The sequence below is a fragment of the Cetorhinus maximus genome, chromosome 34 (assembly GCF_964194155.1).
Source record: "Cetorhinus maximus chromosome 34, sCetMax3.hap1.1, whole genome shotgun sequence".
In the NCBI taxonomy this organism is placed as follows: domain Eukaryota; kingdom Metazoa; phylum Chordata; class Chondrichthyes; order Lamniformes; family Cetorhinidae; genus Cetorhinus; species Cetorhinus maximus.
Genome location: NC_135912.1, coordinates 2463859 through 2535947, shown reverse-complemented (window position 1 = coordinate 2535947; position 72089 = coordinate 2463859). Strand labels below are relative to the sequence as shown.

Below are 72089 nucleotides of genomic sequence, written 5' to 3'. Positions count from 1 at the left end.
GTAACAGTAATTGCAGTCTTCCGCAAAGTTCACTTGAGGGCAACCACTGATCAGACATCTGGTAATCTAACCCTAATAATCATTGCTCTTCCCCTCTTGCTTCCAGAGAGTTGAGCCTATTTTACCATCAGCTTATATGTCTATATAATGAGCTACTTAGCAGTATGACCTTCAATCCCATAATCTTGGTTTCAGGCTGTAGAATAAATGAGATCCAGCCCCTGATTGCTGATTTAAATTTGCATGGTTTGTCTATCAAGTGAAAAATCCTTGGAGCCCATTCCTGAGTTTCCTACAAAAGTGTACTGTTTTCATTTGTATCAAGAGACTTGTTGTATTACATTATATCTTCCATCTGCTCCATGTGGATATTATCAAACTTCAGCCTTCTTTGTAGATTGCACTCTCTCGTAATCCTGTCATGTCTTTGCAATTTATGGCCTGTGGTTTTGAATGCATGTGTACCCAAATAAAGATTTGCTAAATGACACGAGTGATCCTGTACTGCCACTGTGAAAGTATCTTCAAAATTAAATTTGGAGTAATTGTCACATCTTGCCCAAGCCTTGTAGTTCCCCTTGGTTGTTGTAGATGACACCTTTAGTGGAGCTTTCCTGGTGGCATGAACCACTATCCCTCCAAGAGCCTCCCTTCTCTCCCTAATTGCCATGCCTTAGCTAATCTCCAGGGTTGTGGGGAGGATGGTTAGAATGAAATACAAGACTTATTAATTTTAGCAATGGACCAAGGACAGTGAGAGGATGACTGGCTTAATTCATTTTCAGTATGTGCTTTTGTATTTAGGAAACTTTTTGTGAACTGCTTTCAACAAATATTTCTATAATTCTGGGCAGTACCTTCATGCTTCATGTTAATAACCTGGGTTTTGCTACTGGATGTTAAGTTTTATGTTTCTGTTGCCTTCATTTGCTATGTGTGGGCAATTCTTAGAGTGGTTGTCTAAATTCACCACTTGAAATTAAAAGCTGCTTTTATATAGGTTTAATACTGCTGGCATGTATCATTCAGTTAGTGGCCATACCACAGCTGAAATTGCTGACATTAGGGGCTGGTAAGACCCAGGTTTTGAACAGAAAATGCCCCCCAGCTACCGGTGATAGTAAATCTAGCAAGTTTACTTTAGTGATGCTGCTGCCTGTGCTGATCTTTGTGTCAGGAACCTATGGCACATGGCAAATGTAAAGCACCGTTTACTTTGACATTAATGAGGCAGAATTGCTTGTATCTTTGATTCAGGTTCCCTGACTATCTGTTTCAGGGCTGTTCCTGACCAGTATTGCACGGTTTTGCTTGCATCAATGCTGATAGTTAACCAGGTGGCCAGTCTTCGTGTGTGAAGCTAAACAGTGAGTGTCGGCAAGCTACTTTTCCCACGAGTGGGGTGACAGCTGAACCTAGTTGTGATCTCACCTAGTGGCAATGCATGCAGATTTTATATTCTGGGTCAGTGGACAGGGATCAATAGAAACCTTGCCGATTTATATTACAAAAAAAAGTCCTTCCCAGTACTCCAGCGAGACTTGGAGACAATCCTTACCTTTGTGCTTGGTGAGAAATCAAACTTGAAACTTAAGACAAAATACCGCAGATGCTGGAAACCTGAAATATGAACAGAAAATATTGGAAATACTCAGCAGCTTAGGAAACACCATTGTTGAGCCAGCTGGATTCTCAAAGCTTGGTATTGAAGAGATCATCTGTAGTTCTCTGTTATTGTGAGTGTACATAGTGTACTTGTGGACAATGTGCAATTTGAAGGATGTCTTAATTTAGGAGGAGTAATTATCCTAGTTTAAAATAATAATTTTATCTGATTTCCATTGTTTTGAGAGTATTACTCCCCTTACAAAAGTCTAGTCCTGGGAAGTAATAGAATTGGGCCAAAAGATGGATTTGCATGGAGAACTAAGTTGTCTTAGGCACATGTTGGAGACTTAGAATATTACAGCAGAGGGCGATGGCTCTGCCTAATCAAATAGTGCATATGTTTTTCCATGAGTATTCTAGTATAATTTTTTCCTTGCTTCTTATTCCCTTTGATAATACAGTAAAGATTGTGTGAAATGTAAAAGACTGAGACAGTGAAGGACAGAAATAATGACTGTGTTGATCAAATTTAGTTGAAAGAGTTTGTATTTTTATAATACTTTTCTACAACCAGTGGGTTTTTCTATCAATTGAAAAATCCATGAGCCCAATCCCTATTTTTTTTGAAGTAGCCACTGTTTATGTAAGCACATACAGTAGCCAATTTGCGCACACTAAGATTTTACAACCAGCAAATGAATGAACAGATAACCGGAATCTGCTAGTGTTAGCTGCTTAAGATAACATGAGAACTTGAACAAAAACAAAAATACCTGGAAAAACTCAGCAGGTCTGACAGCATCTGCAGAGAGGAATACAGTTAAAGTTTTGAGTCCGAATGACTCTTCATCAGAACTAAGGAAAAATAGAAAAGAAAGCATGAGAACTTGCTGTTCGAATTGGATTGTGCATTGGCCTTTTATTTCTACCTGAGCGGGTAGGTTAGATCCTTGGTTTAAAATATCCGTAATAAATTATCTCTGATAATGTAGCTATCCCTCAATAATGCATCGAAATATTAAGCAAGGCTATCTTCAAGTCTGTAAATTAGTAAGGACATTGCAACCTGAGAAAGGAATCTGATTATGAATACAGTAAGAGGACAAGTTCAAGGCATGTGGAGATATACAAGAGAAGAGGAGGAAGGAAGAACAGCCTTATAGAAGACGGTATAGAGTGTGAGAATCTGAGGTAGATGGAGAGTTAGAGGTGAGAGAAAATGAGAGATGAGATAAAAGGTGGAAGATTGGCAAAGGCAGAAAGAGAATTTGAGTAGATGACAGTTGAGTTTCAGAGAGAATGTGAGTGGGTGTGAAGTGCACACAGGAAGATGCCCTTTTTATTGTTGACTGCAAATCATAAGACGTCAATTAGCACATGATTAAGTGACCTTCAATCAGTAAGGCAGCCCAAATCTAATTTTGTTGCATTCGTCTTAAGTCATTGCGAGGCATGCTACTTATTACAGATGCTACCGGCCACTGAACTTGGTATTGGTGGACATCAAGTCTAAAGCCATATTACAGGCTTGAAATGATCACTTCCTCTTCTTGCCAGTAACAGAGCCAGGCAGGAAGAAGTGTTTTGAAGGTAACATTTTTAATTGCAGTTTAATTGAAAATTGTTTAACAACAAAGTGGAATTTCCAAAGAGAGTTTCACTCCAGACTGCTGGTCAAAACTCCATTATTGTGACAGACAGCCTCAGGAGTGGATGGGGCCATAGAACTTCAAACATTTTGGATTTGAAAACACTGGGATTGATGACTTTTAAACCCCTGAACATATTTCAAAAGCAACTGGGAAATTTGAAATGCTTAAGCCTCATTTTGAAGAAACAAAACCTTTATCATGGATTGCACTTTGTTGAGAAAAATTGACTTTTTGAAACTCTGTTTCCAGCTTTAGACTCTCAAAAACTCCATCTGGGGCAGTGCATGTTTAAAACAGTGTAGTTGTCCCTGACTCAAACAGGTTGTAGTGAATCAGTGACTTGAGAATGCCAATATTTTAGCTGCAAATTTATTGATCTGCTTGCTTTGTTCTTAAATTAGTCAAGCAAATGAGGAAAAATCTCTGTCCATGGTCAAATGCAAAGGTGACTCTGATGGGACGAGGGCAATACTACGTTTCTTTTGTTTCAAATCCTACAGACGAGAATGCTATTTAATTGTAAAGTATATTTTGTTTTTCACTGGTGCAAGCTCAATAATAGTGGGAGAGTTTGTGAAGTGCCAAGCATTTTTAATATTTTTGCATTCTAGGTGATGCAATTTTGGATATGTGATTGTGAAACTTGTTGCATTATTTTGTTACAGTTGAATATTTAGTTTCAATAAATTTGATGTTTCTGGCCTAAGTTTGATGGTGTTTACTTTTCAGCTATTTTCAGACTGAGGAGGAGGGTTCATGTCCATTTCGGTAAGCAGATTTGATCCCTTGGCAACAGTACATTATCAGTTTAAGGTCATACTTTGGTTCATAGGGAGCAAAGGTTGCTTACTTGGGAATAGCCATGGCACTCGAAGAATTATCTGATACAGATATCATAACATCATTTCATAGCTCCACTGTAATAGGGTTAGAATGGATAAGCCGCAGCATGTTTATTCTTCCTTCACTGCTACAGGCTTCTTCTTGGGATATTATAAATTCACTATTTGTTTGAGTGGAGCCTTAATCTTGAGTTTATATTAAAACTGCTAGCTCTAGACAACCTGAGCAACATATTTAACTTACCAGCAGGAATGGGATTCTGCACAAAAGGTCTGCTCTCAGCTTGTTCTTATCAGTTAAAAAGCATAAAACCATTGGAAAAAGAGGAACACCAGAAAATGTACAGAAATCTACCATTAGGTTTGTGTTCAGGCTGAACATATTCACCTATTGAGTTGTGTTTCAGAAGAATTTGTTGCTTTGGTGGTTGATAACTGAGGTGAGGGATAAACTTATCACAAGGATTTTAGTGAAGTATAATGGGAATGTGCGCTTTTATACTGTGTCCAATTGAACAATGGAAAAAATATTATCTTTGCAAATGCAGCTGATGTCTTAAATATTTTCAGTGGTATAACACTGGGGTGAATTACTAACATTGACAGATCTGCCATTGATGGGAGCAATTTGAGGGGATGAATATCGAGAGCATTAGTTAAATGTTTGAAAGATGTTGGGCTAAACACTTTTGCTGATTGATTTCAATGGTTTTCAAACTTTTGTGAGGGTTGCTCTGCCCTGCCTTCTGAAAGACATTGTTAACTATTTAAAGGGAAGGGTACTCGGTATTGGACTTTGCTCATTCATATGAAATAGCTCAGTAGTAACAATCGTTGGTAAGTCAAAAGATATACAGATAGAAGAATGTAGCATGTGATGTGTCAAACCCAAAACAAGTGGAAATGTGATTATCTTGTACGCTGTCTGGGGCCCTAGCTAAGACCCTGGTTAGAAAACCTGTGCAACAGCCCTGGTCACACATCAGTCACTTTTGTTTTGGATTCTTCTCCAGTTACATGCAGCATTATGGCTTTGTGGTGGCAGGGATTAATCTCTATCATTAAAAAGGAGGAATTGAATAAAGTTTGTGGGAGCCTTACCTTCATTGAAGAAAAATCAATAATTGAGTGACTGAGCTGTGCTAGTCAATGTCTTCACAGAGACTTGAGTGTGGATTGTTTGTCTTGCAATGAGGGAATTGTGCAAGTCGGGTGGGGAAGGAGGATGGTATCCAAGCAGCCCTTTGAGCCTGTCCCGCCATTCAGTGAGATCGTAGTTGATCTGTAATGGAATAAACTAGTGGTTAAACGTGGTTTTTAAAATTAACAGGAGTATATTCATTTAAGTTGTTAGTTTATTTGAGCATATTATAGTTTGCTACTATTCAGGCTTTCACAAGACCTGTGAAAATGAATTTGCATCAAGTAGAATATAATTTATACATTTAACATTTCCAAATACCCTTGAGCTGTTTGTAAAAATGAAAGTTTTCTCTGATTAGCCTCTTGATTCAGAATCTTGGCAGCAATTAGCAGAAAGTGAGATTGGAATTCTTGAAGCTTGTGATTTTAGCTGTGTGAGTTGAAAGCTAATGGGTTTGATGGCACAGGGCAGGCTTTCTAGTTCCATTAGATCCACTGATGTGACTTTTTTTAAATTTGAATTTATTTGACTTCAGTTTTTATTTAACATGACAGAAACATTGCCCAACATTTTCTTATGCCAGGCATGTTTTATCTTATGTAATAGAAAATTTAAGTGTTATAGATGAGCCGTTGAAAATTGATTGAGATTTGGACTGGACAGGAAAAATCCTGTTAAATGCCTAAAGAAGTTTAAAGTAAAGAAATACGGAAACAGGAAAAAAATGATCAAACAGGCAAAAAAGGATCAAACAGGAAAAAAGAGGAAGCATCACATTGAAGGAACATTTCTACAATGATGCCTGGATCATTTCTCTCTCTTACATAAACCAATAGCTCATTACGTATACAGACCTTTAAACACTGAAAATATTGACCTGCTCTAGAGTAATCCACTAATTGGAGCTGCTTAATAATGTGTGAAATATGCTGAAATCTACATGCATTGCCATATGCATTTGTTATTGTGTAACTAAACTTGTTTCTGGTTTGATGGTCGAGGTGCTTATGTTGCAAATAACTCAGGAAAAAGATTTGGTCGACAGAAACTAAGTTTTTAGGAACAGGAAAAAGATATTAAACTGAAAAATTAGAGTGCACTAAATTGACAAATTGCATTCTTTTTCTTCTGCATGAGTAAGGAAAGTCCAACTTCAGTGCCCTGTCCATTTTTACCCATGGGCATAAATTTTGCCTATTCGATTGTGAGTAGTTCCCTTTAGCAGCTGTGTAGATTAGATTTCTTGCTACTTCTGACTCCCAGCCCAGAAAAATGGCACAGAGTTAGTTTTACAAAAATATCTTAAATTCCCAATTGGGACAATCAGTACAGTTATTGGCATTTAGCTAGTCACATACTGGATTACGTATAGCTCTTTAGGTTGTGGAAGTTTGCTATCTGGTGCCTGGACAGAAAAAGTTAATTCCAGCTCTTATCATGCTCTTTTTATTCTGCTAACCATAGTTTGCACTTAGTAGCATAAAGTAAACCTGTTTGAAACTGTCCTGCTCATTCCCCATAGTCCTGCAAATTATAATAACAGGAATAGGCCATTTAACCCCTTGATCCTGTTCCACCATTCACTGAGATCATAATTGATCTGTGGCTTAATTCCATATATCTGCCTTTGTCCCAAAGCCCTTTATATTTTTGGTGAACAAAAATCTATCAATCTCAAATTTAAAATGAACAGTTAACCCAGCATCAACTGATGTTTGTAGAAGAGTGTTCCAATTGTAAGAAGTATTTTCTAATTTTACTTGTTATGAAAGCCAATTTACCGTAACGTTGAGAGCAGAGGTCGGGGACTTCAACTCCCAACTGGCCTTTGAGCTTTTGCACATGCGCATAATGGGAGCGGGCTGTGCATGCGCAGTTCTGCAATTTTTACATTCTTTGAGCCCAGCGTGCCTGTGCATGAAGAAAGAAGGTGTGAAAATCTAGGTCATGTGACCAGCTGTGTGCCATAGAAGGTTAATGTTCAATGCAGTGGTAGAGAGGTCACAAAGGGAGAGGCGGCAGGGACAGGTCTCAAAAGGAAGTCCCAGGTAAGGGACAGGAAAATGTCCCAGTTAAGTTTTAAAAAACAGGGAAAGAGCTGCGGATAGCAGTGAAGATGGCTTAGGAGAAGCCCTGGTAATAAATGAGGGCTCAGGAGAAATCATGAAGATCAAAGAAGGCAGCAGAATGTTGATGACTCTGTGCTGCAGGCCACTGGGGCAAAGTTACCCTTTTGGAGTAGTAGTGTTCTGTCTGGCGCGGCCAAAGAGCTGAAGTTTTGCTTGTGAGTTGGTGCTTGAATGCATACTCAAGAATCCAGGGGAACGGAATCTCAAGAGACAAGTTTGAAACCCTGTGAGGTGGACTGTTGTTGATGCCATCTAAGCTGGAGCGGCTTTTGGAGAGAATTCCCAGCTAAAATTTCGAAGGTGACGATTGGAGTCCCTCGTGAGAGAGAGAGAGAGTTTGTGAGATTGGTTGACTCAGTGTTTACTGACATCTGGGTGGGTTGTTGAGAAACCCATGGACTCTCACATCTGCCATTTATTGTGTAGTGTGTTTGACCACAGTTTGCTCGTTAATTCACATAACCCTCATATTTATCCTGAATGTTATAGTCTAAGATAGATATTGTAGATTCTTTTATCTTACTAATCTTGTATAGTCAAGTTTATTTTTGTTTGAACCATGTGGCTTTATTCACTTAATAAGTGTCTTGAACCTCAAACTTTCTCTATTTTAAACAAAATGTCCCCAGACGAATCTCACCATAAACTTGGGGTCTGGTCAAGGACTATTACATACTCCTGAAAGATTTCTGAAGTTTTCCCCCTTTTTTTCCTAATTTTCTATCTTCCTTTTAAAAGTTACCATTGAATCTGCTCACCAACTTTTCAGGCAGTGCAACCCAGGCCATAACTCAATGTAAATTATTTTTACCCTCATGCCTTGTCTGAGTCTTCTGCCAGTTACCTTAAACCTGTGTCCTCTGGCTACTGACCCTTCTGCTACTTGAATTTTTTTTTGTATTTACTCTTATCAATGCCCTTTATGATTTGAACATCTCTATACAATCTCTCTTTAATCTTCTCAATTGAGAAAAAACCCCAGTTTCTCCAGTTCGTCTGTGTAACAGAAGCCTGGTAGCTGGTACCATTCTAGTAAATCTCCACGCACCTCCTCTAAGGCCTTGCCATCCTTCCTAAAGTGTGGCACCCAGAATTGGACACACTACTCCACCTGCAGCCTAACCAGTGTTTTTTTAAAAAAGTTTTAGCATAACTTTCTTGCTTTTTATTCGCTGCCTTTGTAAAACTGTGGATTCCCATATGCCTTTTTAACATCATCTTTGTCCTGCCTGCCATCTGCAAAGACTTGTATATGCACATTCCAAGGTCTGTCTGTTGCTGCACCTCCTTTAAAATTGTACCATTTGGCTCCTTGTGCCTCTCTTCATGCATCCTGCCAAAAATGAATCACTTTGCATTTTTGTGTTAAGCTTTTATCTATGTGAAGATCTGTCTTTAGTGTCATTATTTGCAGGGTCTCTCCCCGCCCCCCGCCACCCATAAAGGATATGCTATTCCTGTGGACTGTTGCAAAATTATGCATTCTGTGTTTAATCTCGTTCAATTAGGGAGGACTTTTCATCATTACAGAAATTAATGGAGCAAATTGGGAAGCCACACACCTTTCAATGTAAAACTTAAATTTGACTTTTTACAAGTACTCTTGCCTTTCCTTTGAACATTTGTGACCATTCTGTATTTGAGAACAGTATAGCAAAATTTTCTTCTGCAATTTTGAAGCAATTATGTATAATTGTTGAACGCGCGGAGATATGAAAGCAATGCGGTATAAATGGGAAAGGCTTGATAGCATTTGAACTGAGTATATTACAACAATACTTTCATTGGCGTGTTCTGAGATATAATTGGGAATAGGCTGAGAGCCCATTTCAGTCAGACTTTTTTTGTTGGAAAGACAAGATTTGAATATTTTTTCTTAGTTCTGTTTAAACTTTTCTTTGAAAATATATATTGACCTGGAGGCGTGCCACTTTCAAAATTAGAGGCTTACTATACCACAAAGTTTGGTTTTCATGGACTGAGCTGTCAGTGGGACTTGGGTTGGCAAACCACAAGCCATCAACCTGTGCCTGTTTAAGGGATGATGAACCTATTTTATTTGCAATATTAAGTATTTGCCACTTTGCAACTAAATCACTGAAGCTGCCTTCTCTGTTTTGCAGGCCATTGTAGATTGGAGGTTAAAAGACGAAAAGAGGCAAAGAGAGAGTATACATTCATTTCTTGCCATAAAACTGAAGACTAAATGTACTGTGGGGTGGGGGTGGGGAAGGCAGAGGTTAAAATGTGGCTTTTAATGCAGCAGAAATGGGCAGAATTTTGCTTATGGAAAATTTTCCCCTTTTCTGATTTTTTTTTGGGAAAAACCTTTTGAATCTATGTTTATTTTGACATTGTGACCTGGAGCGCTCTCATAATTTTTATCCATAACTGCCCATTGGCTATTTCCCTCCAACTGGTGGACAACATGGCAAGTGGGACTAAACTGTATAGAAACAATGTATTATTTTACTCTGAAGAATTCACACCTTGGTTGACCAGCTGTGGAATGGAGCTTATACAATGGTTACCTTGTGGGTCACTGTAGTATACATAGCAGCTGGAATATGTGACCTGTGTTCCTTGATAGCTTAGGAATAGTGGATAGCCAGGAAGACAGTAAAGAAAGATAATTAGAAATAGGAACCGGAGAAGGCCATTCAGCTCATTGAGCCTGCTCTGCCATTCAATAAGATCATGGCTGATCTGATTGTGGCCTTAGCTCCAATTTCCTGCCTGCCCCCCATAACCCTTGACTCCCTTGTAGATCAAAAATCTGCCTATTGCAGCCTTGAATATATTCAGTGACCCAGTCTGCACTGCTCCCGGGGGAGAGAACTCCAAAGGCTAATGACATTCTGAGAAAAGAAACTCCTCGTATCCATCTCAAATGGGAGATTCCTTTATATGAAACTGCATCTACTGGTTCTAGATTTCCCCCACAAGAACAAACATCCTCCTCTTATTTAGCCTGTCAAACCCCCTCAAGCTTCACTAGGCTGATTCCTGGGATGAAGGGGTTGTCTTATGAGGAAAGACTGCTAAGGTTGAGCCTATACTTAATGGAGTTTAGAAGAATGAGAGGTGAACTTATTGAACCATATACGGTTCTGAGGGGGCTTGACAGGGTAGATGCTGAGAGGCTGTGGGGAAATCTAGAACTCGGGGGCAAGTTTTAAAAATAAGAGATCTCTATTTAAGATGGAGATGAGGAGCAATTTCTTTTCTCAAAAAGTTGGCAAGTACCCTTTTAAAATTGGGGGTGGGATAGAAAAAAAATGAAAAAGGAGGGTATGATTTTTATCCTGCTTTGTACCTGTCTGGCCACTAGCTTATTAGCTACCAAATCAAAAGCTCAATATAAAATATGATTACTGTTATTTATAATGTTGGTAATACCAGAATGTAGGAGAAATGGTGGCGTAGTGGTAATGTCATTGGACTGGAAATCCAGAGTGTCAGGCTAATACACTGGGGGCATGAGTTCAAATCCCACCATGGCAGCAGGTGGAATTTGAAATCAATTAATCAGGAATTGAAAGCTAGTCTTAGTAATGGTGTCCATGAAACTACCATGGATTGTTGTAAAAAATCATCTGGTTCACTAATGTTTTTCAGGGAATGAAATCTGCCATGTTTACCCGGTCTGGCCTACATGTGTCCCCAGACTCTCAGCAATGCAGTTGGCTCTTAAATACCCTCTGAAATGGCCAAGCAAGCCACTCAAGGGCATTTAGGGATGAGCACCAAATGCTGGCCTTGCCAGTGATGCCAAAACCTTCAGTCACTGAATGAAATTATAGGAGAGTAAACTTGCTTTCATAATACTACTTTGCCACATCCTCAGGATATTTCCCAAGTGCTAATGGTGAATATTAGCAATCATGCCAACTAATTTGCCCACAATAAAGTCCCGCAAACTGCACTTTTTTTGTGTATAAGAATATTGATCAGAACACCACATGGCCTCTGCTCTTCGAGAATAGTGTTATGTAATCTTTTAAAGTTCTTTTGAACAAGTTGATGGGGCCTTTGATTAATGACTTAAAAGCACCTCCAACAATGCAACTGCCCATCAGTGGTTGGTGTACGTGTCAGTGCGCTTTGTATTTGTCTGGAATAGGTCTTGAACTCATGGCCTGATACAGAACAGAGTGCGTCAAATGGATGTCATACTTTTGAGTGTTTCTCATTTCAGCAGTTGTCAACAGTTTGTCAGCTTCCTTCTCTGGCATGACCAACATTTTAAAAACAAAATATTTTTCTACTTTGCTTATGTTTTAAGGTTTACAATATAATAGCCATGGTAATATTGAAAGTGGGGTCGCCAAATAATTAATGGCACAGACCCAGTGGGTGGAAAATGTCATGAGGTCAGATTTCAGTGATGTCCTGAATATGGGGCCCAACATGGAAGTAATTACCAATAATTTTGTGTTGGGTTTGTACTTTCTGTATGGAATGTGTATTCGGAGAACGTACTTTTCCTTTTAAGCTGTAGAATTGTGGTTAACAGCCTTTAAAACTAGTAGAGCATTTTACAGCTCTGTCATGTGATTGCAACTACAGAAAGTAACATAATGTAGCTTGTGATGCAACAGGCAATGAGTCTAAGTGAAGAAAAAGAGTGACAGAAAAAAAACTGAAATATTGCCCCCAAATTGGTACATGTCCCATTCTGTTAGACATTTCTGAAGGGAGTTTTAGATACAAGACAGAACAGCTGTTTTCACTCACCGGAATGGCTAGATTCACACCCAGTAGAGAGAAACTTTTGCAGCTTTAGTTTGAAGCCTATGATTTGACAGTACTGGCAGTCCTCAGGCATGTGTTGAGAATTTTGGAGACAGCTCAGTTCACTCTACAAAGCAGGGTGAGCTGGAATTTGTTGGTACAAGGGCAAGGCTATTTTTTTTCCTCCAAAATTCAAGACTTTCAGGAATGTAGGCGCACAATGTGAGTGCTTTCACTTTAGATAGAACATCAGTGGTGCTGGAAGAAGATTAGGTAACAGATGTCTTATCAGCCAGTAATGCGCAATGTTGCCGTAGAAGCTGATTTCTGGCCTGCTTATTGATTTGCAAACTAAGTTAAAATTTGAAAATCAGTGAGAAGCTTAGAATCCTCTCTGTGATCCTTTTGAAAGTCAAGTAACTCGTAGAGGTTTAACTGAAGGTCTACATCTTGGTAATTGCACCATTACCTTAGAATCTCCTAAGAATCTATCTTTGCCCCCCCCCCCACCCATTATCTGCACGTTCTTTAACATGATAAAGAAATGATGGTTGCTTTTACAGTTCTCCTCATCTCGGCCACTTGATCCACCCGCTGTCTCTAAGTGCTGTCGAGTAGCTGGTCTAACATTCAGTCCTGGATGAACTGCAACTTTCTTCAGTTAAATATTGGGAAGTCAGTGCCATTTTCTTCATCCCTCACCTGGAACTCTATTCCATCACTCCCAGTTCTGACCCCTCCCTGACTACTGTCTCAGGCTGAACTAGACTGCTCAAGACCTCTATTTGACCTTGTGCTGAGCTTTCAATCCTATATTCTCTTCACAAAGAGTGTCTACTTTGACCACTAATATTGCTCCTTTCACACAATATTAATGGCACAGAAGGAGGCCATTTGGCCCAACATGTCTGCACAGGCTCTCCAAATGAGCATTATGACCTAGTGCCATTCCCCTGCCCTTTTCCTGTACCCTTGTACATTGTTTCTATTCAAATAATCATTTAATGTCCTCTTGAATGCCTCGATTGAACCTGCCTCCACCACATTTCCAGGAGTGCATTCCAGGCCTGCACCACTCGTTGTGTGAAAAAGTTTTTTCTCATGTCACACTTCTTTTGCAAATTACTTTAGATATGTGCCTTGATCCTTTTACAAATGGGAACAGCTTTTCCCTATCTACCCTGTCCAGCCTCATTATGATTTTGAACATCTTCATTAAATCTTCTCTCCAAGGAGAACAGTCCCAACCCCTCCAATTTGTCCTCATAGCTGAAGTTTCTCATCCCTTGAACTATTCTTGTAAACCTCTTCTGCACTCTCTCTGATGTGTTCACATCCTTCCTATAATGTGGTGCCCAGAACTGTACACAATATTCCAGCTGAGGTCTGAGTGTCTTTTAGAAATTCAGCAGAACCTCCCTCCCTCTTGTGCTCTATGCCCCTATTAATAAGGCCCAGGATACTATATGCTTTATTAACTGCTCTCTCCACCTGTCTTGCCACCGTCAATGATCTATGCACATATACACCCAAGCCTTTCTGCTCCTGCACCCCCTTCAAAATTTCACGCCTTATTTTGTATTGTCCGTCCATGTTCTTCCCACCAAAATGCATCACCTCACATTTTTCCGCATTGAACTTCATCTGCCACCTATCTTCCCACTCCACCAACTTGTCTATGCCCTCTTGAAGTTTCTGTCCTTCAGTGTATCTGTTGCTGAAACCATGCTTTTGTTACCTGTCTGCTTGACTATTCCTATGTTCCTCTGGCCAGTTTTCCATTTTCCACCCTCTTCTGTCTGTAAATCTCAGCTCTTCCAAAATTTTGCCCATGTTCTAACCTATGCCACTTTTCATTTACTCATCAGCTCTCTGTTCTGCATTGATTTTTGGTCCATCTACAGCTTGATTTTAAAATGCTCATCTTCATTTTCGAATCCCTCCATGGCCTTGTCCTAATACTATCACTGTAACCCCCTCCGGCACTACAACACTCAGAAATCTGCATTCCCCCAACTCTGGTCTCTTGTTTATCTCCTGCTCCCTTAACTCCACTACTGGTGGCCATGCTGTTAACTTCTTCAGCCCTAACATTTGTAATTTCCTCCCTCAGCCTTCACTTCTCTCTCTTTTTAAGACCCTCCCAGCAGGTTTCTGCTTCTGACACAAAACTGAAGTGGCTCTTATCAAAGTAATAAATGACAGCATATGTTACTGTGACTATGGTAAACCATCCTTACTTCTACTTCTTAATATGCCTGCAGACTTTGACCTGGTTGACCACTTCATCCTCCTCCTCTGTATTTGCCTGGTTACATTCTTATGTATCCAGTCATCGCCAAAGAATCATGTGCAATTTGCTTCTCTTCCCATTCCTACACCATTACCTCTTTTGGCCTCCTCCCATTTCTTACCAGCCCCCTCGATGGCACCATCCAAAAACACGTCAGGTTCCATGTATTCTTGTTACCACCTTTTCTCAACCCCTATATGGTTTCTAAATAGACTGCTTGTCCGACATCCAGTATTATGCAAGCAGAAATTTGTTCCAACTAAGTATTGGGAAGGCTGAAGCCATTATCAGATGGAGTCAGTCGTTAGGAAAAAAGAGTTTGTGGTAAGACTGAAGCCATTGCCTTTGGTCTTACCACAAACTCTTATTCCCAACCCCTTCCTGGTAAATGCCTGAGTGTGTACCAGGCTGACAACCTTGGTGTTATATTTGACATTGAGATGAGCTTCCAACCACGTATCTGTGAGATCCCTAAGATTGTCTATTTCACCTCTGTAGTGTTGCCTTACTTTTTATCCCTGCTACAGCTCACCTGCTGAAACCCTCATCCATGCCTTTGTTATCCCCAGGCTTCACTATTCCAACGCACTCCTATCATACATAAACTTAAGCTTGTCTAAAACCATGTATTCAAACTCTCACCAAATCCCATTCCTGCAATACCACGTGCTCACTGACCTTTGCTGACTCCCAGTTGAACTGTGTTTCATTTTTAAAAATCTTGTTTTCAAATGCCTTTGCATCCTCCTATTTCTAATTGCACCCCCTTCCTCCTTCCCCCCTTGGAGAATTTTAGTACATTAAAGATGCTATATAAATGCAAGTTGTTGTTAAAACATACCTTTTTAACCAAGTTTTTAATCACCTATTTTCTTTTTGACTACTTTTAGCTGATGCCAATTGTTGTCTGATTACTCCCATGTGAAGCACGTTAGGCTAGGTTCCTACATTAAAGACTCTATATAAATGCGAGCTGTTGTAAGAAAGGAACTGTTCAGTGATGTGTCCATTAAATGGAAAAAATGTTGCATGGCAGAGAAATGGGTCCTTGGCTTCATCTACTTGCTAATTACCCAAGATTTTGATTTGTAATGGCTCCAACCTACATGAATGTTCAAAATAGTGGCCGGCATTTGTATAGTGTGCTTGAACAAATGGTTGTGGACTTGCAGACTTTAAATATAAATGAAATGACTGGAATTGGTCACTTGCGTAGGTGTTCACATCTCCAGTGATGGTTTCTCCAGGTGCCTTGTAAATAATTAGCATAATGGTAAATAAAAAGAGTTTTCTAATAACATCGCCTCCAGTCTCATCTGTAAGTCCAGGATCTTGACTACCGCATACCATACCAAAGGCAACAATAACAGAATTTCTTTAATGAGATTACCTATCTACGTCCTGACTGTTTGTACCAGGTGTGGAGAAGATTGAGGAGAAGAAGAGTTTACTTACACTATAAATAAATCAGGACCCTTTTCTCAATGTCGACTGGAAAAACACTGAAGAAAGGGAAAGTTGAAGATGGCCACTCTTAGATATTACAGTCTACTGAGCAATAGTTTTCACATTAAGATAAAAGCAAAAACCTGCGGATGCTAGAAATCCAAAACAAAAACAAAAATACCTGGAAAAACTCAGCAGGTCTGGCAGCATCTGTGGAAAGGAGCACAGTTAACGTTTTGAGTCCACATGACTCTTCAACAGAACTAAAGAAAAATAGAAAAGGGGTGAAATATAAGCTGGCTTAAAGGGGGGTGGGACAAGAAGAGCTGGATAGACGGCCAGTAATAGGTGGAGATAACCAAAAGATGTCACAGACAAAAGGACAAAGAGGTGTTGAAGGTGGTGATATTCTCTAAAGGAATGTACTAATTAAGGGTAGAAAGCAGGACGAGCAAGGTACAGATAGCCCTAGTGGGGGTGGAGTGAAGGAATCGAAAAAGGCTAAAAGGTAGAGATAAAACAATGGAAGGAAATACATTTAAAAATAATGGAAATAGGTGGGAAAAGAAAAATCTATATAAATTATTGGAAAAAACAAAAAGGAGGGGGAAAATCGGAAAGGGGGTGGGGATGGAGGAGAGAGTTCATGATCCAAAATTGTTGAACTCAATATTCAGTCCGGAAGGCTGTAAAGTGCCTAGTCGGAAGATGAGGTGCTGTTCCTCCAGTTTGCGTTGAGCTTCACTGGAACAATGCAGCAAGCCAAGGACGGACATGTGGGCATGAGAGCAGGGTGGAGTGTTGAAATGGTCTGTCCGCAAGCATTACCCAGACCTCCCTGTTGCTTGCCATTTGCTCAACACGAACTGGAGGAAAACAGCACCTCATCTTCAGACTAGGCACTTTACAGCCTTCCGGACTGAATATTGAATTCAACAACTTTAGATCTTGAACTCCCTCCCCCATCCCCACCCCCTTTCCGTTTCTTCCCCCTCCCTTTTGATTTTTCCAATAATTTATATAGATTTTTCTTTTCCCACCTATTTCCATTATTTTTAAATGTATTTCCATCCATTGTTTTATCTCTACCTTTAGCCTTTTTCGATTCCTTCACCCCACCCCACCCCGCCCCCACAAGGGCTATCTACCTTGCTCATCCTGCTTTCTACCCTTAATTAGCACGTTCCTTTAGATAATGTCACCACCTTCAACACCTTTTTGTCCTTTTTGTCTGTGACATCTTTTGGTTATCTCCACCTATCACTGGCTCTCTATCCAGCTGCTCTTGTCTCTCTCTCTCTCTCTCTCTCTCTCCCCCACCCCCCCAAACCAGCTTATATTTCACCTCTTTTCTATTTTTCCTTCTGTTGAAGAGTCATGCATACTTGAAACGTTAACTGTGCTCCTCTCCACAGATGCTGCCAGACCTGCTGAGTTTTTCCAGGTATTTTTGTTTTTGTAATAGTTTTCACATGGCTGGTATAGGCATATCCTACATTTCCACTTTTTTTAAAACAAAACCACTAATACAAAGTGAAACTGCAGAAAACTGCATCCTGTTCAAGATGTTAAAGCTTACATTTTCAACCTCAGCACATTGCAAACTGCTTCATAGTCAATGAATTACTTTGTCATGGTGGGAAATGTAGCCAATCTACACATATCAAGGTCGCACAAACAGCTATGAGATAAAGTACTAAACAGTTTGGTAACGTGAGTTGAGAAATAAATGTTCAGGGTTCATTTACTGAAATAGTGCCAAGGGGTCTTTTGCATCCACCTGAGAGGACAAATGGATCTTGGTTTATTGTTTCATATGAAATTCGGCACCTCAATACTGTAGTGTCAGATGTGTTCAAGTACTGGAGTTGGATTGAACCCATAGTATTTGATTCAAGAAGGAAGAGTGTTGCCACTAAGATAGAACTGACACCTCTGTTAATAAAATACCTGTTTGTAACTGCAATTTTCTGCCTGCAGGAGCCAAAGCAGAATTTGAAGTTTTAGTGTTTAGTTTTGGATGCCTCTGGGAATTTTCTCAGCAGTAACTATTTCAAAACCCTTTGGTATGAGACTTAAAAGTTTACGGCACACTACCATCTTTGTGAGAGCAACACATAACTAATCTCACTTCCCTGATTGCTTCCAATAAACCATTTTTTAAATTCATTCATAGGATGTGGGTGTCACTGGGTAGGCCAGCATTTATTGTCTATCCCTTATTGCCCTTGAGAAGGTGGTGGTGAGCTGCCTCCTTGAACCTGTATCTTCATTTGCTTCAGATATTTATAGATTCTTCACTTAGTTGATGCAGTGAACTCCCTAACTCTTTCCCCAAAGCTCTACAATTTTTTTTTTTCCTTTTCAGTTCTTTATCTTAAACATTCACTCCCTCCATTGGTGCAGTGTACCATCTACCAGATGCAACTCCCTATCTAACAGCACTGCGGGAGTACCTACACCATATGGATTGCAGTGGTTCAAGAAGGTGGCTCACATGACCATCTCAAGGACAATACATACCATCCTTGCCATTGACGTCCATATCCCATTAACAAAAAAGTCTCCATCTTACCCTTTTTTTGGCAGTTAATCTTAAATGTGCCCCCTCTGGTTACCGACCCTCCTGCCAGTGGAAACAGTTTCTCATTAATTACATTATTAAAATCCTTTGTAAGTTAGAAACTATGATTCCATCAGTCTGGACAGGGTTTGAATCCTGTCAACGTAAGGTTAAGATTCAATCCACTGCACATCTTAGTTTCTGTTTTTCTCCCTATCCCCAGATCAATAAGTGTATTTTGGTGCAACATAACTCACTGAAGGGACATTTTAAATAGTTAAAAAGAGCTTTTACTGACATACCCTTTTTTTAATCACTTGCAAATGATCTTTTCCCACAATTCCAGAAATACAGCATGTGGAAGTCAAAGCGGAAAACCTGAAAAATGTCTGCATTTCCCAAATGCTCACTAATGTGAGTTCTCTTTTTCCAGATTTGTAGGATTATTGCTTAGGTTTTTTTTGTACAATTTCATTATTTTAAAATAGTGCAACATGACTTTATACTGGCTTTGAAGGAGTTACTGAGGCTGACTGAGGGATCCAGATGAAGATGTCGATTAAAGGAATGAAGAAATATGGAAAACCAGTTTCATCTGTCCATGGATGTAGGTATTATTGTTGCTGCCCCAGTGTAAAACTGATTGGCATCCCTGGTGTAAAAAGGCAGGGTGGATTTGAAACGGAAACTGGTGGAATAAAAACAAAGTGCTGGAAATACTCGGCAGGTCTGGCAGCTCTTGTGGAGCGAGGAACAGAGTAATGTTTCGAGTCGGGTATGACTCTTCAGAACTGAAGGAAGGTAGCAATATCATGGATTTTATTCCATTGAAGCAGGGGAGGGGGAAATGAAGGACATAGGGGAGGATGTGGGACAGGGTAAAGGATAGGAAACTTTAAATGAAAAGATGTCAAGGAACAAAAGGCAAAGGGAGTGGTTTTGGTTGTAGTAAAGAAACAAAGCATTTGCCTAGGGTAAGTGTGAATGGCAGAATAAAGATCAGTTCTGTCTGAAAGTGAAGAACAAGATTCAGATTGGCGCGTGGCAAAAAAAGATCAAAATGGGATGGGGGTAGAGTTCATGATATGACATTGTTAACTCAAAGTGCCTAATTGGAAGATGAGGCGCTGTTCTTTGGTATCTCGGAGGGAACAGTCCCTTCGTAATGCTGGCAGGGGAGGGGAAGATATATTTGGTGGTGGCATCATGCTGGAGATGTGAAGGATGATCCTTTGAATGAAGAGGCTGGTGGGGTGGAAAGTGAGGACAAGGAGAACACTATTGCGGTTCTTGGAGGGAGGGGAAGGGATGAGAGCAGAAATATGGCGGACACGGCTGAGGGCCCCCTCGATTGCATTTGGGGTGGGTGGGGTTCGCAGGGTAGGAATCCTCAGTTGAGGAAAAGGAAGATATGTCTGAAGCACTGTTGTGGAAGATTGTATCACCAGAACAGATGTGACAGAGAAACTGGGAGTATGGAATGGAGTCCTTAGAGGAGGCAGGGTATGAGGCAGTGTAGTTAAGGTAGCTGTGGGAGTCAGCGGGGCCATAATGAACATTAGTGGAGGTCTATCTCTGAAATGGAGACAGAAAAGCCGAGGAAGGGCAGTGTTGGGGATGGACTTTGTGAAGGTGAGAATGGTGGAAATTGGAAGCAAATTTGATTGTTTTCCCGTTCCGGGTGAGAGCAGGAAACAGCACTGATATCGCAAAAAGAGTTGGAATGGGCTGGAATAAGGAATGTTCCACATATCCCACAAAAAGACAGATGTTGCTTTAACCCATGTGGTACCAATAGCAACACCTTTTATTTGTGAGAAGTGAGACAAGTTAAAGGAGAAATTATTCAATGAGAGAACAAGTTCAGCCAGGCAGAGGAGCCTGGTGGTGTAGGGGGACTGGTTGGGCCTCTATTCAAGGAAGAAGCGGAAAGCTTTCAGATTGTCCAGGTGGGGGACGGAGGTGTATGTTCATACTGAAGTGGAGACTATTAGGGCCAGGAAACTGGAGATCGTTGAAATGACGTAGGGTGTCAGAAGAGCTGTCATAGAAACGTTATGGTGCAGAAAGAGGCCATTCAGCCCATCGTATCTGTGCTGGCCAAAAAAGAAAGAAGAAACTAGCTGTTCATTTTAATCCCACTTTCTAGCACTTTTCTACACATAGCCTTGTAGGTTATAGCACTTCAGATGCAGATCCAGGTACCTTTTTAAATGAGTTGAGCTTTTCAGCCTCAATCACCAACTTAGGCAGTGATTTTCAGATGCCCACCACCCTCTAGGTGAAAAGGTTTTTCCTCATGTACCCCCTAATCCTTCTACCAATCACCTTAAATCTATGCCCCCTGGTAATTGACCCCTCAGCTAGGGGAAACAAGTCTTTCCTATCTACCCTATCTAGGCCCCTCATAATTTTGTACACCTTAATTAGTTCACCTCTTAGCCTCCTCCGTTCTAAGGAGAACAATCCTAGCCTATCCAATTTCTCCTCATAGCTGTCATTTACAAGTCCTGGCAACATTCTTGTAAATCTCTGCACCCTCTCCCAGAGCAATTATGCCCTTCCTGTAATGTGGTCAGAATTGTATACAAAATTCCAGTTGTGGCCTAACCAGCATTTTATACAGTTCCATCATTACATCTCTGATTTTGTTTTCAGTACCTCGCCCAATAAAGGAAAGCATTCCATATGCTTTCTTTACCACCTTATCCACCTGTCTTGAGACCTTCAGGGACCTGTGGACATGCATGCCAAGGTCTCTCATTTCCTCAACCCATCAATAACTTCCTGTTTATTGAATATTTCCTTGCTTTGTTTGCCCTCCCGAAATGCATTACCACACTTCTCTGGATTGAGTTCCATCTGCCACTTTTCTGCCCATTCAAGCAAACCACTGATCTCATTCTAGAGTCCACATCTATCCTCTTCACTATCAACCACACACCAATTTTTGTGCCATCTACAAATTTCCCAGTCATGCCTCCCACGTTTAGGTCTAAATTATTAAAATATACAACAAACGGCAAGGGCCCCAACACTGAGCCCTGTGGAACACCGCTGGAAACGGTTTTCCCTTCACAAAAATATCCATCGACCATTACCCTTTGTTTCCTGTCGCTGAGCCAGTTTTGGATCCAACCTGCCACCTTGCCTTGTATCCCATGAGATCTCACTTTCCTGACCAGCCTGCCAGGTGAGACCTTGTCAAACGCCTTACTGAAATCGATGTAGACAACATCGACTGCACTACCCTCATCAAACCCCCTTATTACTTTCTCAAAAAATTCTATTAAGTTAGTAAGACACATTCTTCCCCTAACAAAACCATGCTGAACATCCCTGATCAATCTGTGCCTTTCTAAGTTTACCCTGTCCCTCAGAATTGTTTCCAATAATTTGCTCACCACTGAAGTCAGACTGACTGGCCTATCATTTTTTGGCCTATCCCTTGCACCCTTTTTAAACAATGGTACAACGTTCACAGACCTCCAATCCTCTGGGACCTCGTCTGTATATAGTGAGGATTGGGAAATGACCCCCAGAGCATCCGCTATTTCCTCCTTGGCTTCCTTCAGCAGCCTGGGATACAATCCATCTGGCCCTGGTGATTTATCCACCTTCAAGGATGCCAGTCCCTCCAGCACTTCCTGTCTCACTATGCTTATTGTATCTAATATTTCACACTCCTCCTCTTTAACTAGCATGCCTGCATCATCCCGCTCCTTAGTAAAGACAGAGACAAAGTACTCATTGAGAATCCTGCCCACGTCTTCTGCATCAACCCACAAGTTACCATGTACATCTCTGATAGGCTCTACCTTTACTTTAGTAAAACATCTTAGGATTTTCTTTGATTTTATGTGCAATATTTTTTCATATCCTTTCTTTGCTTTCCTAATTTCCACTTTTACTTCACCCCATACTTTCTATACTCCTCTAGGCTTTCTACAGTATTAAGTCTTTTGTGATTGTCATAAGCTTTCTTTTTCTGCTTTATTTTGGTCTGTATGCTTCTGGATAACCAGGGTCTCTAGATTTGGCAGTAACGTCCTTTTTCTTTGTGGGGACATGTCTACACTGTGACCGTAGAATCTCGCCTTTGAATGCCTCCCACTGATTTGACACAGTTTTTCCTTCTAATAGCTATATCCAGTCCACTTTCGTCAGCTCATCTCTCCACTTTGTAAAATGTATCTTCCTCCGATTTAGAGCTTTTATTCCTGTTCTATCTTTGTCCTTTTCCACAATGATGCTAAATCTAACTATATTATGGTCACTATTTCCAAAATGCAACTTCATCCACTTGACCAGCTTCATTTCCTAAGACTAAATCGAGAATTGCGCCCTCTCTTGTCGGGCTTGTTACGTGCTGGTTAAAAAAGTTCTCTTAAATGCAGTTCAAGAATTTTGCGCCCACTGTGCCCTTCACACTGTTCGTATCCCAATTGATATCAGGGTAGTTGAAGTCCCCAACGATTACTGCCCTATTATTTTTGCACTCAGAAATCTGCCTACATATTTGCTCTTCTAACAATCTTCCACTATTTGGGGGTCTATAGTACACTCCTAACAGTGTGGCTGCCTCTTTTTTATATGGCCTCATCAGATGATTCATTTAGTATATCATCCATCCTCACAGCTGTAATTGATTCTTAAACCAATAATGCTATATCCCACCTTTTTTGTTCCCCTCCCTATCCTGCCTGAAAACTTTATATCCAGTGATGTTGAACTGTCATTTTTGCCCCTCCTTCAGCCAAGTTTCCGTTAAAGCGATGATATGCTGCCATGTGTCTATCTGTGCCCTCAGCTCATCGGCTTTATTTACTATGCTCCTTGCATTTACATATATACCTTTTAACATTGCCAAATTCCTGTGCTGTACACTTTTTAACCTGTGCAGCTTCAGTCTTTCAGTCACTCAATAATTCTTCATCTCCCCTGCTCTGAATTTGCCCTCAGTTTCCTATCCGCCTGCCAATCTAGTTTAAATCCCCCCCACCACCTCCCCCAACAGCACTAGCAAATCTAGGGATGCAGGTGGGAAGAGACTGGACAGGGAGAGAAAAAAAAGAGTCAAATTAGGAAGAACTAAGTTCATTGGGGCAGGAACAGGCTGAAATGATGTGTCTACTAAAACAGAAAATGGTGGGGTGGATTGACTGCCCATTGCAGAAACTGGCAGGGTGGATTGACTGCCCATTATAGAAACTGGTCGACTTTTCATTGCTACGGAAGTTAATTGAAATGAAACATAATAGGCCGACATTGCTGATTTTATAACTAGGTGACAAGTTGGTGAACTATTCTTTATCTCCACACAATTTTCAGCTTGATAGTTCAAACAATGTTTCAAGTACACAGAACATTGTTATCTGAACTATTTGCTGCAGTTGAACTCTCAAAAGGTATCCTGATGATGTGAATTCCAGTTCAATTTTAAGATACACAAAGTTCACTTTTGGAGAACTGGGTACTTAATATCATGGAATAGGAAATTGGAGATTTGATCTTTCCTCTATGTTCAGCTTCCATCTGATATGGGACTGTGAAGTTTTCTGAAACTGACACTGAATATCAGATAGAGATGCCTTGTCTGGATAGCAGCTTGTATCCCCTAACTGCTAGCCAGGGAGTCATTAATTGTCAGGAGTTCAGGTGGGCCTGGGGATTTAAATACACTGATGTAACTTATATTGTAATTAATTAGACTTTTTAGGAGATATTTAATAACTTAACAAAGATTTATCCCAGTGAGAAAGAAAGACTTGAGAAGGATGCATCATCCATGGCTGAATAAGGAAGTTAGGGATAGTGTCAGATTGAAAGAAACACTGTACAAATCTGCAAAGGTTAGTGGTAGGCCAGAAGATTGGTCAAATTTTAAGAACCAGCAAAGAATGACTAAAAAATAATAGAGAAAGAAGCACATGAGAGAAAGTCAGCTGGTAATATAAAAGCAGATAGTAAGAGTTTTAACAAGTATTTAAATAGGAAAAGAGTAAGTAAAGCTAGTGTTGGTCCCCTAATAGAGTAAGTCTGGGGAATCGATAATGGAAAACAGGGAATTGACAGAGGCGTTGAACAGGTATTTTAATTTCCCAAAGATACTTGAAAATCAGGAGGTGGACGAGAGAGAGGAACTTAAAGCAATCACGATCACTAGGGAAAAGGTGCTGAGAGAACTATCAAACCTAAAGGCTGGCAAGTTCCCAAGGCCAGATGACCTACATTTTAGGGTCTTAAAAGAAGTGGCTGCAGAGATTGCAGATGCATTAGTTATAATCTTCCAAAATTCCTTAGATTCTGGAAGGATTCCAGTGGATTGGAAAATAGCTAATATCACACCTTTATTCAAGAAAGGAGGGAGTAAGAAAGAAGGAAACCACAGGTCAGTTAGCCTAACATCTGTCATAGCACAATTGCTAGAATCCATTATCAAAGATACTTAGAAAATCATAATTTCATCAGTCAACATGGGTTTGTGAAAGGGAAATCATGATTAACTAATTTATTAGAGTTTTCTTGAGAAAGTAACAAACAAGATTGATGTGGTGTACTTGGATTTGATAAAGGTGCCACATCAAAGGTTACTACACAAGATAAGAGCACATGGTGCAGAGGGTAACATATTAGCATGGATAAAGGATTGGTTAGCTAACAGGAATCAGAGGTAGGGATAAACGGGCCTTTTTTGGGTTGTCAAGCTGTAGCAAGTCGAATGCCACAGGGATCAGTGCTGGGGCCTCAACTATTTACGATCTACATCAATGATTTGGATGCAGGGACTGAATGTAGGCTAGCAAAATCTGCTGATGACACCAAGATAGGTAGGAAGGTAAGTTGTCACGAGGCAGTAGAAAGTGTGCAAAAGGATATAGACAGGTTAAATGAGTGGGTGAAAATTTGGCAGATGGGGTATAATGTGGAAAAATGTCAACTTGTCCACTTTGGCAGAAAGAATATAAAAGCAGTTGTTATGGGCAGGGGGCGGTTTAATTTAAACAGTCCTGATTTCTACTCTCTCTGCCCATCTGTAAGCAGAAAGGTGTTTTTGATTTTTGATTTCCCCCTTTATAAGTGGTGGTGTATTTTCCCCAACCCCTTAGTTTGGAGTGATCCAATCCGCTGTTAATAACCTCACAGCAAACTCGAGATAGGGTAAAATCAGAGGGTTAGTGTATTTTACACACACTCAAAAATAAAGGAAGGATAAGAGAAAGAAGACCACAGACCAGATAAGAACTATTGTTTCACGTGAGTCCAGAATCAAAAGTCCAGTGGTGTATTCCTTCAGAAAGGGTTAGCAGGCTGAAGCTGTTGTGGGCTAATCAACAGACTTCCACAATGGGAGAAGCACGTAGTGATGAAGTAGTCTTGTAGAAGGCGCTGTTACAGAAGTTCAGACGCTCCGGTAGAAGGTATAGATGAGGGCCAGGCAATTTAAACCTGGACAGAGCTCTGGTTCTGCTGCTATTTCTGTTGATGCAAGATGGCAGGATTGCTTTTGTTCAACTCCGCAAGGCACTAATACAGGTTCTAGCAGCGTGTGGGGGTGGGGGGGTGGCCATGTGACATAACTCCCATTTCTTCCCCTTGGTTTGGACAAAGGATGTATATTCTTGGCCTGGATTCTTGAGATGGTGAATGTTTCATCCATTAATAAGGGGTCCCTTTGTCCTTGCAGACGTATCGTCTCTGTTGGCCAGAGCTCTGAATTAGAAATGTAAAGGGCCTTTGTATATTTCTTTGGAATTTGATTTCTGCAGTCACAGGAGACTTTAGCGCCTCTTTAGAGATAATGAGGTCCCTGCTATTTTCTGAAGGCTAGACATTCCTTTTATGTGAGTTGTATCTAGTCAAGCTTGCCAGTTCAAAGTGTTTGTCTGTTATTTAAAAAAAAAATTATGAAGTAAACAGAATGATATGAACATATATATTTTCCTTCATGTCTTCTGGGCATGACACAGTGTGCTATTTAACTGGAGATAGATTGCAGAATTTGGTACATGAATCACAAAAAGTTAGTATGCAGGTATAGCAAGCGACTAGGAAGGCAAATGAAATGTTGGCATTTATTGCAAGGGGAATGGAATATAAAAGGGAAGTTTTACTGCAGCTGTACAGGGCCTCACTGAGACTACATCTGCAGTACAGTGTGCAGTTTTGGTCTTATTTGAAAGAAGATAATTACATTAGAAGCAGTTGAGAGAAGGTTCACTGGACTCATTCCTAAGGTGAAGGGTTTATCTTATGAAGAAAGGTTGGACAGATTGGGCCTATATCCATTGGAGTTTAGAAAACTGATAGGGGACCTTATTGAAACATAAGGCAGAATTTCCCGATTGGCATGCGGGGATGGGACCCGCACACCGATGCGTAAAATGACATCGGGCGGTCCCGACGTCACCCCGCATCCATTAGATTTTCAGTTCGGCGGGCATGCAGCCGGGTTGTCAAAGGTCTATTAAGGCCTGTTAATGACCTAATTGAGGTTGTTGTCAGGGTTGCCGCCCAACCTTACGGTTGATGGGCAGACCAGGAGCTCAGGCAGGCTTCCGAAAAACATGAAACCTCATCCACGGGTGGGATGTGGTTTCATTAGGGTTTTAAAAATGTTCATTAAGTTTTAACATTCAAGTAATTGACATGCCTCAGCTCATGTGACAGTGTCACATGAGGGGACATTGTCAATAATTTTTTCTTCTCCGTTCACAGTTTTTAAAGTTGAAGCGATCTCCCTGAGGCAGCACTTTGCCTCATGCTCAAAAGAGTGCATAGACCTGCTCATGGAATCCCCTCTGCCCACACAGGGAGCGCACAGCGCTTCAGGGCGGATGTCACGCTGGGTGGGCCTTAATTGGTCTGCCCATGTAAAATGGCGGCGTGTCCCCAACAGGTAGAAAATTCTACCCATAGATCCTGAGGGGATTTGCTAGGGTGGATATCGGGAGGATGTTTCCACTTGTAGGAGAGACTAGAACCAGGAGACACAGTTTAAGTATAAGAGGCCTAATGTTTAAGACGGGGATGAAGAGAAATTTTCCTCTCAAAGGGTCGTTAGTCTGTGTAATTTTCTTCTCTAGAAAGCAGTGGAGGTTGGGTCATTGAATTTATTCAAGGCAGAGTTGGACAAACTTTTGATAGATGATGGAGTGAAGGGTTGAAGGGGTGGGCAGACAGCAAAATGGAGTTGAGACCACAACGAGATCAGCCATGATCATATTGAGTGGTGGAATAGACTTGAAGGGCTAAATGGCCTCTTCCTCCTAAGTCCTATCTTCCTACATGCAAGAATGTGGTAGAAAACACGCATGAAAGTAAAATGGCCTCTGATTACATTTCAAACATTGTTGCTAACTAGTAGAGATTTAGGTGCTTTCAATGGAACTTTGGAAATGTGTTGAGTTTAAAAACTGACCACACCCTTCTCTCTGTTCCAGATGATTTTGTATGGTATTTGGAATGCCAGAATGTAAGCAGCAAAGATTCGCCTTTTCCTAATTACGTTTCAATTTCTGCTCCATTTATGGCTGGTCTCTGCTTTTCCTGCCTTATTTCCCATTTTGATCCTTTGCTTATCTCACTCAATTTGCCTTTTCTTCACTCCCAGTGTCTTGATTGCTAAGTCAGTGGGAGTTAACGTATTAACGTTATTGATGATTTTAGACTCGTCTCAAAATATTGTTCGGACCCATCTCTTACTGCAATTTTATTTCCCTTGCCTGGAGAGCAGGATGAAGCAAAAACTGGATTCAGAGCTGAGCACAGCAGCTAGGGAGGTGGAGAAGGGTAGAACAGCAAACAAAGTGGGAGAGGTAAACAAACTGAGCACTATTATTCCAGGGTGGTGGTATTGCTTTTGCACAATTTTCTTGGGCCAAGATTTAAGTCTAACACCCATGTCACCCAGTGATTAATCTAGCCTTTCAAGTTCTATTGATGTGGCAGGTCAAACGTCAGCAGGACCAACAAACTACAGATTTTACCAATTTCAAATGACCAAGTTTACCACGGACAGCTGATTTGGAATCATTTCTATCCAGTTTTAGATGTCCTACGTTTCAATAGTTTCCTTGAAAAGGAAAATCAAAATATGTAACAACTGTGATATATTTGTAAATTGTTTGTTGTATTTTACACTAAAAGTAAATTAATTCAATGATGCTGCTTCATGAATTTTTCAGGACAATCTTATTGCTAAAAAATTCAGTGGTCTCCAAGGAATATTAGTTTATCCTCCAATATTTGGTCCCTTAAACTTGATCAACAGAAGGAAATTTAAAAAATCATACTCATTCTGGTATTGAGTCCAGATTGTGTCCAGTGATAGGGTGAAGTTAAGTTTCAGTAAGTCCACGTTGTCAGAAAACAGTTTTGTTTTTATGATTTGTTTAAATCTGTTACTATAAATTCACCTGTGGACCATTATTATCACCTTCATGGGCTCAGTTTAGTAACTGTTAGCTGTGAAATAAATGCTGAACAGAAGCATAATCCAAGTGTTTCAACTATTCTTTGACCCTTTGTTACACAGATGCATATTTTAATATTTTGCAAGGTACAGATGATTTTTGACCAATTGTTTCATCCTCAGCTGTGTACAGTAAATAAGCTGGCAAACACAGACAACACATCTTGGTAGGTGAATAATGACCAAATTTCAACCTTTAGGTTAAAGGATATTTTTCTCCGGTTGTGGGTACTTTTCTGCAGGGAATAGAATTTATCTTGATGTTTTAACTGTTCAGCCCTGCGTAAAGATGTCAGATTCTATTCAACAACCACATGAATGAGGAAGCAGGCCAACATTGCAAAATCAGAACACGTTGCTAGTGTTTGTTGGCATGTGTAGATGTGCAGAATGCAAGAAAATGGGCTCCTACTTAACACTCATTTATGACTTCAGGTGATTTATTTTTCTTGAAATTACTGTATTAAAATGTTGACCACATGAAATCCATTTAAATGAACATGAATTTGGTTCAGAAAGTATGAGCAGGTGTACAATGAAGTAACAAATAAAGAGAAGATTTTCTATTTCACGTTTATCGATTTACGTATCAGAAAACCTGCTTAATGATGATGCTCAAAATCCATTTCCTACTGCAACTTGCACTTTTACTCATTTAGCCCATGAACTTTAATTTCAAACTTGTACCCCCTCCTCCTCCTGCTGTATAATTGGATCAGCAAGCAATAGAACCTGTGACAGCAGCAACCAATTGAATTTCTATTTTAAGTAAAAAAAAAATCACAATTTAGTGCCTGAAAATACGACTGACCGTCCTGGTTGTTGTTTAATAGTTGATTTTCTATTCCACGTGGGGAAAAAATGCACCTCTCTATTTGTGGGGCCATATCAGTACCTATGCTAGTTAACAGTCCATATTCCCTTTGCAGGAAGTATAATGTATCACAGTGGAAAACTACTGTTGTCTCCAATGGGTGATAATTATCTTCATAGTACCCTGCACAAAGCAGTTCATAAGGCCCCTGAAGTGGATTGAAATTGTTAGGGTGGTTTTCCAATAAGTCTTCACTGTTTCAGGTGGTACCTGTAGATTGAGCTTCATCCTACCGTTACGGCGGCCTCGGTTTAAAAATACTGTTGTGGGATTCTGATGCGGCCACTTCCATTTTCTCAAGTGGTAGGTATTTCTGCTTATAGCTGGTGAGCTCACACCAATAGGAGTACGTTTGAAGCCACCTATTGCAGTCTTAACTAGCTTGAACTTTGAAAGGGTTACTTCTGCTTTACTTGTGGGTTGAGGCAAATGAGTGTATCTCTGAGCAGATGACATGACAGCAGTTTGATCAACAAATATAGCGGTGATCAGATCTTGGCACACTCTCAGGATGCCATGCTGATTGTCTGCGTTCTGTGCATCAGAAGGCAATGCTCTTTGCTTCATACCTGTATTTAGTTGGGTGCTTTACCTGTATGAGTAGATGATACAGGTATCATTTTAGTGGTGTTCATTGCATCCTCTAATGTTGAGGTGTTGAGATAGAATTGGTTCGAGTAAGGGTCTGGATATATTGAATCCTGGTTTGAATAGTGTGAATGTAGCTGGACCACATATTTGAAGATTAGGGGGAGTCAAACTAGAGACATGAAAAATTACAATGGGGAGACAGATTAAAGGCTGAAGTTGAGAGAGAAACCATTTATTTTTCCTTGTTTATTGTTCTAGCAGTGTGTTAGAGGCATTAGGTTTTGCAAGAAATTGAATCCAATAGAGTTGTTCAGGGGGAAAGAAATGATTGTCACAAAGAAGGAAGCCAAGCTAAGAACCATACAAGTTTTCAGCATAAGATGGAGGTCCATTTGATCTATATTATCAATACACTTCTTCATCAAAGCAGCCAATCCTGCTTTCTTGCCTTGTATGTTCGTTTTGCTTCAAATATTTTTCCAAATTTTCTTTTAAAAAGCTTGAGTGGTCTCTGTTTCAACCGCTCTTTGTATTCTAAATATTTTACGCCCCAACAGCCCCACGCATAAAGAAATTTTCCTGAACTTCTTTTGTTAGTCAGTGATTTGATCACCCTTTGTCAGACTTCTTAACAGAGGAAATTATTCTTGTGGGTCACTGAGACCCAATAACGTCAATGGAGGAAGGCTGGAACCATTAAAGTTGAAAATGGCAGTTAAATAAACTTGCAGAAAACATTAAAGTACTCTTGTGTGAATTCTGTACACATGGAAGCAAATTCCAGCCTTCCACAAACCACAGGTCTCGATTTGGCCTTTTTGCCTTAAAAGGAACTCAGAGCAAAAATGTAGTTTCAATAAGCAAATCAGTTCTTACATGAGCTGAAACTTATAACCATAGAATCATAGAAAAGTTAGGCTGAATGGCCTCTTTCTGCACCCTATCGTGTCTGCACCGGCCAAAAAGAGAAAAAAGAAACTAGCCGCTCATTTTAATCCCACTTTCTAGCATCTGGCCTGTAGCCTTGCAGGTTACAGCACTTGAGATGCACTTCAGACTCTTCTGAGTCCCTTGAATGGCACAGCGTGCCATAGTTGCAGTTTCTCTTCTTAAATTCAAATTTAAACTAATGGATATATTTACAAGCATACCTTCATACTAACAGAAGTGCACAAGATACTGATAGAAATAGGAAGCAAGATTGTATTGGTCCACAAGAGGCTGAAAGTATAATTCTCAAACATAATTCTTACACAGTCCAAGAATCTGCCAGGACTTTTGGGGAAATGCAGTCTTTTGAACACTTGTGTGGGTGGGATGGCGTTCCTGTCTTCTGCATAAGGTAAGCAGCTGTTTTGTACTCAATAGAAATGGAAGTGCAGTAAAGTTATTGAAGAAAGACTGTAGTATTTATCCAGCTCACTTGGTTGCTGAGTAAAGAGCTGTCAAGTTCAAAATCAAAATGGTAGCTTCTTGCATTCCATGGTAATTAGCAGTTTGGCACTCTGCTGTACCCAGGACTTGCAAATGCTTCAAACATTGCATAGTCTGAATCTTTAGACCAGAGTTTCCCTGAGTGATTTACCTATAAGAAATAAAGGACTTGTTTAAATTTGCTGTCGTTGATAGTTGTCAGGAATTGATAGCTGTCTGTTTGGAGTCCACACATAAAACATCTATTCCTCAATATTCAACAACTTCATTAGCTTAAGTTCAAAATCTTTCTGCAGCATCAGTACATCTAGGTTATTGCTTTGATGAGTTCCTGCAGCTTCACAGTTTTGTTTGCAACTGGTTTTGAGACATGGGCTTTGGAAATCCATTGGCAATAGTGCAATATAAAACACACTTTTAGAGAGATTACTGACTGCAGCTGATTTTACGCAATTTAATTTCAAAATCAAAATTTTCCCTTGACACATCCTGAGCTTTGCTTCAATAACATCTGCCTGTTTTTCTCTCTCTGGCTCTGTCTGAAATCATCTCGTGTTTCACACTTCATGGAATAATTTAAATCTTTTTCACAATCTTCCTTTGTGATTTTGCTAATGTAATTTTACGATATGGAAAACCTTTCTCTTGTTTTAGCTTGTTGGGTATTTAAGTTTCATCCCTGCTTGACAAGGTTTAAGAATCACGTGGTCCTTGTATTATGCATGTACAGCATTGTCGTTTTGCATGGCTTGACAAAACCCATTTGAAAACACAAAGTTCTGAAGCCTACAGCCAGCAGGTCTTCGGCAAATCTGTCTCTGAACAAACATTAGTGAAATGGATGGCGGAATGTCTAGCAGGCAGGAAACATTGAGCCTTAGTTATGAGGCATTCTGATTTGTTCTACCTTGTGTGACAATGTAAAACTGGTTTCCCTACTGAGGTACCACACTCTGATGTGAAGTAAATATCATTACAAAGCATTTTTATTTAAACCATGCAGGTGCAAGTTATCTCAGCTCTATTAGGATTGTCCCAGGTACTGAAGTTTCAGCTCCTATGTAAGCGAGTCCTCTCTCTGGTCCAGATTACATTGCTTGTCAGTTTCTATTGGAGGATGTCAAATCAAGAAAGATTCTACATTTGTAGGTTGTTTTTAAATATCAGAACCCTTCATGCATCTAATTTCAACTTTTGTGTTTCCCACATTTCATTTGGTAGGGTTAGAATTCAATATTGCTGTCCATTTTTTCTGCTTAGGGATTGAGTCAAAAGATGGGACGGGTTTTAAGTTTGTGAAATTAGATCAGGCTGGTGACATGATGTCTGTCAAAAGTGCATCATTCTTTTTTGCCTTGGAAACTTCCATCATTGTGCAGAAGGTACCAACATTGGAAGAATGTATAAAGTAGGATTCCTTTAAACAAAAACCGAGTGCAGAAAAAATAATCTGCATTGCTTAACATTTGCGTGTTGTGTCATAGGATTTGTTTGCAATTATTTCTAAAGACAACTTTGGTATGCCATTAATCATTACGTCTATGATGCTTCACCCCAGAGGAGAATCCACCACATGCGATGCCGCTTAGGATTCATCATCAAGCATCTGCACTTAAGTCCAACTGACAAGCTGAGGTGTGTTCCTAGGAATGTGAAATCTGTAAACTTGATTCATATTGTTGTACAAACAGCATTTATAATCCACTATCAATTTGCCATGGTATATTAGGTAATAAGGTGAAGAGTTATTGTGACTGCATTATAAAGAACTGAATGAGGTGGGGTGGGTTTTTGTTATTTAAATTACATTCCAGGAGAAATTCTTCAACAGCTTTGAGTCTGACTTCAATGTCATTTCAACCTTAGTTTGTCGTTCCTTTTTAAAGATTCCTTACCACTTTTCGCATTCCAGTGGTTGGGAGGCGGATTTTAAATTTGAAAAGTAGACAGGCTACCATGAGTAGAATTTTCGACTTTCCAAGCAACAATGATGTGCTCTGTGATTTGACCTGGTGTTGGAGTGGGATTTTATTTCATGACATGATCCAAAGGAAATAATACACTTTATACACATCATCATTTCTAACCCCTCCTTTGTCCTGTTGCCTATCTGAATCCCAAGATCAGATAGTTGTGCTTAATTTGTTTCCTGTCAGCTGTTTTTTAGACACAGAGTGGGTGGTCAGGTCTTCCATATTGTGTTGATGTGAATGGTTCCTTGACAGAATCTGACTGATATGACATTCTGCTTGCCAAGTTGGTAGTGTGATAATGCTGGCAATGGTAGACGAATACTAATGGACCAGCCCAAATTAGCTTAGACAGCTTCCATAGGTTGCTTGGTTTTTCATTTATTTGCACTTTTAAAACTGATTCTGTATTTAACATACTACATAGCTGATAGATAACATGTAGACCTGCTGGTTTATAAAACTTTTCTGCAGAAACCTACAGACTTTCCATTCTCACTCCCTAAAGAGTTTTCTATCTTCATTCCCATTCCTAAAAAAGTATCCATCATTTATTTAAAAAGTATCCATCATTTGTTTTTCCCCTATTGTGATTTCCAGGCCAACTCAGCGGAAATCTTTTGCTTTGTAATGCAATTTTTGTTCTGAAACAGTGAACTAAATCTTCTAACTTTTCCAGTAGAAATTTGCACATTGCACTTTTATGCACAAAAATTATGTCAGGTAAAACACTTGCTTTAAAAACTGTTAGTATAAGGAATGGCCTTATTTTTAACCTATTGAAGGTGGAACATTTGGTTTGATATCTTCCACCAGATTATATCTTTGCTTTGTGAAAATTTTCCAAGGACGGCCCTAAATATTTCTAAGGAATAGCTGAAGGAAAGAATATTCACCTGCACTTTACCCAATATGATGCCACTAGTTAAGTGAAAGTTCATTACTAAAGCTGATGACACAACTGGCACCCAAATAGAAAGTGGTTGAATAATTTACTGGTCATAGTTAGGCGCTGCTATCTCTCCTGAATAGAATTGACTTTAGTAACAAACATTTTTTACTGTACTGGTTACATAAAGTCAGGAAGGGGATATGTAATTTTGAGTAAGGTACCCTTTGGAGAGGAGGAGGAGTGAAGAACAGCTAATTTACCTGAAGTAGGTGATGGTAGAAGATGCTTTAGGCCAAATTCCTTGGGCATGTAATAAGAAATCATGATCTAGAAAGACTGATGCTGTTGGAAAAGGTTGATGGTAAAAGAGGTCGAGATAGACAAAGAAGTATCTTTTTAACAGCCGCGCAAACTGGGTGAATGTACCTCTAACAAAGATGATCCACGCCACCAGAGCAAGATTAGCATTGGAGGTCCATGGGTCGCCAACACCCTCTCAGGGCATGGTACCTGAAGAGAGAGAGAGAGATCTCCAAGTAGCTGTTTAGAAATGCAGTGACTACCCTGCTTCAGAAACATTCTTTGACAACCAGTTAAAAGTGCCATTCTGCAGTAAGCTCTTCAAGTGAGGCAGGGTGCCTATAAAACAGGCCTCTACCCTGATCACCGTCTTATGTAACCATTATCGGTCTTTTCACTTTGCATCTTCCTGCAAGAGGCAATTCCTGTTGCATTTAGATTGTCACATAGGTGCGTACACATCTAGCTTTTGTTACCTAGAATATTTTAGACAGCATCGGGTATGTAGGAAATGTCATTCAGAACTGCAAGGTTAGTTATGAAGGATTGGAGAAGGTGACAGTGAAGGGCATGACTGAGATTTGTTGATTAGATACAGGATAAATTTAACTGAGCTAGTTTTAAAACTATGGGAGTGGCAAAGCTTCAGTTAGCAAGTGCACAATGTACTCCACAACAGTGTCTCGGAATGGTAGAGCATAAATCTGGACAATTGGTTTCCTAAAGGCAATCTTCTATGCTTAGTCATGCCATCTTGGAAAGAGTGAGGGGATGTAGGGAAAAATAGAGTGGAGATTACATGTTTCTTCACTTTCTGGGAGAAACTGAAAATTAGAGGTCAAGTTGCCTTATGCAAATCTGAGCGACTAGTGACTAAGTGATACTGGCTCAAGTTTCAGAACAAGTCACTTGCTGTCTCTTCCTTTCAATTTTGGTTGGTGACTATTGCATTGTGTGCAACAATTATTTCAAAATAGAGTTGAAAAATATAAATCGCTTTTTACAAAGAAGACTTTCTGAGTTAGGCGAGCTTTGACCATGGAAACCTTACTTTTTAAAAATAAGGTTAACTATTGAGAGGAGATGGCATTGTGTCAAGAAATGATGCAACACATTAATACAAAACTGATAACTATAAACTCAGATTTAGAAATGTAGCAGTTGGTTGCTTTAGTGGCAGCATATTCAGACTTCAATCTTCTAATTGGATGTTCAGTTTCATTTGTTGAGAAATAGGCTTGTGGTGACCATTACTGTCTATCAGTCCCACAAATGTGTTAGTTTTTGGTATGTTTGCCTTTGGTTGAATGTAAAATTGCGTGGCTCTGTTCTAACTTGTATTTCTGAAAATGTTCGATTGGATATACGAAAGAAAATGCAGAGTTTTTTTATGTTGGAGAGCTTTAAAAATGAAAGCTCCATTGCATTTCACCCTGACACATGATTTTGTGATTGTACAGCAAGAGCAATGTTTCTCTTTGACCTTGCATAAATCCTTTGGTGTTCAACACCTTCTAGTAGTTTTGTGTTGTGTTATTTTGTTTTTCAATCTTTGGGTGAAAGGGGGTAGGGTGTGCATTCAGCCTCCTCTGTCTCCCCTTGATTAAAAAAAATGTAGTTTTGCATTGGCAGCAGCAGATTCACCAAGCAGCATGGTGCCACTGCTTATTTTAACACCATTTTAGAGGGGGGAAATCAGAAAAATTAAAACAAAAACATTGAAGTAAGCATTTGATTGCACATATTTTCTAAATATGGTGAGAAAAAAGAAAGCAGATGTTTAAAAATTGACCCTGTGCCAAGGAGCTACAGAGGAAGAAAATCTAGGTCGGCAGTTTACTGTACTAACCAGGATAGCAGCCACTTGGCAAGGTTACAAGGCAGTCAGAGACGTTAGCTTTGGCGCAATTTTAATACATGCAAATACAAATTTTTTATTCTTCAACAACAAATCCCCCAGACTTGAGACTTTGCACATGTTTTCCTTAGGCATAGAGGCTTACACTGAATTTTTTTCAGATTTTTCCCTGCCCTAGAATATGTGCAATTTGAGTGTAGAAAGTTGCGCAGGGGGAACTGAGCAGTCTTTTTTTTCACCCTTTACAATTGCTCAGAGGTTGTGCTAAGGATTTTAGGTAGGAAGGTTTCTGGGGGGCGAATCAGGAACAAAAAAAGGTTCGAATTTGCCAGGTAGACTTTTCCGAGGTGGGGAAAATGCTTTTCAATGATTTTTGGCTTTGAAATGTTGGAGCTCGACGAGGTTACAGGCAGAGTGAGTTGTTTTTTATATCAGAGTCTTTTGGTAGTGGTCACAGTGCATGCTCAGGGCCATCCGCATCAGGGTTTAAGAAGGGGGAAAAAGGCTATTTTCGGGTTCGAAAATAATTTCTTTTTGCCATGTTTATGATTTTTGATCTATAAAGTAGATTATCTGTACGAAAAGAAGTGTAATTTTTCACTAATTGATAATTTTTCAGGCTTTTTCGGATCCTCACTGTTTTTGCACCCTTACTGTGCAGCCTGATGCAACTCACTAGCTCCATTGCTGCTGACGTTTCAAGATTTTTTTTTCCGAAAATATTCAGAATAATTCATAGGGGGTTTATTGTAGCAGATTAATGAAAAAACATAGTATTAGGAGGAAGAAAATTACTTTTTATTACAGTATTTTATTTGAATGACTTCTGGAAAAAAACCTTGATTTTTGGAAAAAAGCATAATTAATTTTCGTTCAATTAAATTATAATTAATATCCGTTTTGGATGCATTTGTAAATTCAGTTACAAACATAACATTAATATAGGCCTAAAATGTAGAGTTTTTTAACAAGAAAAATTGCGGCTTAGGGTGTAAGGCAAAAATCAAGTAGGAACAGATTTCTGATATATGCAAGGAAAAGCATAGTTTAGGACCGATAAATAGATATCGCTTTTCTAAAACAGTCGTTTAATGTTGGAAATGAGGTAAAAATTGCAGAATTTTGTTAGGGCGTGGCAATCCCTTAAATACTGTATTATAACCTTTAGATTTGTACTGTAGGAATGTTATTTTACAAGTAGCTTTGCCTACAGTACCTGCATAAATATTTTTTGATCGATTTTGAGAGAATGATTTTTTGCTTTTCCCCCAATTTAGTATTTTCTAATTTTCTCCAAAAAGAATCTCATTTTCGAAGCTTTTTTTTGTATTTATTCTTAAGTAACGATTATAAACAGCTGAATAATTGCAATCGCCTGACCAGTAGTCACTTAAAGTTCTTTTTGAGGTGTTTTTGAAGCTATATTTTTGGCTGGACTATTGGATGCATAAAGTGACTTATGATAAGGCAGACATTTGCTGAACCGCCATTTTGTCTAAAGCAGCAGATCTGCCAGGTTCAGCAGACCTCTAGCTGTACCCTGTTAATGCACAAGATTAGTACGTTGCTTTATAGTCGTTATTTTTTAATTTGTTAGTTTTTTTTCCGATTTTAATCCTAGAAGTCGCCCTTGTCCGATTCCTTTATGTTTCACTATTGGGGTATTTTTCGTATTGGTTCAATTTATTTTGAATAGAAAAATTGTCTGATTAATTGATAAATGTCGGCGAATAACTATACTCAAATTTATTTGTTGTTTTTTTTCTCTGTTTTGTTTCGATAGGTGAAAAGGTATAACTGTGCCTGGTTTTTATATTCGATTTGTGCGCATGGTGCTTAAAGTTCATTTTAACCTGAATTCTTGATTTTAGTATTTCAAATGACTTTTAGGTACAAAATTGTTGAAAAGTAACAGCTGTTTTTCTTTTCTTTACCCCCCCCCCTCTCCCACTGCAGCGCTCTGCAGGACTTTACTATTTGAATATACAGGTGGGTCTGCTCTATCTTTCTCTTAATAGCAATTTGTAAAATAAAGTGAAAAATAGTTAATATTTACCAATATTCGTTTTTTTCCGTATTTGCAGTGACAATTGGTGCCGTTTTGTGATCATTGTAAAACCAGGATCATCTTTTGAATGCAGTATTTTTCCCCCTTGTCATGATATCCTATCACTTATGTTAGTCTTTAATTAGAATTGTTCAGTATAATTCTTATTTAAACCAATACACTATTTATACTCAAGGAATTGTTTTCTAACCTGTTGTAATATTTGTTGCTCAATCTGGCCATTTATATCAATGTTCATTTTGTTTTTAAATCCTGTGGTTCACAAATCTTAACCATCAAAGTCTGTTAATCTAATGAGAAATTCTAACTCCCTATGAACATTCACAGGCTTGTTCAACCGGTAACACTTGATGAACTTAAAAAAAACTCTCGTATACATCCTAAAAGTACAACTCTATTGACTGTTTACTGGAGAAAAAGAAATTTGAAGTTTCTTATACCTTTCGTACCCCTGAAAGGAACTGCTGGAGGGATGGTACAATCAACTCTTCTTAATAATTCAGCTTTGTGGCTGTTATATGCACAAAATTTCATGAATTTTGAATATTCACAAATGCCCGACATGCATCAAAGAAAATTGGTCCTGTATTATCAAAACCAATAAAAATCAATGTATTTCAATGCTAGTTATCCACCACATCATTCTGGTCTCAAGGCTGTCCCAAACAATCCATGTTTATTTTTCTTTGCCTTGAATTTTTATATAAACTCTGCTGTGTATTCCATATCCAAAATAGGATTTTATCATTACCCACTAATCTGCTTTTGACGAAATCTTCTCATTGGTCATCAAAGTTTTGAAGTGATGAGACTGATGTTTGCTGAAGTTTTGAAATCAGCAATTGACTTTGTTTACATTGCTTGCCTTTTTCTGCTCATCACATTTAAGTACTACAGCAACATTTTGTGTGCTGCAACATATAGAGCATATATGTGTGAAATTATGTGTATACATGCATCACTTCCTTCTCTTCCAGTCCTTCAACATGAGCGAGACAGCCTGGGGACACTGCCTGCACCAACTACTCACGATTGCAGCTGTGAGGGGGCTGCTGGGCTCACTGCAAGGTGGGGAGCTAGTCCCACTGAGGATTTCCATTTATTTTGAATAAACATGCCTCCACTTGTTGTGATCATTGCTCTTTGTAGTATTAGAGCATTACGATTTTGAAGACTCTTCATAACTATTTTCTAGTATGTTAATTCTTAGAAAGAAACCCCCTGAAACACCATGTAGGGAGGAAAAACAAAGCAACAGCAAAACCCAATCTGTTAACAGTTTGCGGTTAGGAATGGAAACCCTGTAACTTTGGGGTTGGTGGGTGTATGAGATAAGGGAAGGAACTTACTGAACTTTCCAAAGTATTTGGGAATATTCTGGTAATGTCATTCCAAGATGCTCAAAGTTGTAAGGGGATGTTTCTGCAGTAACAATGATGGCAATGTAAGTTTCTTTTTGTGTGCTTTACATAGTGTACAAATTTTTCACTGACTCCCACTTTTCATGTAGTTATTTCCAGTGGATAGCAGTTACCAATAAATCCAGATTACAGTGTTTTAAAAAAATGTATATAACATTCATTTTATTATGTAAATGGTGTTTGTGAAGAAATGTTACTTCAATTTAGTTTGTTTCCATAAAGAAAAATGCTTATCTTTCCTATTAACTATATTTTCTTTGAATAAGTAATCTATCTTTCAGGAGTATGAGTGACCAATTTATAAAAGGATTTGTGAATGCTTTATCTGCTTGAACATTCAACATAATTTACTGATTGCCTAGAAGTTTCACTGCCAAGCTCTGTAGGGTTATAATAAAGGTAACTTTCATCAAAATGTCCAGGTCTAAATAACATTTGCTGGAAAAGAAAAATAGATCCCAGTGATTAGCCCTGCTCTATGAAGAATTCATTCTGATGAAACTTAGTTGCCTATACTTATAGGTATGTCTTCCACTTTGGTGGGACCTCTAAGACTTGCAACCATCTTGTGTAACTGGAAAACATGGTATGCAGAACAGGGTAAGTATCAATGCTTAGCATTAGGATTTGATAGAAACAAGAATATTACAGGCTCTGCTTTATATTTTCAAAGAAAAGGAAAAAAACGAGAAAGATTTGCATTTATATTGTGTATATCATGGCCGTTGCCTCAAAGTGCTTTATAACAAATGATATAATTTTGAAGTATAGTCCCTGTTGTAGTGCAGGATTCACAGCAGCCAGTTAGTGCAAAACAAACTCCGATAAACAGAAATCTGATAATGACCAGATTATCTGTTTGTGATGTTGATTGAGGGACAAATATTGGTCAGGATACTGGGGATAACTCCCCTACTCTTCATAATAGTGCTGTGGGATCTTTTACATCCATGTGAGAGAGCAGACGGGACCTCGGTTTAACATCTCATCTGAAAGATGACAACTCTGACAGTGTGGCATTCCCCCAGTACTGCACTGGCATGTTGGCCTTGATGCATCAGTAGTAGAAAATGTCTCCTACATAATACATCCATTCGTGGTACACTAATGTTCAGGAGGCTATACCATGTGTAGTTTATGATTATAGTATGGAATTTTGAAGACCAGCCTCATTTCTCTAACCTTAATGATCATCATTAAACTTTCAACTCAAAATGTCAGCGCATCAAATTTGTTTTTCTACTGATTTAACACACAGGAGGGAATTTGAAGCTTCTGGCAGATTATTCACGGTATTTTGAAGGAGGATGATTTTTGGTGAGGTGGCCTTGAATGGTGCTATCTGCAGAACACACACATGGTCCACAAGCACCGTAATCTGTTGGAGGTGGTTCTTGAGGCAAAACTTGAAGTTAATTACACCCGGGGATTTCTGAGTTTTGTATATCTATTTTGTATATCCCTTTAATTTGAGTTACTGCATTTAGTTAATAGGAGTGAATATCATGAGTGTATTTTGAATTTTTATGCACTTGACAAGCATTCACTAACCAAAGAATGAAATTCATTGTTCTGGAGCAAACATTTTGTCTATTCTCTGTTATTTCAACTCCTAGCTCTAGCCCACAATCATTATTTGTTATTACTTGATCACGAGAACAAGCAGGTTACAGCTTCCTGGACCTGTAATTTCCCATTGAAGGGGCAAAACAATGAATTGGATTGGCTTTGTGCTTTCTATGATATTGTTCCCATCCTGCCTACCCTATCTGACCCAGCCTCTACTCAGCCTTGTACATCTCCCCTAAAAATGGAAATACAATTGAGATTGGAAACTTGCTGTATGGGTCATTGCTGGTGACATCCCTAGTCTTGCCACTCAGCAGCATTAGCATGTTGGAGTGCCAGCAATCACTATCTTCAAGGTTGAATGCAAGTGAATGAGTGATCAGTGGAGATTCACTTGCTTATCAGAAATATTGACGTTCCAAATCCTTTGCAATCAACAGGCATCCACTTCTGTTCATTCAGTAACTTCAGTTTACTGTGCAACCTGTGGCATAATGTAAATAAAAGTTAATAAGGAATAAGAAAAGGCTATTAATTAAAACAAGCTGACCTTTTAATCATAAATCTACTTCCCCTACTCTATCCCTCAATTTCTTAAGAAAATCATCAAAATGTCCCTGGAGCCCATTTTTTACTGTCTCTTTCAACAGCCTTTTCCCTGATTATGAACATATGGGAATGATTGGCAAGAAAAAACCAGCCAATCCTTCAAGCCTACCCCATACTCGTGATGCCTGGATCACCAGGACTTGACACCCATGCCCTACCTCTTCCCCCAATCTCCCACCAACCTGAAGTCATGTAATCTCTTCCTTTAAGAGACACAAAAGCATATTAGCTTTACAACAATATTGAACTTTGGATAGAAAGTTCCACCAAATTTCATTTTTACTTTGTGTTCCCTGGTTAATCCACCATTTGACCAGTTTTCTCAATCCCCAGCATGCACTTGAAAACTACATTCTATCAAATGACAGTAAATTAAATGTAATAATTATACAGAGTAGTTTATATTTTGGCGTGTTCCCTTCTAATTATAAAAGTAGTTGTGTAGCAGGAAGTCCTATCTTAGTTTGTGAGAATAAATTCCTGATCTCTCAAATATAATTATGTGGTAAACCACTATTCATCAAATAGCAATTCATCGCACTTCAAACTTAGTGTGTTTCAGGGTAAGTTGATGATTTTTTTTTAAGGTCTATGTTAAATCCAGCCCATTAGAACTGCAGAATCCTTGATGAAAACTGCCACAGAGAGAATTATTTTTTTCTAATTTAACTCGCAGATTTATTGCAAATGCCTCTAACTGTCAGGTTTATCTCTGGAAACATTACTGATTTTTATTACACAGCTACAGCAAGTTTCCTGGGTCCCTGGGCAAAATCCTGAGATGAATCTGAGAAAATAAGCCTACTATGACTATTTTGAAGTTGTTTCACTTTGATTTTAATTTTCAAAAATGCCAACTTCTTTAATTGTATTACATCTGAAAATAGAAATTCTCTTCAACTCTGATTGTATTTGCAGAATATTATATCGGGCAATCATAAAAAACATAAATAGGAACAGGAGTGGGCCATTCGACCTTTTGAGCCTGCTCTTCTATTCGATAAGATCATGGCTGATCTCCTACCTCAATTCCACCTTCCCACATTATCCCCATATCCCTTGATTCCCTTTGGATCCAAAAAACTATTGTTCTTTGCCTTGAATGTACTTAACAACTGAGCATCCACAGCTTTCATGTAGAGAATTCGAAAGATTCATAATTTTCTGGGTGAAGAAACTTCTCATTTCAGCCCTAAATACCTGACCCCTTAATCTCAGATTGTGACCCCAGTGCTTGACTGTTCAGCCAGATGAAACAGCTTCCTAGCATCTAGCCTGTCAAGTCATCCAAGAATTTTATATAAATGAGATCGCCTCTCGTTTTTCTAAAGTCTAGGGAATATAGGCTGATTGTACTTTCTTCTCAAAGGATAGCCTCCTCATCCCAGGAATCAGTCTGGTGAACCTTTGTTGCACCACCTCGAAGACAAGTGTATCCTTCCTTAGATAAGGAGACTCAAACTATACACAGCACTCCAAGTATGGTCTCACCAAGGCCCTATGCAATTGCAGTAAGACTTCTTTGCTCTTTTACTCCAATCCCTTTGTAATAAAGACTAACATACCTAATGTAATGAAGAGACCATAAATCTATTTTAATTCTCTGAAATTATTTTGTTCTTGCAGTGCAAAAGCTGTTACAGTCCTCTTGTTTCTTGTTTGCTCCTATGTATTCTGGATGAGGTTTCAGGGCTATTGAGTTTCATATGGAATGTTTTCCAGAATGTTTGTCCCGTTGGTAGCATAATGAAATCTTTCTTTTCTCATACCTATGTAGTCATTTGCTTCCTTAGATTGTCATTCCATTCTGTTCCTTAAAGTGAAAAACTTTTTTTAAATGCTGTTTTAACCTGCGAGCACAAATCTCAGCATGTTATAAGATTTGTTCTTTGTTCCTGTGCAGCCACAGCCATTTTTGTAATTAAATTTTTATACCAAGTTCTGTAGTAACAATTTGGGTTATCCACATTCAAAGCTAGTTCCTTCATCTTGATAATGTGCCATTTGCATTTGGCCAAACTTTTGAGACAGGAAGCACAGACTTGAGGAAATATGGCTGCTTTTAACAATTTGTTATGTAGCCAAAGTCACCAGTGGCTCAATCATTCCACTAAACCTTTTTTTATTTGGAACTTGCAAAGCCATTTCTAGAAGGAGTTGTACAAAGAACCAAGCTACAGTTCCATGGTCTGTCTATATATACTGAATAAAGGTCAAACCACCAGCTGTTCACAGCTATGCCTTGTTATGGCTTTAAGAACAATATATGCTGGCTGCTGTCTAACTGCTATTACCAAATCAGAAGCTTGAGACCCATGGGTGCTCCCTTTCCTCAGTTTCAGGGTGTGAAATCCAAGTTAATCTCAATTTGTGGTCAAAAGATCTTTCTCTTCAGCTGCCTGTAGACCTGCTACTCTGAGACATGGTACCAGAAAAAGCTCAAAAAAGGACTGAATTGGAGAAATTATAGTCACAGCACTGATTTGAGATATGGTCAACTTGGAGAGGCTTCTTTAGGCATATGAAACAAAGGATACAACCAACCATCCCATGAATGATAGATACACATCTAGCTGCTTCCTGAGGTCAGAGTTCAAAATCATAGTTCAGAGTAAAATCCATTAGTGCTGAATTAGTCAGAATTCACAGGCTTTATTCACATTTACCATTTTGCAAAGCAAAAGTTGCTAAAATGGGAAATTTTCCAGCAATTTAATTAATTTTTGTGTTTTTCAAGTTCTGGTTTTGCAAATTGGATGTAAAATCTTTTTTTTAACTAAATCTACACAAATTATTACAGTTTCAGGGTTTATCAGATAGTGCTGTCTTACTCTGCACAAAGGAACTCTTGCAAGTCTTCATTTTCACACTATCTAGTAAAATTGTCCGGGGTTTAATGAAATATCATTGTTACTGAAATCTGCTCATTGGAATTGGCTCAATTTTCTTTGTCAACCCTTTCGTTAGTGGAAAAAATATAATACTGTACCATGCTTTTTAGGCTATAAATCATTAATTAAATTTATTGAAAGTAAAAATGTAAAATTGATTTCATTTGATTATAGAACTTTTAACTCACGTTGAATAGAAAAATAATAAGATGCAATTCTTTGTTAATGCTCCTTGGTCTCTACTGCAAACTTATACATAGCTTAGTCTAGCCCATAGGTCCTTTGTGTGTAAACTTCTCCATGGGCTGGAGAAAAAAGAGAACTGATGAATTGAGAGGTAACATAGACTATAAAAGGATTGGTACCCCCATCACTGCCCCCCCCCACCAATCTCACCAGCCTGGTCATAAACCTCTCTCGAGCTTTTTTTTATCTGTTTCCAGGCCAGAGTCATACAATGGTTTCAGCACCAAAGGAGGCCATTCGGCCCACTGTGTTTGTGCCAGCTTTCTGCAAGAGCAACTAAGTCAATTCCATTCCCCCTGTCTTTTCCTTATAGCTCTGCAATTTTTTTTCTTTGTCAAGTTGTGAAAGCCTTGTTTCCAAGGCACCCTAATCTCGCAAACAAAACTGATTAGCTATGTGATGTGCAAGCAGCCTTACCCCACTGTTACCAAATTCTTCACCTGAATTTCTGCTGTGATGGTGCGGTTATTGTCTGCCTTGTTCTATCTCCCCATTCATCCCACTCTTTTATTCATATTTGAACACCATACCCTAGATAACTCTACATATTTTGTCTTCAAGGCCCTTGGCCTAAGTTGTTTTAATCACTTAAATCTCTTCTCTTGTTCCTTCAGTTGCTTCACTAAGTGGCTCATCCATATCAAGTTCCCCTTCTCTACTTCCACTGATTTCCTGCAGCCCATCTTCCCCTCGACCTCCCTTTCCACATTGACATCCTTTCCACCCCTTCAAACATATCACAGAGGGCCTCTGATATTGGTGAACTCTCTCAAATTGCACACTTATCACCCTTCCTATTCACTCCTTTCTTTCATGACATGCAAACTTGCACTTCATTTTCTACCTGTGGGACAAGCATTTCTGAACTTCCTCTTTAATCCCTGTCAAAATTCCATTCTTTCCAATCATTGACCTGCCATGTGTAATGGTGTTTACTGCACTTTTAGAGTGGAATTTTAACTGTGGTGTGCCATTCTCGATGGCGGAATAGCAAGTGGGCACCACTTCCGCTCTCTTTCATTTTGTTGGTTCCCACATGAAGTGCCGGTGGCATGCATGGAAAATACCTGCGATCGCATGGAGGGGGAAGCTTTCCAGTGGTGAAAACCGCTGTCAGCTCATAATACAGCAGTTACAGGTGGGCTATAAAAGAGCCTCCTGGACTAACAGGGATGCTCTTCATCGCGCCCGCAACTTTCCTGCCTAACCCCATTGCAGTTAACGTAAGACTTATTGAGAGCACAAATGTGGCACAGATGTTTTTCAAATTTAAATCTCACTTGTGAATATTTCATGTTACAATGATTTCACTTTATTCATGTGTGTATCATTGTTATTTGTTCAGACTAACTTAGGGAGCTAAACGTACTGGCACACCTTAAGGTTGGCATGCATTGATGGTTGTAGGGAAGTTAGGAACATTTCTTTGTTGTGTTTGTGCGTTCACTCTTTATTGAATGTTTATGTTAGTGTCCAATGTTGTACTCGCCTCTCTGTGGGACATTACCTAAACTTGCAGGCTCAGCTGGCCCTCCCTTCTATACATTGTAAAGGGCATTGTCCAAGGTCACTCTCAGTGGGGATAAGTGAAATGTTGTAGGCGATCTCAAAGCCCTGAAAGGATTCTGCCAGCCAGCACGCTGAGGTGGACCCACATGTGCACAGTACTGACAGCCCTTTAGGCCCTTCATTTTCTTTAGGCCCCACCACATCCAGGATGCCAGGCCCTTCCCACTTCACTCCTTCATACCCCCTACTGCACCCTCTGCTCTTCCTTAGATCTGTCTTCTACTTCTCCATGCCCCTGACCCCACTCCACACTCCCCGTCACCACTGACTCACCCTTGCTGGTCTTGAGTTCCATGCAAGCTGCCATTCTCCTGCTCCCCTCCCCTCTGTTGAGTCGTACAGTTCAACAAAGAAAACAACAGACTTCAGACACAACTACATAAAGCTGACTGTTGCACGCCTATAAATGAATGTGAACCAGGTGCCATGAGATTCTCATGCGCTACTGACCTTGTCATAAAGGTAGGACTTAATTACAGTAAGGTTTAACATAATGAGTATTCATGGCATGCAAATGTGTCACAAGCAGGAAACAGATATGGGACAGCATGAGGCCCAATCCACCACACACATGCCGCTGACTTAATCTGCATCTGAACCCGCCGTCAGGAAAGCAAAATCTCAGCTCCTATCTAATTATGTCACTTCGCATGTCATGTTTTCTGCTCTTGCAGATCCCATAAAATCCCCTCCCCCCTTTTTAGTGTGTCACTCTACTAGCTCTGAGATGGGCTGTCACCACTTGCTGTTTCTCCTGAAAGGTGCCATCTGACTCTGCAGGTTATATGATTTAAAGATTTTATAAGATCTAAAGTGCCTGGCACCTGATTTCTCTGGTACCTCACTACAAGATTTCATTTAAATGCTATTATTTACTATTCCTTCCCCAGCTAAATTTATTTTTTACTCCAAAAATATCTTGCCGAGTAGAGACATTTCTAAAATCCTTGTTTCTACCTCCGTTCACTCTTTCACTATAGTCTTATATATGATGAACCCCTTGTTCATCAATACCATTATTTCTATCCTCTTCCTTCATCTATAACTCCTCCAAAAAAGCTGTCAATATCCTGCTCCTCCAAAACCCTACTGAACCCTTTATTATAGCTGAATCTTGCTTTCCTCTCAGGTTCTAATTTGTCCATCTGCCCTACTGGTCTGACATACACTAATCTGATTTCTGCTCTGCCAAAAGCAGACATTGCTTCTATCAAAGACACTAACGTCACCCTTTTATGATTGTTGTACCTGCATGGCCTTCTTGCTGCCTTTAATGCTGTCGATCATTCTATCCACTCCAATGCCCTACAAACCCAGCCCTTGTTGTAATGATCTCCCCCGATTCTAATCATAATCTCTCTCTGTCGCAACAGTGATATATTTCCTATCCCCAAACAGTAAAGATCTCCACCTTTGGTCCTCTTCCCTTCTGTTTGCTACAGCTCGATGACAATCAGCAAGTACAGCATCAATTTCCATATTTATATTGTAATGCTCCATCTTTTCTTTTATACTTCTCTTATTTTTATGACCATGACTTGACTTTTAACTGCTTATTGGGTATTAAGTCTTGGGATGAGTCAAAAAAAAAATTCCAACTTAATACAAATGAAACTTGAAACCAGCCATTTTGGCTCTCTTTAGCCATTGCCTTTAATTCCTACAAATCTGCCATCACCCCTCAAGAATCAACCCGTGACCTCTCTGTGCTTGATCAGTCCTCATCCCTTGAACTTGTTATTGCCTCTCAAACCCATGCTCATCTTTCCAGGAACTGCATATTTGAATCACCCCAATCAGGTTTCTGTCCCTACCACCGTACCAAAACTATGCTCATCAAAGGCACAAAAGGCATCTTATATGACATAGATAAACTATCCTTTCATAACCTGTTTGCAGCCTTTGATACAGTTGACCATACCGCTTCCCTCTAATACCTCTCCACTGTTGTCCGTCTGATTGGGACTGCACTTGTCTGGTTCCATTCATATCTTTCTTTGTAACTTTAGAATCACCTGCAATGGCTTCTACTTGCCACTCCTACACAGTTACCTCTGGTGCCTACTAAAAATCCTTGGCCTCCTCCTATTTCTCATCTACATGCTGCTTCTTGGTGACATCATCCAAAAGCATACTGTCAGTTTCCACATGTACATTAGACTTGAGGCCCTAGCCAGCCTCCTACATTGTACGTTCTGTATACTTCAGGTCATCCAAACTCAGCCCTATGCTTGCTGAGCTACACAGCTCTGGTTAAGCAATGCCATGATTTTAAAATTCTCATCCTTGTTTTCAATATTACCATGACCTTGCTCCTCTCTTTTTCTGTAATCTCTTACAACCCTCCGAGATACGTGTGCTCTTCCAATTCTGTCCTTGAGCATCCTGATTTTAATCATCACCATTGGCGGCAATGTCTTTAACTGCTTTGGTCCTAGGCTTTGGAATTCCCTCTGTAAGCTTTTTCACTTATCTATCTCACACTTTCCTCCCTTAATACACTCCTTAAAATCTACCTCTGATCAAGATCTAGGTCATCTATCCTAATATCTTCTTATGCAGCTTAGTGTCAAATTTTATTCGATAGTACTCCTATGAAGCACCTTGGGACCTTTTTGTTATATTGAAGGTGCTATATAAATGCAAGTTGTCAGTTTGAGAGAGTTTGCATTGTTAATAGCTTTACAAGATTTTCTCCCTTCTATATACTTCAAGCAAATTTTTTTGGCTATTTTGTCTTGCTGCCATTTTGGAGTTCTGGCAATCTCCCTTGCAATACATTTGAGATATGACTTTTTTTGTTAATCATTTCCCTGTTTAACCGTATCTTCATTTGTGTAGCATTTTTAGTTACCTTCATAGTCTACGCAGGGCTGTTTGGGGAGTGATAATCTTAAAAAGGAGAAAGTAAACTACTTCTCAAAATATGTCAAGCATGCTAGACTCTAGTAGACCTCAATTCTGGTTTAAGGTTGCAGTGACTGCAGTTGAGCCATTACTTATGCTGTTTTAGCAATCTTTTTCAGCAGGATTTTGAAGGGTGTGACCTAGCTTACACCTGGAAGGCAATTCCACTTACAGGAAAGTCAATAATGATTTCTTTCAGACTTGGAAAGGCCTGAGGATCCACCTACCAAAGAAACTGTAACCTACTTGTGGAGAGTCTTGTGTGGGAAGGCAGTAATCGCAGCATCATTCTCTCAAAAATTCACCTAATGCTTTGTGAGCAAGTGCACAATGAGGTAGACTCCGAATCTTATACAACTCCTGAAAGTATTGACTGCCTATTTTGTATGGAACTTGAGCAATACCAGCTCTAACGCTTGGTTATCCATTCCACTCAAATGGTTAAAATACTTTAACCACTAATTGGAGCTTGTGAGCTGTATTAATTGCTTCTGAGACAGTTGCCTACTTAAGTCAAAGCAACTGACTTTTTTGCAGCAGATGAATTTTCAACTTGTCTGCATTACCTATCTTGATTCTGTTTAGATTGAAACTGATGTGAATCAAAATTCATTTAATAGAGCCATTGCCTATTGAGAATCATTCTTTGAGCTTTCTCATAAAGTACACATCTGTCATTTAAAACATAACCTAGTATGTGGTTGTATTCTGAAGTGGGTTTAGTTCACCTACTTATTGTTTTCAGCATGGACTAGGCGGAGTAACTTTTATCCTGATATGGGTAGCCACTCCAGGAAAGGCCCAGATGTTTAGAGCCCCCTAAATTACCGACCTGTTCAAAGCAGTGCTTCCCAAACTTTTGCTGGTGTGACCTCATTTTAATGCCCCAGACTTTGCATGACACAAGACTGAAAATTTGGGGGGGGTGGCGATGTCCTTCAGCTGTTGAGCGGGTGGTGGGGGGTAGTGAGGTTGAGCAGAGTGAGTGGTGTTTAAATTGCAGTTTTAAAAAAAAAACAACAATTTTTTCACAGGTGTTTTTTCCAGCAGGAACCAGGCCTCTGTTCCCCAACATTAGAAAAAAATATGAGGATTTAAAGGGGTCTCGAAGCTTTTTAGCACTCAGTCTGAGCTCTCCTCGACAGCCATTGCTGCCTTGGAGTTTGCAACCCCAAAATCTTGTCTTGTGACCCCACTGGGGGCCAGACCTACAGTTTGGAAAACCCTGGTTTAGAGACTTCTGAGCTTCCTATTAAGACTGGACAAGTCACATTGGATGTCAACATCCAAATTTATCCTTGTTGAGCCTTTATCCCTGACGAGAATGAGGATGCTACAGTGTTAGTTTACCATCTGTGGAGTTGTCTGTCGCAATTTTTGCTGTATGAAAGAGGATAGTTTGCCAAGCTGGTGGTGGCAGCATTCAAGTCTGATGCATGTGTCTGTTCCCTAACTACCTGCTGAAGTTCTGGTGGGTTTTCCAAGTCTAAATGTTCATGTAAAATAGCAGATCCTCCAACAACAGGCTGAAATGGATGAATATTAGCAACAGAAACGTTCATTTCCAAGGGACTCTGAACATGCATATGGCTTAATGATTATGTTTCCAAAGAGGATTGCACTTTCAAAAGTATGGGATGTTATTAAGCTTATTTCAACTGCAGAACTCTAGGTGTTTTCCTCTTGAAGGAAACGTGGAAGATAATCAAGTATTTTGGCCAGGAGACTGATCAGCTGCAGTGGACCTGAGAGATGCAGATTTGAATATTGGGATCTGGAATTGTTCATTTGGTCCATAAATGGAGGGTTTACTTGGAATTGACAATTTCTACCAATGTTGGAATGTGTTGATAGCAGCCAGAAATAGTCCGTTGTTTCACTAACCAGCAGAAAAGACTTCTGTATATCTTTTCCTTGGTTTCCTCTTGTAAAATGGAACTTCAGAAAGAGTTAGCAGGAAAAGTATGCTCATTCCTGTTTTTGCCTTGTGTTCTTCACATCAACCAGCTGTTCGAATACTTTTATTGGAACCTAGGAACACACCTTTGCCCACCAACTTGAGAAAAATAGCTCTTCTAATTGATGCATGCCTGTTGAGATAGCTTAGAAGAAGGGTTCAAATTCGAAATCTGTGTTTGTGGTAGATTTAAAAATGTGATCTTTCATTCCTTTGTTTCAATATTTCTATATGGATCTTGAGTATGGAGCACAGCAATTAGTGCTAGAATCTTTTGAACTTTTTGGTTATTGTGAGCTTATGCTTCTTTGAAAGGATTTCTTGACTGCACAGTTGGTAATAGATCTATTATAACTTGTTTGCTTTGCTTTTATCCACGAATTTCACTTATTTCAAGATCACATTGTTAATTTTATTCTTCTTTGCTTTCCTTCCTTCATGAAAGGGCATAGATTTTAATGTAGATATAGGACAACAGATCACCTAGAATCTAGATAACTAATGATTTCCTTTGGGAGTAAGATTTTAGACAACCTATTATTGAAAGGAAAAACAGAATTACCTGGAAAAACTCAGCAGGTCTGGCAGCATCGGTGGAGAAGAAATCAATTAATGTTTCGAGTCTTCATGACCCTTCGGCAGAACTGAGTATAGTTAGGAGAAAGGTGAAATATATTTATATTTCACTTATATTTCGCTTATATTTCACCTTTCTCCTAACTATACTCAGTTCTGCCGAAGGGTCATGAAGACTCGAAACGTTAACTGATTTCTTCTCCACCGATGCTGCCAGACCTGCTGAGTTTTTCCAGGTAATTCTGTTTTTGTTTTGGATTTCCAGCATCCGCAGTAGCTTTTAGCTTTTTGTTTTTATCTCTATTATTGAAAGGAGCTGAGTGACATAACCTATCTTCTCTCGCAGCAACTACCAGGCAAGCTAGAGATCATTGTGCTTTTGCAGTGATTACTAGAGAAAACCTATGAAGGATTTCTTCCAAGGCCATTTGCAAAGTTTTATTTTCTCATGTTTAAAGCATGTAATGATCACTTAAGCACTGCTTGTTCAACTTGATCTGAAGATGTCAAGTTCTCAACCGAAACACCACGCTACTTTGGTGTAATTTGAGTTGAACAAATTAAGATTGATGATTACATGTTTTCTCATTTGTTCAATTTTCATCTGCAGTTAAGAGATGGAACTAAATGCTATACCCTAAATGGCAAAAATCTCAATGGATAACAGGAGCAGAAAGATCTAGCAGGACAGGAATGCTGATTGCTCAACGTGGGATTGCAGTGACCCCTCCCTGACCCTGATTATCCCTGATGTGAGGTTGATCTTTCGTGTCTCCTATTTCTGTTATGAAATGTGTCCTCCAAAAACGTTAGTCTAATATATTTTTAAAAGATCGCTTGATTCATTGTGGGTGACTGTAGCATTGAAGGAGTATTTCTAAATGTCGTGCTAAACCAATGGAGTTTTACTTTTGGGAAACGTCTTTTCAACTGACTCCTTGGACTTTTTAGGATTCCTCCCAAACAATGATGTGCTCTATCTCTCTCCTCATATATTTATCTCATGGGTATAGAGGAATACCAAAAGTTATGTCATATTAAAATAGGGGATGAGGTAAACTGTGAGGAGGACAGTGGAATGGGAGGATATGTGGCAAATGTAGCTCAGTGCAGATTTATATTAATTAGGACATTTTAGGGAGGTTGAATGTAGAATAATAACATGTCCTAAATAGTCAATGGAGTAAAGGAACAGAAAATCTTAGTGGTACCGTTTCTTAAATGTGCCATTGCAGGTAGAATTCCTTAAAAAGATTAAACAGGGCTTTGAGCAGCTGCTGGCTCATTTGCATCTTGTGATTGTGTAATATGGCTGCTGGCCAGTTTGAGAGAGTATTGTTGGGAAGTTTCCTCAGGGTATGTGTTGAGGGAGAGTGTGAGATGTGAATTTTATAACAAAATAAAAATGAAAGCAAAATCTAATCTGTAACTTCAGGCTATACTTATTCTAAAACTTATGTTTTGCATTCTGCTTTGTGGCTGCTTATTTCTGTCAATGGAATAGGTGTTCCCTTGTAATTTTGATGCCTCCAGGCTTCAATTAGTTGGGTGCATTGACATAGAACTCTAGTGCTCTCTCTTCCTATTCAATATTTTGAATTGTTTCAGATATCTTCTATGAATATATTTTAATTATACAGAACAGCCTACAGAAGAGTATGATGAGTTTTTAATGTTTTGAATGAGCAGTTTTTGATTGAGGGCTATGGACTTGTGTAAACATTCAATGTTTCTGTTTGTTTCAATTCTAACTTAATTTCACACTAGGCTGCATTTTAGATGATATGCACTGGGTTATTTTTGAAATCTCCTGTAAACTCCATCATGTAACACACCTGGGTATGTTTGCATTGAGGTTCAGGTGTTCACCAATCTCACTGAGCAGCAGTTATGTGTGGTGGAAGGCTAAGTTTTTTTTGCTTTTATTTGCTACAGCATTTGTATCTTGATTGCCCTTGTACAAAAAGCAATTAAACTCAGAAGTGTTGCCAATTAATTTCTGCTTCTCCTCAATGTGAGCAGTTCAGCCTGGCTCTGCTGAAAACTGAAGTACGGCCATGTTGTATAAAACTTGTCTCTCATGACAGACAGCTTTTTCCATCAGGAGTTGCACTGAATAGATCCTTTTTACTTTTCATATTAATTCTGATTGTTCTTGTTTCCAGTGTATTTGGGCTCAATTGAAAATGTCAATTTTGTTTGGTAACGTTGTCAAGAGTTATGGAACTGAAATGGATAGAGTTGGTATAGATCAGCGATGATCTAATTGAATGGTGGAACAGGCTTGAGAGGCTGAATGGTCTCCCCTCTTCCTGGATTTTCAATTGAGGAGAGAAATCCTGGTTCACTAAGATATTTATGTCCTCAGTAGGTGATCTCTTCTTCTGCTATGCCCTGGATTACTTTCTCCTATCACTAATAACAAACCAAAGTCAGTTTCTCACCTGAAAAAAGTTTAATCTGTGATGGTTGGTTTCTGTTTGTTCTCAGTTTTACATCCACTGTTTCAACCCTGGGTTGGACACACATAGGAAGTGCTGAGTTTTTGTGAAAACTATTTTAGTTATAGACTGGAAAAAGTTCCTCTGTCATTTGAGGAATGCCCTATTAAATCTTGGCCGAGGTCGGCTGACAACAAATTAGATTGACTTTGGGTGACCTTAGCCCTCTGCTTCAAAATTTGCATCAAAGCCACAACAGACCCCCACAGCAGTTACCTTAAGTCACTGCATGATTCCTTTTTTGTCATGCAAATTGCTCAACACAATGACATGATCCAATTATAGTCATGAGGATATCCAAGCTATATTCTTCAAACTTGCAGACAAGATCTGGGGCCCATTTGATTAAGCAAACCTGTATATCCAAATGTAATATTAAAGAGTGGAAACAGGCCAGCTATGGCTGGATCATGTACCAGGGCAAGGAAATACAGATACTGCAGAATGCCCCAAGACAAGTCACACATTGCCCTTAAGTGACCTGTGATTGACAGTTGCAATTGAGTCTGGTATTCAGGTAGTTTTATTACCTATCCTCTCCTTAGTCTGCATCTAGTCACTGTGAGGCTCTTAGATTTAAACCACTTTCCTCATTTCTTCCCTCAACTATACTTGGATAGTCACTGTGTACGAATTGCTTATGAAGCTTGTACCACAGTAAGGCATGGTATATTTGTGAACCAGTGCATACTACACTGGAGAGACCGTATAACCGCTGTACTTTAATACTAGAGAAAATTCAATAAACAACGTTGCTCTATAGGTGTACCAGTGCTTTGTGCTGTGAAATGACAGTGAATGGGGATTTTGACTGGTGATTCCCAGCTCTATGAACCTGGAATAGCCGAATCAGAGTGAAATGCGGCTATGTGGAGAGGAGAAGTAATTTATTTTGGGGAAACCAGGTGGTTTCCAGTCTACAACTTTTTTGGTAGGATTGGAGGCAAGTTGCAATAACTGGTTATTTTTCAAATGCTGCACCTGTGTTTTGCCTTTAGAGCATGTATGGATTAGAGAGTGGTTGTTGTTGTTCTATGTGATTCAGGTTAAACTTAGTAGAATGTGTTTGCTAACTGATATCATCAATTTAATTGTAATTATTTGGTAGTGGGCATGGAAGAGACCCCTCTCGGCTAGCCCAGTTTTACAATGTGGCACAGTGGAAGTTCCTGCCCCCATTACTGTGGATGTTTAGGAAGAGTCTGAGCAGGTCCAAGATCTCCACAAGGCATCTCCACACCAAGAGCAGACAGGAAAATAATATGCCTGTCAACCCAGGTCATTTTTGGGTGGTTCCTAGTTCCATTTTTTTATTAATTTATGGGATGTGGGTGTCACTGGCTAGGGCAGCATTTATTGCCCATCCTTAATAGCCCTTGAAAAGGTGGTGGTGAGCTGCCATTTTGAACCGCTGCAGTCCATGTGGTGTAGGTATACCCACGGTGCTGTTAGTGAGGGAGTTCTAGGATTTTGGCCCAGTGACAGTGAAGGAATGGCAGTGTAATTCTAAGTCAGGACGATGAGTGGCTTGGAGGGGAATTTCCAGTTGGTGGTATTCCCATGTCTGCTGCCCTTGTCCTTCTAGATGGTAGCAGTCATGTGTTTGGAAGATGCTGTCTAAGGAGGCTTGGTGAGTAGCTGCAGTGCATCTTGTAGATGGTTCACACCGCTGCCACTGTGTGTCGGTGGTGGAGGGAGTGAATGTTTGTGGATGTGGTGCCAATCAAGAAGGCTGCTTTGTCCTGGATGGTGTTGAACTTTTTGAGTATTGTTGGAGCTGCACTCATCCGAGCAAGTGGAGAGTATTCTATCACACTTGTGCCTTGTAGATGATGGACAGGCTTTTGGGGAGGCAGGAGGTGAGACTCTGACCTCCCCCCCACCCCCTTGTAGCCACAGTATTTATATGGCTAGTCCAGTTCAGTTTCTGGTGCAAGGTGGCTGCAAATGCTCCAGCCTTGTCTTTCGCTCTGTGCTGGGCTCCCTCATCATTGAGAATGGGGATACTTGTGGAGCCTGCTCCTCCAGTGAGTTGTTTAATTGTCCACCTCCATTCATGATTGGATGTGGCAGGACTGCAGAGCTTAGATCTGATCTGTTGGCTGTGGAATCTCTTAGCTTTGCATTTCACATGCTGCTTCCGCTGTTTGGCATGCAAGTAATCACGTGTTTTAGCTTCACCAGGTGGACACTTCATTTTTAGGTATACTGCTCCTGGCATGCCCTTCTGCACTCTTCTTTGGACCAAGGTTGATCCCTCGGCTTTGATGGTAATGATAGAGTGGGGGTAAGTCGAGCCATGTGGCTACAGATTGTGGTTGTATACAATGCTGCTGCTGATGGTCCACAGCATCTCATGGATGGCCAGTTTTGAGTTGCTAGATCTGATTGAAATCTATCCCATTAGCGGGATGGTAACATGATGGAGGGTATCTCAATGTGAAGCTGGGACAGTGGTCACTCCTACCAATGCTATCATGAACAGATTCAGCTGTGACAGGTAGATTGGTGAGGACTAAGTCAAGTAGGTTTTTCCCTCTTGTTGGTTCCTCCACCACCTGCTGAAAACCCAGTCTCACAGCTATGTCCTTTAGGACTGGGCCAGCTTGATCAGTTGTGGTGCTATCGAACCACTCTTGGTGTTGAACGTTGAAGTCCCCACCCAGACTACATTCTGTGCCCTTGCCACCTTCAGTGCTTCCATCAAGTGGTGTTCAACATGGAGGAATACTGACTCATCAGCTGAAGGAGGACAGTAGGTGGTAACCAGCAGGAGGTTTCCTTGCCCATGATGTCATGAGACTTCAAGGGGTCCAGAGTCAATGTTAAGGACTCCCAAGGCAACTCCCAATTGTATACCACTGTGCAGCCATCTCTGGTAGGTCTGTTTGGCATGCAAGTAATCACGTGTTTTAGCTTCACCAGGTGGACACTTCATTTTTAGGTATACTGCTCCTGGGATGCCCTTCTGCACTCTTCTTTTCTGGTGCCTGGGTTGATGCCGGGTAATGTGCCTGGTTTCATTCCTTTTAGACTTTGTGGCAGTTTGATACAACTGAGTAGCTTGCTAGGCCATTTCAGAGGGCATTTAAGAGTTAACCACATTGCATCTTGTACTCTAATCTTCCAGCAAGTTACCTGAATTGCTTAGCATTTCAGTTCAATTGCGAGTATTGTTACTGAAGCAATAAAGCTAGACTAGTAGATGAGACAAGAATATAAGCCAGCCTGCAAGATTTTCTGTTCTAGAAGACAGACTGAAGAATCTCTGCACAAGAAATAAAGTCAACAATATAAATGGACATAGAGAAATTATGCATGTATATAATGGCAATCAACCCAGAAATATCACTTAGAGTCCTGTTTGATAAACATACAATTTATCTTGATCTGAATCAATGGCCTTGATAACATCGTATGTTACATGGAGCCAAATAATGTTTCCTCAGACTCACCATGAGCAGCTCCACAAACCATCCACTGGTTTATAATGGGAGTCTTCTATCCAGAATGTATATTCTGTAACGTTTCCTGTCACCTTCCATCTATTGCTCTTTATTGATTGGCCCAAAGCTAACAGCTGCAAATTAAAAATTAGAGGTAGAAAACATTTAAAACAAAAGCTAGGAAAGCAGTTGGGAATCTATCCTGAGAACCTAGGAAAGGCTTGGAAGGAAAAAACAACCAATCTTGACTGACCTGTCAGAATAACCCAGCTGGGATGGAACTTCCTTTCTCAATGTACTCATTTTGATGCCATCTTCTCTTTTGGTTTCAAATGGCTAATCTCCTTCTCTTGTCCTTGTTTTCAAGGTCGGCTGTGTTTTTGAAGGGAGCAACTACCACTTTAAGGCTCATGAATATCCAGATTTGTGTTCATGATGGCATTCTACTCAATTCCAGTAAGTGAAATGTAGAAGTTTCCATACACAGTTGTCACGTGCTGTACGGTACTGATCAGATAGCAGATTGTGGGGACAATGGCTCTTTCCAGTTTGAGCTGAGGTAAATCATGTTACCCTTTTCATAACCCTGGGCAAACTACATCCCATTTCTTTTTCTGGCTTCTAAAGCAGTTTGCATCACTGTTGAGTGTTGGAAAAAGGAATGAGAAAGAAATACCTTTCACACACTAAACTGCGGTGTTGTTTGGTTCCTGGTTCTTGACCTCCAGAAACTGCCAGCTTCAGATCCTGTGCCAGGGTCATCTTTATTACAAATCTGCCCACATGAGAGCAGCAAATGTAATTGCATAGCACAAGGGCTGGACTATTTATTCTAGAGTAAAATGGTTAAGAAAATGAGTTGGCTGAGGAATCAAACAAATTGCTGAGGAGTTGCACTCTTTGTATTTCTCTTGCCACACCTGCTCAGTTGGCACCACACGTGCTGAGTGTTTTCAGCATTTTCTGTGTTTATTTCTTATTTCTGGCATCTTGCTTTGCAGAATAACGTGTCCTGCTCCCCCCTATTATTGTAGAGTGAGGTATAAAGATCATCTGTAGCAATGTTTTTTTTGAAAAATTGATTATTGTGCCACAGCCCCAACTTGTGTCTAGCTCAAAGGTCATTTCTTGGGATTGCTGCTGCATAATGGGGTGATTGGGGTGTAGGCCTGTGCCTGTGATTGCCCACACAGTGAACCACTGATTTTAATGGTGACATTGTGAGCAGTTGCCTAATGGAAGCTAGATCCTTGAAGCTGATAGGTGAGGGGGAGCTCTATTGGAGCAGTAGTTTTGTTTTCATGGGGCCTTTTCACTTGCTCCAAATAAGCTAGGTATGCTGCATTCCTAATGGCGTTCTCTTGACTTCTTTTGTTTGTCAACAAGAAAAGCAAAGGGAATCCCAACTGGGTTAACATTCCACAGCTGTCTAGGCAGAGAAATTCTGAGCAGTATATAAAATAAAAAATTACCACTGACTCCTTATGATCTGCAGATAAAGGTTATTTTCCCTGCCTATTTCAGTGAACTGCTAAAGAGAATTGCTGGATTCTCAAAGGCAGTCTCTACCTATCCTTCATCACAAAATACCTGGTAGAGGAATGCCTTAACTGGTAAAGGGGAGGCGAGCCACTTAAGTCACCCAGTCAGTGTTGTGGAAACTATGTAGTGCAGCATTGGTGGATGTAAGCAGATGATGGATTAAATGCTATGTAGTAATTTTTTTTAAAGAAAATTACCAGTAGGGATGGGTTCCATTTAAGGTTTGTAGACACAGTATCTGTGGAAATACAGATGACACTGTGATTACAACATTCACGTTACAGCTTTTCTGCAACTCCTTCAAGAATAAAGCACCTTATCTTTGGAGAAAAAGAGGGGAGAAATATACCAGCCACTGAATATGATGATGTGAAAAAATGTGTATTTTTGTCAGTCCACCTTTGGCTCTGTAACAGGTGCTTTGATTCTGTTAGGAACCATTAACTCTTAAAGAGAAATTTGAACACCCAGTGATTTACTGAAAGAAATTATGCCATAAGGTTTCACATTTTTAAACAAAGGCAAACTTTATTGTATATAAAGAGAAATTTAGCAAAGCAGGCACCACTAACTTGTTATGATGCAGCAGATGATATGTCAGGTGGATCAAATCCACGAGGGAATTTAATCATGCAGTCACAACAATTTTGCAATTTGTATTTTATTTTGAGATGCGTGTCCCGAATAAATCCACCAAGACTCGAGATTTTTTACAAAACTAAATTAAACATTTATTAACAAAGAAAAGATTTCAAGCACATACATAGGTCTACAATTTACTACTATAATAACTCCTAAAACCCCTAATTAATCTAGCTTCCAGTTACACCCCTGTTAAGGCAATGTTTAAAAAAATAGATTTTAAATAGATTACCACAAATTACCACAATACCCTGGACAGTAGAATTCAAAGTGGCTTTTCCCAACTTTGGTTTCTGTAGACAACAGCTTAGTAAACATCTAATAGAGGCTTTTCACACTTCTGGTAGATTTTACAATACTTTCCTTAACACACAACCTCATTCTGCTTTATACATGTTTCTCTCTTTTAATGCAACTTCCGTTGTTCCCATATGTCTTTGGAACTTTACTTTTGTAATAATATAAATTATTGCATGGTGCTAATGTTATCAGTAACCTTTGGGAAAAAATAAACACACTGCTTGGCCTAGCTTCTCTGGCTAGGTGTAACATCCTACCATCTCTTTGAAAATCAAACTACCCTGATTTATCTAAAAATGCTAATTCTCCTCACCTCACATTCTAAAACTTCAGCCTTGTTTACTTATTTAGCATTTCAAACCTAGTTTCCTTTTGATAATTCAAAGCCTCCATACCAGCTGTCTCCAAGTCAATTAAATTCCACACACACACAGTATCCAAACCCCACTATTAACCTACTTTTACAATAAATCACAATAATATTATGAGAATTATTATACTTTTGTGCCACCCCCCTTACGAGAAAATGAACCATCATAATTTAAAGAGACGGCTTCATTTTCTTAACCCATTTTACAATATCTATACTTATCTATATACTCTCACTATTTATTACCAGGTGCATGCATTAACATAATATATATACAAATCCTTGGTATTAACAGAAATTTTTCCAGTCCAGTGTCCAGGTTTTAAATGTCCGATTTTCCTTTTAAGCCGTAAGCTCTCGACAATGCATCTGCAATTAGGTTTTCTCATCCAGCCACATGTATAATCTGTAGATAAAATGGTTGCAGTAATAAACTCCATCTGAATAGCCTTGCACTACAGTCTCAAAATTTGTCCAAAAGATTGTGGTCTGTATAAAAACTGTTTCTGATGAATTGTTTGCAATGTAAATCTCAATGCTGCAAAGTTAACACCAGACCCAGAGTCTCCTTTTCAATTGTTGAATATCTTCTGTGTTGTACATTCAACTTCCGTGAAAAATACCCTATTGGCTTCTCAATTCCAGTTTCATCATCTTGCAACAGTATGGCTCCAGTGCCGATATCGCTTCCGTCAATGGCCAACTAAATTGCTTGGCATAATTGGGTACTGCCAAAATTGATGATGTAGTTAATACAGTTTTCAAACTGTCAAATGCTTTCTGACATTCCTCTGTCCATTGAAACTTGTTATTTTTTAATACTTCAGTCAATGGTGTAACCACACTACTAAAATCTAGTACAAGTTTCCGGTAAAACTCACTGATCCCCTGAAATCTCAAAACTTCTCGTTTTGTTGTAGGTGCGGGGAAACCCACGATAGCTTTGACTTTCACATCTTTCAGAGCCACCTTACCATGTCCAATGGTATGGCCTAGATATGTAACTTGCGCTTTTGCAAATTCATTTTTAGCCAAGTTCATCACCAAATTAGCTCTTGGTAGGTGACTAAATAATTCTTCCAGATGTTGTAAATGCCCCTCCCACGTTTGACTGAAAACTATCAAGTCGTCAATATAAACAGCACAATCGCTCAGTCCTGCAACTACTTTGTTTGTCAGCCTTTGAAATGTTGCAGATGCATTTTTCATACCAAATGGCATGGCTTTAAACTGATATAGTTCATCTGGTGTCACAAAAGCTGATATTTCCTTTGCCCTCTCCAAGAATGGTACTTGCCAATATCCTCTCAGCAAGTCAATCTTTGTGATAAACTTTGATTGTCTCACTTTCTCAATGCAATCTTCCAACTGTGGTATAGGACATGAATCCGCTTTTGTCACTGCATTCATCTATCGATAGTCCACACACAGTCTTTGCGTTCCTTCCGGTTTCGGTACCATCACAATAGGCAAACTCCAGTTACTGCACCTAGACTCAATGATGTCATTTTGAACCATGAATTCAAATTCTTTCTGTACTTGTGATAACTTTGCTGGATTTAATCTGTAAGGATGTTGCTTTATGGAAGATGAAATTTTTACACTCAAATCATGTGTAGCTAAATTTGTCCTCCCCAGCTTATTCCCACAAATAGCTTTGTGTGGCTGCAGTAGCTTCTCCAAATCATTTTGACATGTCTGGAAGGTAACTCAATATTACATTTAAATTTTCAAGTACCTCATTATCGAATTTGATTAGAGAAAATCAATTTCAAAATCCTTCATTTCTCCCTCTTTCTCTTTATCTACCACTATTAATACCTCCTCTTGGTCCTATTCCCTGTCAAGTACTTTTTAAGCATATTTACATGATGCACTCTTTGCTTCTTTCTTCTATCTGGAGTATTTATTAAATAATTTACTTCACTCAGTTTCTTTTCAATCCTCGAAGGCCCACTAAATCTTGCCTTTAACGAGTCACCCAGTACTGGTAACAGGACTAGCACTTTCTCTCCAGCAACAAAACCACGAGCTGTAGCTTTCCTATCTGCCTTCACTTTCATCACCTGTGGTGATACCTTTAAATGTTCCCTAGCCAACTGACATTCTCTGTCCAATCTTTCTCTGAAGTTTGATACATTATCCAGGAGAGTAGTTTCTGAATTTTGACCCACCAATTTCTCATGAATCCATTTCAGTGGTTTTCTTATCTCAGGAGCATCCCTAATATCAAATAACAAGAATGGAATTCCCCATCCCAGTCCTGTGGATAGTTCTGACTATACACCTTCATCATAGTTTTTAAAGTTTGATGCCATCTTTCCAAAGCCCCTTGTGATTCAGGATGGTAAGCTGTTGACTTAAACTGTTTTATCCCCAAACTATTCATTACTTTCTTAAACAGCTGTGACATGAAATTTGAACCCTGATCTGATTGTATTTCTTCTGATAAACCATATCTTGTTAAAAAAAAATTAGTCAACTCTTCCACAATTCTCTTTGTTGTAATATTTCTCAAAGGTATTGCTTCAGGAAACCTTGTAGACACATCCATTATTGTTAGTAAGTACTGATTTCCACTTTTAATCTTAGGGAGGGGTCCTACACAATCAATAATAACCCTAATAAAAGGTTCTTCAAATGCTTGAATTGGAATTAATGATGCCAGCTTAATCACTGCTTGTGGTTTCCCTATCACCTGACATGTGTAAAATGTTCTACAGAATTTAACTACATCTCTATGCAATCTAGGCCAATAAAAATGTTTTTGTATTTTCGCCTGTGTCTTTGTAATTCCTAAATGTCCCCCATTGGAATTTCATGAGCTATTCTCAATATCTCATTTCTATATCTATATGGTGTAACAATCTGATGTACTTCCATCCAGCTTTCACCTGCTAAAACCTGATATGACTGCCACTTTCGCATTAATCACTACCCTTAAGGTAATAGCATTCTGAATACATTCTGGCTCTGTTTCTGAGTAAGCTGTCTGATATAACTGTTCTATTTGTGGATCCTTCTTCTGTAACTCTACCGTCTGCCCTGTAACTCTACCGACTGCCTTGAGCTAAATGCCTCAGCTGCGTTATCCTCCATTCTTTCTTCCTGAACAAACTTATCAAAGACTCTGATGAAGAGTCATACAGACTCGAAACGTTAACTCTGTCTTCCTCTCCACAGGTTCTGTCAGACCTGAGTTTTTCCAGCAATTTTTGTTTTTGTTATTAAAGACAGTGGCAGCTAATTGAATTTCAACACCTTCTCCCTGCCTTTTAACTTCCTCGCCTTCCTGTTTCAACCTGTGAGTTTGTGATCTTGTTACCACACAATCTGGAAACAACCCAGGGCATTCTTTCTGCAACACTTCTGTTGAAAACACCTCTACAGGCTGCTCAACTACCATATGCATCACCCACATCTGTGACCCAGCGATATCATTACCTAAAATAAATTGAACCCTTGCAATGGGCAGTTTTTCCACTATTCCAACAAACACCTCACCTGTTTTCCACTTAGTCTTGAAGTTTACCTTCCACAATGGAATAGGTTTAGCATCTCACGAACCCCACTTATTACCACCTGTTGCTGCAATACTCTTCCTGAACGATAAATATCACTATCCCACAACATAAGGATTGACTAGCCCCGTGTTAATATCTTTACCTACTCCACCCTGTTCGCATGGAAAGTTCACATACAAAATCCTTAAACATTTCTGCAACCTGCTCCTCAGAACTCCCATGGGTAAATTATGAACACGCTCCCACTTCTTTACCTATCACTGATTCTTTCTGTTTTACCTGTACACAAACCACTGGTTTTTCCTGTGCCTGAACCTCAGAACCCACTGTACTTTTACTTCCAGAACTTTTCTGCATCCCAATAATTCCAACAGATTTTCCTTGTAATATCCAACACACTGACTTTGTGTGCAAGTTCATTACAGTGAAAGCACCTCAACTTTCGAGTGTCACTTCTACCCTCAGCACCTTCCTTCTTAACCTGAGAAAAAACTTCCTGGAAATTTCCACCTACTCCTTTTCTTCCCTGACCACCCACCTTCCTTTCACCTTCCCACTTTCTATCCTTCTCTGATTTAAAAGGGTGACGAAAAAGAGGTTTAGATCTATGAACTAACTCAATCATCAGCTATTTCTGCTGCCTGTCTTACCATTTGAACCCTCTGTTCCTCCATATGAGTTCTCACTAGTGAAGGAATTGAATCTTTAAATCCTTCCCAAATAATTACTTCTCTAAGAGCTGCATATGTTGTCTCTATCTTTAATGTCCGTATCCACCAGTCAAAATTACTTTGTTTTACTCTCTCAAACTCAATATAAGTTTGCCCAGGCTGTTTTCTCATATTCCTAAATTTTTGCCTGTATGCCTCGGGAACCAACACGTATGCACTCAAAATAGCCTTTTTACCACATCATAGTCCACTGACGTTTCTGGTGACAGTGAAGCATAAACCTCGTGCTCTACCCACTAACCATTGTAACAACAATGTCTAGTTTTCTTATGGCCATTTCATCTGTTTAGCTATCTTCTCAAATGAAATAAAAAACGCCTCCACATCTCTTTCTTCAAACTTCAGAAGAGCTTGCACAAATTTAAACATCTTCCCACAGGGTTTTAGGTTAACTTTTTTTCATCATCAGAACTTTCCTCAACATCTGATGTCTCTTTTTTAAAATCCAGCTTTTTAAGTCGGCCCTCTGTCCCTTTCCTTCTCTCTTTCCTCCATTGTTAACGTTTCCCTCTGGATATCGAATTTTCGAATTTCCATTTCTTTTTGAAATAATCTCTCTATTTTTACCTTTGTTTTTCTGCAGCCTCTAGTTCCAGTTTTTTCATTTCCAATTCTTTTTCCTTTTGCCTCCAATTCAAGTTTTTTCAGTTCCTTGGCTTGTTCAAATTCAAGCCTCTTCATTTCTAACTGAACTCTCTCTACCTCCAGCTGTGACTCATTAGTGTCAGGTGTCACTTCCAACTTTAAATGCTGTGCTATCACTTCAACTATGTCTGCTTTCTTTGACTCAACAGGTAACCTCAACTGCAACTTATCCACCAACTCTGTTAGCTTACCCTTAAGATATTTTTTGTAAACCCAATCAAAGTTATATCTTCTACTCCCAAAAACGTTTTAGCCATGGATACAGCCATTTTTGCAGCCTCACCACTTTAAAAATCCCTCACACCAACTCCTGAGTTCAAAGTGTTTCTTGTACTCGTAACCTTAAGGTTCACCAACTCCAAACCAATCAAGCAATTTCAAATATCCTGCAATTTGTATTGACGTGGCAGATGATGTGTGCCAGGAAGATCAAATCCATGAGGGAAACTTGATCACGCGGTCGCAACGATTTTGCAATTTATATTTTCGAGATGTGTGCCCTGAATTCAGTAGTAATAAACCCACCAAGACTCCGAGATTTTTTTTACAAAACTAAATTAAACATTTATTAATGAAAGAAAAGGTTTCAAGCACATGCCTAGGTCTACAAATTACTACTATAATAACTCCTAAAACCCCTAACTAACCTGGCTTCCAGTTACACTCCTGTTAAGGCAACAGTAAAAAAATAGATTTTAAACGGATCCAGGCAAATCACAATATCCTGGACAGTAGAATTCAAAGTGGCTTTTCCCAACTTCTGTTTCGGTAGACAGCAGCTTAACACACAACTACTGAAGGCTTTTCACACTTCTGGTAGATTTTACAATATTTTCCTTAACACACAACCTCACTTTGCTTTATACATGTTTCTCTCTTTTAATGCAACTTCCGTTGTTCCCATGTGTCTTTGGAACTTTACTTTTGCAATAATATAAATCATTGCATGGTGCTAATGTTATCAGTAACCTTTGGGAAAAATAAACACACTGCTTGGCCTAGCTTCTCTGGCTAGGTGTAACATCCTACCATCTCTCTGAAATTCATACTACCCTGATTTATCTAAAAATGCAAATTCTCCTCACCTCACATTCTAAAACTTCAGCCATGTTTACTTATTTAGCATTTCAAACCTAGTTTCCTTTTGATGAGTCAAAGCTTCCAGACCAGCTGTCTCCAATTCAATTAAATCTCCTTCACCCCCCCCCACCCACATCCCCCACCGCCACCACACCACCCTCCCCCCACACCGCCACCTAGGATTTCCCCTCCAAGTCACTCACCATCCTGACTTGGAAATATATCGCCATTCCTTCACTGTCGCTGGGTCAAAATCCTGGAACTCCCTCCCTAACAGAACTGTGGGTGTACCTACACCACATTGACTGCAGCAGTTCAAGAGGGCAGCTCACCACCACCTTCTCAAGGGCAACTAGGGATGGGCAATAAATGCTGGCCCAGCCAGTGAAGCCCACATCCCGTGAATGAATTTAAAAAAAAAACACAACACAGAGAAACTATCCAAACCCCACTATTAACCTACTCAAAAATCAATAACAATAACATTGAATTATTATACTTTTGTGACAAACTTAACACAATAGCTTATAAAGATTTATGCTATAAGTCCTCCCTCCCTCCCCAAAAAAAGAGTTCCCTTATACATTACAAGAATCTTGAAACTTCTTTAGGGACCAACCCACAAGGTATGCTGCAGCCCTCTGCTATTTACTGTAATTCTCCACAGTTTTTCAGCTATTCTCTGAAGTATTGAAAGGAATAAAATTTATAGGAATCCTTCCATTTGCCAGCTCTTGTCTAAGGGATCCTCCAATTTTCTTTAACGAGCTCATGACTGTGGACTCTTCAGTTCAATCATGGGATTTAAATATCAGGAACACCTGGTTCCTAATGACCCTCTATGCTCCCACAGCTTCTGTATAGTTTCTGGTCCCACAGCTGATTCCCAGCTCCTGGCAGATGCTTTCTCTCTGCCTGTTCCAGGCTGACTTCTATGACTGCTTCCAAGCTAACTGCAAACTACCCTTTGCCCCAAGGCTGTGTGAGGATCACTGTAGATTTCTTCCTCTAGCTTTGAGCTAGGTAAATTTTCCTGCTTCTTTTCCCCTCGTGAATTCCAAACTGAGCTTGAGCCTCCACCCTCATTCCATGTAGTGAATGATAAAGTTAGTATTTTATCTGCTTAACATGGAGGCCTGACTAACATTTATTTGCATTGGCTCTCCCAACTCTGAGCTATAGCCTACAACAAAACCAAAACTGCAACTGCCTCTGAATGCTTCCAAACTAAACTGCTTGCAACCAAACACAGGTAAATTAAATAAAAGAACCATGTACCTCCACAGCCTGTCTCTATAACAACATGACATGTTTTGGGATGCTCTTGAACAGAAATGTAAACAAATGATTTTACCTTCACTACTACCCTTTGATTCTGTAACCCATATTGTCCAGGTCTTGCTGCAACTGAAGCAGTCTGTGTCCATATGCAGCAAGACCTGGACAACCTTCAGGCTTGGGCTGACAAATGACAAGTAACATTCATGCCAAATAAGTGCCAGGCAATGACCATCTCCAACAACAGAGAATCTAACCATCTCCCCATGACATTCAATGGCATTAGAATCTCTGAATCCCCCACTATCAACGTCCTGGGGCTTACCATTGTCAAGAAACTGAACAGGACAAGCCATATAAATACTGTGGCTACAAGAGCAGGTCAGAGGCTAGGAATCCTGTGGCGAGTAACTCACCTGACTTTGCAAAGCCTGTCCACCATCTACAAGGTTCAAGTCAGGAGTGTGATAGAATACTCTAGACTTAGTGCAGAGTGCAGCTCCAACAACACTCAAGGAGCTTGATACCATCCAGGACAAAGCAGCCCGCATGATTGGCTCCCTATCCACCACCTTGAGCATCATTCCCTCCAACACTGACGCACAGTGGCAGCAGTGTGTGTTACCTGTAAGATGCACTGCAGTGACTCACCAAGGGTTCCAAACCTGTGACCTCTATTACCTCGAAGATCAAGGTCAGCAGATGCATGGGACCGTACCACCTGCAAGTTCCCCTCCAAGCCATACACCATACTGACTTGGAACTATATCACCGTTCCTTCTGTCGCTGAGTCAAAATCCTGGAACTCCCTTCCTAACAACACTGGATGTACCTACACCACATGGCCTGCAGTGGTTTAAGAAGGTGGCTCACCACCACCATCTCAAGAGTAATTGGGGATGGGCAATAAATGATGGCCTAGCCAGTGATGCCCATTTCTCATGAAGGAATTAAAAATGAATTCATATTGCTAATGGAGTTTACAACCCTTTCCCCAGACTCCCTAGGTCTGTGAAGAAACTCCCATGTTTACAAAGTTGATTTCAGCTTCCTTTCATCTGTAAACTATATATACATAATTTAAAGCTTTTATTGAAGTAAGGGCAGACCTTCTGCCTCTATTATGCTAAGATAAAAGGCCCCCTATTATTTATGGCTTTCACACTGTTAACTCCGACTGTGAAGATAAATGTAAGTTACCTTCTAACTGTAATTAACTCCAAGCTTGTTTGAGTTGCATTTACATTAGAGTTAGTTTCTCAACCAGGTGCCCCCATTTTTCAAGTTAAAACTTTAATTCCAAAGGCTAAAAGTTATATTCTAAAACATATAAACCATGAACCTGATTTTCGCAACACAGTAAATATGGAATGAAAAGGTTTTGTGGCAAACATGTGGTTGTAGAGGGAGACAACTTAAATAATTATGTACAACTCCTTATATTCTCTCGCTAAATGTTATTTTCCCTATTTGTTTCAGAGTGATCTGCTAAAGGAAATTGCTGGATTCTCTCAATCTCCGCATAAACTTCATCCCAAAACACCTGCATTCATCACAGCAGCACACCATGGTTTGCATGTACTGAATATCCAAACCATTGTGTGCTGTTATGGGGAGTGCGGGGAAGTCCAGTTGACAGTGGGACAAAAGGGCTGCCTTCAGTGTTTTTAGGGTTTGTATGGAATGGAAACTTTTTCCTCCTCATAAGAGGCTCTTTCTCCCTAATCCATCTTTAGCCAGCTAATTGCATCCATGGATTCAAAGAGATTTCACCAAAGGCAATGCTAGCTATACTATGGTGTTTAGGAATCAGCCCAATTTGTGACCAGGTGTGCCATCGTGATTCCTCAATTCCTCACTCACTTTTAGATTTCCCTCTCTCTCTCTCCCCCCCCCCATCCCCTCTGCTGTCCTGTTGTATCATTGTTGTTGGGACAGTAGTATATTGGTAATGTTACTGGATTAATAATCCAGGGGCCTGGACTAGTGATCCAGAGACATGAGTTCAAATCCCACCACTGCAGCTGGGAAATTTAAGTTCAATTAATTAAATAAAGCTGGACTAAATAGTCTCAGTAATGGTGACCGTGTAACTACTGGATAGTCATAAAAACCCATTTGGTTCACTAATTTTCTTTAGGGAAGGAAATCTGCCATCCTTACCCACTCTGGCCTGCATTTGACTCCAGACTCCCTACAATGAGATTGACTTTTAACTGCCCTCTTAAATGGCCTAGCAAGCCACTCAATCATATTCAAGGTGGTGGTTCACAGCCACCTTCTCAAGGGCATTTAGGGATGGGCAATAAATGCTGGCCTTACCAGTGACATCCACATCCTGTGAGTGAATAAAAAAATAAAATATGTTAAGTATGGTCAGTGACTTCTCTGAATTTTCTATTATTTCTCTTTGGCACATAATCTACAGGCATTTAATCATCCTTCCTTACATTAACAATAAAAATTGTCAGACTTTTTTTGCTTTTAACACGTAAGTAGTTTCGTGGCCCCCTCACTTCCCTATCTGCTCCATATACAGCAAGATTGAACCTGGATTGTTGCTGGTGTGCGTGACTCCTGGAAGAAGCGGGAAGAATAATGGATTGGTATTTGTCAAAAATTAAAGAGCAAGAGTAGTCTGAATTCACAATTTTAAATGACTTAACAGCTACTTTACCTCTATTTGATGCTTTAAAACTAGTTAGAAATAGCTTTAAAACACATGCTTCATATAACCCCAACCCACTTGCAATAAAGTAAAAGTGAACTACTGCGAATGCTGGAAATCTGAAACAAAAACAGAAAATGCTGGAAAAGCTCAGCAGGTCTAACAGCATCTGTGGTGAGAAAAACAGAGTTAACGTTTTGAGTCCGTATGACTCCTCTTCAGAGCTAAAGAGAAGTAAAAATGTGATAAAATTTATACTGTTTAAGGTGGGTGGAGCAGGTAAAACTGGATAGAAGGCCAGTAAGGTCAAACCTTAATGCCACCATCAACACCTCCTTTAGCCAGCACCACTATCATCAACACCCATTATCACTGGTCTTCTATCCAGCTTCACCTGCCCTCTTCTGCCCCCCCACCCCCAAACAGCATAAATCTCATCCCATTTTTACTTCTCTTTAGCTCTGAAGAAGAGTCATACGGACTTGAAAACATTAACTCTTTTTCTTTCTCTCCACAGATGCTGTTCCACTTTCATTAAAGGTCAATGTCCCTTTTGCCTTCCTAATTACTTGCTGTGGTATGGTGCTCTGTGATATGAGACAAGCAAGTGCATGAGCAGTACTGAAGGCGTATTTCAGTTGTTACTGCTACTCCCAAATAACAATTGCTTCAGAAGGCTAGGTGTTGTTCACCCCTCCCCTTCCAAATGAAAATCAAAACTTTTATATTTCAGAATGACTGAGTA

General features: G+C 39.6%; 1 long non-coding RNA gene across 3 annotated transcripts; it reads left to right on the top strand.

The window, feature by feature from the left end:
- The first annotated feature begins 36812 nt into the window (after positions 1-36812).
- LOC144671754 (uncharacterized) lies at positions 36813-70240 on the top strand. Of its 3 annotated transcripts, none has more exons than XR_013574003.1 (5): positions 36813-37218; positions 38761-38793; positions 39850-39940; positions 58932-59020; positions 70156-70240. It is a non-coding gene; the product is annotated as an uncharacterized LOC144671754 (long non-coding RNA). The 3 variants fall into 3 exon arrangements; XR_013574002.1 differs by lacking the exon at positions 70156-70240 and adding an exon at positions 60391-60786; XR_013574001.1 differs by lacking the exons at positions 58932-59020; positions 70156-70240 and having other exon boundaries at positions 39850-40708.
- Positions 70241-72089: the final 1849 nt, after the last annotated feature.